The sequence below is a fragment of the Phyllobates terribilis genome, unplaced genomic scaffold (genome assembly GCF_046119375.1).
Source record: "Phyllobates terribilis strain yellow unplaced genomic scaffold, ASM4611937v1 Scaffold_10__3_contigs__length_209671492, whole genome shotgun sequence".
Taxonomy (NCBI): domain Eukaryota; kingdom Metazoa; phylum Chordata; class Amphibia; order Anura; family Dendrobatidae; genus Phyllobates; species Phyllobates terribilis.
The window spans coordinates 181,275,704-181,347,792 of NW_027362770.1; the positions used below are offsets into that span (position 1 = coordinate 181,275,704).

General features: G+C 48.2%; 3 protein-coding genes and 1 long non-coding RNA gene across 4 annotated transcripts; 2 read left to right on the forward strand and 2 right to left on the reverse strand.

Moving 5' to 3' along the window:
- The first annotated feature begins 21,697 nt into the window (after positions 1-21,697).
- LOC141164234 (uncharacterized) lies at positions 21,698-29,151 on the forward strand. The gene is made up of 4 exons (XR_012250888.1): positions 21,698-21,749; positions 22,214-22,424; positions 23,390-23,684; positions 28,818-29,151. It is a non-coding gene; the product is annotated as an uncharacterized lncRNA (long non-coding RNA).
- Positions 29,152-31,682: 2,531 nt separating this feature from the next.
- Positions 31,683-32,095, reverse strand: LOC141164235 (histone H2B 1.1-like). Its single transcript, XM_073649361.1, has one exon. It carries the CDS (start codon positions 32,061-32,063, stop codon positions 31,683-31,685), a length of 381 nt encoding a protein of 126 aa, XP_073505462.1. The 5' UTR covers positions 32,064-32,095.
- A 249-nt stretch (positions 32,096-32,344) lies between these two features.
- On the forward strand, positions 32,345-32,788 carry LOC141164236 (histone H2A.J-like). The gene has a single exon (XM_073649363.1). It carries the CDS (start codon positions 32,384-32,386, stop codon positions 32,786-32,788), a length of 405 nt encoding a protein of 134 aa, XP_073505464.1. The 5' UTR covers positions 32,345-32,383.
- Positions 32,789-44,205: 11,417 nt separating this feature from the next.
- LOC141164237 (histone H4-like) lies at positions 44,206-44,537 on the reverse strand. Its single transcript, XM_073649364.1, has one exon. The coding sequence runs from the start codon at positions 44,515-44,517 to the stop codon at positions 44,206-44,208; it is 312 nt and encodes a 103-aa protein (XP_073505465.1). The 5' UTR covers positions 44,518-44,537.
- Between the last annotated feature and the right edge of the window lie 27,552 nt (positions 44,538-72,089).

Sequence of the window (72,089 nt, forward strand, 5' to 3'; positions counted from 1 at the left end):
ATGCCCTGATGGCGGCCCTGCTGGAGGCTGGAGGGGCCCCCTCTCCCTCGGGGCCTCCGTTCAATGAACGGGCTGCACGGGCGGTAGGTTCGCCCCTGGGATGGCATATCAATGCGAGCTGTGGCAAGAAGGTTTGCGGTGTCTGACGGCGTAGTGTCCAGAGGCTGGAGGCACTACCAGGAGACAGGCCAGTACACCAGGAGACGTGGAGGGGGCCGTAGGAGGGCTACAACCCAGCAGCAGGACCGCTACCTCCGCCTTTGTGCAAGGAGGAACAGGAGGAGCACTGCCAGAGCCCTGCAAAATGACCTCCAGCAGGCCACAAATGTGCATGTGTCTGCACAAACGGTTAGAAACCGAGTCCATGAGGGTGGTATGAGGGCCCGATGACCACAGATTGGGGTTGTGCTCACAGCCCAACACCGTGCAGGACGCTTGGCATTTGCCACAGAACACCAGGATTGGCAAAGTCGCCACTGGCGCCCTGTGCTCTTCACAGATGAAAGCAGGTTCACACTGAGCACATGTGACAGACGTGACAGAGTCTGGAGACGCTGTGGAGAGTGATCTGCTGCCTGCAACATCCTTCAGCAAGACCGGTTTGGCAGTGAGTCAGTAATGGTGTGGGGTGGCATTTCTTTGGAGGGCCGCACAGCCCTTCATGTGCTCGCCAGAGGTAGCCTGATGGCCATAAGGTACCGAGATGAGATTCTCAGCCCCCTTGTAAGACCATATGCTGGTGCGGTTGGCCCTGGATTCCTCCTAATGCAGGACAATGCCAGACCTCATGTGGCTGGAGTGTGTCAGCAGTTCCTGCAAGATGAAGGCATTGAAGCTATGGACTGGCCCGCCCGTTCCCCAGACCTGAATCCGATTGAGCACATCTGGGACATCATGTCTCGCTCCATCCACCAACGTCACGTTGCACCACAGACTGTCCAGGAGTTGGCGGATGCTTTAGTCCAGGTCTGGGAGGAGATCCCACAGGAGACCATCCGCAACCTCATCAGGAGCATGCCCAGGCGTTGTAGGGAGGTCATACAGGCACGTGGAGGCCACATGCAATACTCAGCCTCATCAGGAGCATGCCCAGGCGTTGTAGGGAGGTCATACAGGCACGTGGAGGCCACACACAATACTCAGCCTCATCAGGAGCATGCCCAGGCGTTGTAGGGAGGTCATACAGGCACGTGGAGGCCACACACAATACTCAGCCTCATCAGGAGCATGCCCAGGCGTTGTAGGGAGGTCATACAGGCACGTGGAGGCCACACACAATACTGAGCCTCATTTTGACTTGTTTTAAGGACATTACATCAAAGTTGGATCAGCCTGTAATGTGTTTTTCCACTTTAGTTTTGGGGGTGACTCCAAATCCAGGCCTCCATTGGTTAATAAATGTGATTTCCATTGATGATTTTTGGGTGATTTTGTTGTCAGCACATTCAGCTTTGTACAGAACAAAGTATTCAATGAGAATATTTCATTCATTCAGATCTGGGATGTGTTATTTGAGTGTTCCCTTTATTTTTTTGAGCAGTGTATATATCCTCCATCTCCTGCAGCATACCCCCATATATAGTGCTGTATACCCTCCATGTCCTGCTATATACCCCCATATACATAGTACTGTGTACCCTGAATATATCACTGTATTGCTCCATATAGTGCTGTTTAAATCCCTATAGTGCTTTATACCCGCCATATTGTGCTTTGCTCATTTATCTTGGCAGCTGTTCCCACTTCGATAAACAAGTGATTGTCTTCTCCATTAATGCAGATGTGAGATTCAGACCTAGGAATAGATCAGTCTTTGTGAGCTCATCATCGATCAGCTGCCTCCACTGGTCTGGGGAGCGACGGGTGTGTAACATCAGAGGAATATAAGCAAGAAATAATAAAAAAAACACACTACTAATATTACCATAAGTGTCATTATATACAGGAGCTCTGTAGATAGTATACAGTGTCAGTGTACAGATAATACAAGGATCACCAGTGACATTATACACAGGAGCTCTGTATATATTGTCAGTATACAGGTAATACAGGGATCACCAGTGACATTATACACAGGAGCTCTGTATATAATGTCAGTGTAGAGGTAATACAGGGATCACCAGTGACATTATACACAGGAGCTCTATATATAGTGGTCTGGGCAAAGTGCGGCACAACCGAGACAGCCATTGCCTGCTTGTCGCACTGCACACTCCCCTGCCTGTCTGTCACCGCTATGTGCATCCTCAGGATGCAGACAGCAGTGACTGCATTGGTGGAAGATGGCGCCGCTGGCCCCTTCTTCCACCAATCACCAAGTGAGACAGCTGATGCGATGACATCATGTCATTGCGTAAGCTCAGCCGAGCAGTGCACTGCGGACCGGAGACGGGAGCAGAGAATGACACAGCAACGGGAGCGTGGTGAGTATCTGGTGTTTTTTTTCATGGCTTTGGGGGTCAGTTGCAGGACATGGGGAGGCCATGGGGGTCAGTTGCAGGCCATGGGGGGTCAGTTGCTGCACATGGGGGTCAGTTGCAGGACATGGGGAGGCCATGAGGGTCAGTTACTGTACATGGGGGTCTCCTGCTGGACATGGGGAGGTGGCCATGGGGTTCTCCTGCTGGACATGGAGAGGTGGCCATGGGGGTCTCCTGCTGGACAAGGGGAGGTGGCCATGGGGGTCTCCTGCTGGACACCTGGAGGTGGCCATGGGGGTCAGTTTCTGGACACGGGGAGGTGGCCATGGGGGGTCTCCTGCTGGACATGGGGAGATGGCCATGGGGGTCTCCTGCTGGACATGGGGAGGTGGCCATGATGGTCTCCTGCTTGACATGGGGAGATGGCTATGGGGGTCCCCTGCTGGACATGGGAAGGTGGCCATTGGGTCTCCTGCTGGACATGGGAAGGTGGCCATGGGGGGTCTCTTGCTGGACATGGGGAGGCTGTGTGGAGCCTCTTACGGTATATAGGGGGCTGTGTGTGTACTCAAACGGTATATAGGTGATGTCAGCATACTTAATTCTGCTCAATATTAAGTGATACAATTAATAAAGTAATTATAATTAATATCTTACTATTAATATTGAGCAGTTAATATCAGCCTACTGGTTCGGCCTTCCAAAACAGTCACGGTCTCTCATATGGCCTCTCTGGAAAATTAATTGCCTACCCCTGGTGTACAGGGATCACCTGTGACATTATACACAGGAGCTCTGTATATAGTGTATAATGTACAGGTAATATAGTGATCACTGGTGACATTATACACAAGAGCACTATATATACTGTACTGGGATCACAAGTGACATTATACATAGGAACTCTGCATATAGCGGCAGTTTACCGGTAATTCAAGGATCAACAGCGACATTATACACAGGAGCCCTGTATATAGTGTACAGGTAATACAGTGATCACTAGTGACATTATGCACAGGCACTCTGTAAATAGTGTACAGGTAATACAGGGATCACCATTTGCATTATACATAGACGCTCTGTATATAGTGTACAGGTAATACAGTGATCACTAGTGACATTATACACAGGATCTCTGTATATAGTGTACAGGTAATACAGGGATCACCAGAGACATTATACACAGACGCTCTGTATATAGTGTACAGGTAATACAGTGATCACTAGTGACATTATACACAGGAGCTCTGTGTACCGAGCCCCTCCTCTTTGCTTCTGCTCACTGGGCCTCATGCACCAGTAAGGACAGTAATGCGCTGATGGCAGCCCTGCACTTGAACACTGCCTCAGCGTTTCATTTTATTATATTTTTTATTGGATTAATATAGAAAAAATATCAATCACACCAGTTTTTTAAACCATTTACCAATCCCCGTAAATAATCTGATCGCTGTGTTGTGTTGTTGGTCGTTAGAATTACAGAGACACCAAATATGTCTGTTATTTGCTGATTTGTGATGTTTATTACTTTTTAATAAAGCAAATTAAAACTGACATTATTGTAATTGTTTTTCATTATGTTTCAGTAATTAACAAGATCACACCATTATGGCTTAATAATCCTAATAAATTTAAACTACCACTAACTAATGATCTGAGCACAAAGTAGGAATCCGTTTACGCATAAGGATCATATGGCAGGATCAGATAAGTTATGTTAACTTAAAGATCTAATTCCCCTTCCAACCACTAGAGGTCGCTATAGGGATTCCCAATATTATTCTACTAAGCTGCCTGCTCAGTTAGAAATGACTGCGCTGAAGTCTCAGAGAGAGAGAAGAATTTGGGAATACAAACTGATAACAACCTTTGACACATTCAAAACAGGATTAAATGTATCACATGGATTCATGAGCTTTTATACAAAACAAATGGGCATTTGGGGATATCATATATTCATGTGTTGTTATACAAATTTAAAGGACAATTGGGGATATCACATCTCCAAGAGACTCCATTTTGAGGACAATGAACTTTTGACATGTATGCGAACTCTCTTGCTTTGATTTATCGCTTTCCACAGCTCACTTAAGTATTTTCAGATCTCCACAGGTTGCTAACCATATACCAATAATACAATTTGTTCCGCCTATCTTAGAATCTTGCTTTAACTTTCCCAGCTCCTCTCCCCCTCCCTAGCCTGACTCTGCTTTACGTCACCTGTCGTATTTATGACAGCACATAGCACTGATTTTTTTTCCTTTTTTTTTTTTTTTCTTTCTTTTGCCTATGTACATATGTATGTGTTTTCAGATTTGGTGTCATTATAAGCCTGAAGAAGAGACCTGAGTTGTCTCGAAGGCTTGCTATGTTTACCATCTTTTCAGTTAGCCATTAAAAGGTATCAACCACTGAGGACTCTCAGATTCCAATATTGTTCTATCTACTGGCTAACACGGTATAAATATTCTTTACCTTATGCGCTGAAGTTATCACTGAATGAAGAACTAAATGCAAGCGGCGTCTCACGTGTTAGTGGAGCCGCTGTCCTTGTGGATAGGAGCGTGTGCAGCGGTGTATTAGCACAGCTCCTACCGTGGATAACTCTGCACACAGTCAGATATCACCAGAGGGGATTATACAGGCTGTCATTGAAGCGCAATGTTAGTATGCGGCAGACCACATGAATGTTTCACAGGAGACGCTGCACTCATTGATTTACAGTGTGCATGGCGGTATTTATTCATTGCGTCTGTCGTTATTCAGATTATACGGGTAAATACAAGTTATGTCAGTGTGTGTCTGCCAAAGGGCTGTCGAGGATGAAGTTCATTCCATATCTATATTCTTGACCTAACTCAGTTTAGGCTGGCTATCCCTAAAACCTGAGACCTGTTTTCGGCTTTATCTAAGGGCCCAGCCTCCACACTCATACGTTCCTCACACAATCGCCTCCAAGACTTCTCCCGAGTGTCCCCCATCCTCTGGAATTCTGTGCCCCCACACATCACTATCTGCCACACTTAGACCCTTCAGACGGAACTTGAAATCCCACCTCGTCAGGACGGCTACAGCCTGCAATGACCCCGCTGCCACCTCACCACCACCGGAGCTGCCGCAACCCCCTACCCGACTGTCTCCTCCTCATTATCCTGTATACTGTAACCCCCCAAGGGCAGGGTCCTCTCCTTTCTGTACCAGTCTGTCATTGTTAGTTTGTTGACCGTGTTTAATACTTGCATCCTGTATGTAACCCCTTCTCATGTACCGCACCATGAAATTACTGGTGCTGCAAGCATAAATGATAATATTACTTTTTATATTTAATACAGATTGCCTCTGCTGGTAACACCCAGTACTGCACAGTAGATGGAAGCATTTTCTTAGTTATGCCAGTAGGTGTCAGTAGCGCTCAGTGTCACAGAGAGATTAGGAGACAGAAAAGCTGAATCTGGGGAAATAGTGAGAACCAGTGGCGTACCGCCAATGGCGGCAGACCACACCACTGCTATGGGGCCCGTGGCCGGAGGGGGCGGTGAGGGCCCCAAGCAGCGTGGGAACGAGGAGGATAGGTAAGAGGTTGCGGCGGCAGAGGAGCGGGTTGCGGCAGTGCAGGAGCGGGGCACACGCTGTAGCCTCTGCTGCAGCTATCACGTGTCCCCGCTGCTAAAGGGACATGAATATTCCCTCTTCTCCACTCCCATGGGCGTGGAGAAGACGGAATATTCATTCTCTTTAGTAGCGGGCACGGAGGAGAGCTGAGCCGCATCTCCTGCTGTCAGTGCAGAGGAGTGAATGTGCCGGCAGCAGCTCACCTCTGTGTCTGAGAGCGCCCGCTGCTCAGATGCCGACATGAGCTGCTGCAGACAGGACTCAGCGCTGGAGCAGGGGTGAGGAAGGAAGGTGAGTATAAGTGTTTATTGTTTTATGTGTGCAGTGATTGGGGGGGGTGAGGAAGCCACACATACCAGGAATGGGGGATTGAGGAGGCCACACGTACCAGGAATGGGGGATTGAGGAGGCCACACGTACCAGGAATGGGGGATTGAGGAGGCCACACGTACCAGGAATGGGGGATTGAGGAGGCCACACGTACCAGGAATGGGGGATTGAGGAGGCCACACGTACCAGGAATGGGGGGATTGAGGAGGCCACACGTACCAGGAATGGGGGATTGAGGAGGCCACACGTACCAGGAATGGGGGATTGAGGAGGCCACACTTACCAGGAATGGGGGATTGAGGAGGCCACACTTACCAGGAATGGGGGATTGAGGAGGCCACACGTACCAGGAATGGGGGGATTGAGGAGGCCACACGTACCAGGAATGAGGGGATTGAGGAGGCCACACGTACCAGGAATGGGGGGATTGAGGAGGCCACACGTACCAGGAATGGGGGATTGAGGAGGCCACACTTACCAGGAATGGGGGATTGAGGAGGCCACACTTACCAGGAATGGGGGATTGTGGAGGCCACACTTACCAGGAATGGGGGATTGAGGAGGCCACACGTACCAGGAATGGGGGATTGAGGAGGCCACACGTACCAGGAATGGGGGATTGAGGAGGCCACACGTACCAGGAATGGGGGATTGAGGAGGCCACACGTACCAGGAATGGGGGATTGAGGAGGCCACACGTACCAGGAATGGGGGATTGAGGAGGCCACACTTACCAGGAATGGGGGATTGTGGAGGCCACACGTACCAGGAATGGGGGATTGTGGAGGCCACACGTACCAGGAATGGGGGATTGAGGAGGCCACACGTACCAGGAATGGGGGATTGAGGAGGCCACACGTACCAGGAATGGGGGATTGTGGAGGCCACACGTACCAGGAATGGGGGATTGTGGAGGCCACACGTACCAGGAATGGGGGATTGTGGAGGCCACACGTACAAGGATTGGGGGATTGAGGAGGCCACACGTACCAGGATTGTGGGATCGAGGAGGCAACACGTACCAGGATTGGGGGATCGAGGAGGCCACACGTACCAGGATTGGGGGATCGAGGAGGCCACACGTACCAGGATTGGGGGATCGAGGAGGCCACACGTGCCGGGGATTGGGGGATTGAGGAGGCCACACGTGCTGGGGATTGAGGAGGCCACACATGCCGGGGAGGATTGGGGGATTGAGGAGGCCACACGTGCCGGGGATTGAGGAGGCCACACATGCCGGGGATTGAGGAGGCCACACATGCCAGGGATTGGGGGACTGTGGGATTGAGGAGGCCACACATGGCAGGGATTGGGGGATTGTGGGATTGAGGAGGCCACACATGCCAGGGATTGGGGGATTGTGGGATTGAGGAGGCCACACATGCCAGGGATTGGGGGATTGTGGGATTGAGGAGGCCACACATGCCAGGGATTGGGGGATTGTGGGATTGAGGGGGCCACACATACCAGGGATTGGGGGATTGAAGAGGTTACACATACCAGGGATTGTGGGGGCCACACATACCAGGGATTGGGGGATTGAGGGGGCCACACATACGAGGATGGGGAAATTTACCAGTAGCTGCTGCATTTCCCACCATAGGCTTATACTCAAGTCAATAGGTTTTCCCATTTTTATTTTGTAAAATTAGGGGCCTCGGCTTATATTCGGGTCGGCTTATTTAATATATACTGTATTTTAAAATCAGTGAGTACGTGGTGCCCATAATACTGCAGGACTGTGGCGTGCATTATACTATATGGGGGCTGCATTTTACCCTATGAGGTGTGTAATATACTGTATGGAGGACTATGGGGAGTGCATTATATTCTATGGAGGACCATGGGAAGTTCATCATATTATATGGAGGATTATGGGGGCGCATTATACTATATGGAAGATTATTGGTGGTGCATTATACTATATGGAAGGCTATGTGGGGCCATTATAATATTTTGAGGGCTATGTTGGGGGCCATTATACTGTATGAAAGCAATTATACAGTGTGAAGGTTTGTGTGGGTCATTATACTGTTTGGAGGGCTGTGTGGGGGCCATTATACTGTTTGGAGGGCTGTGTGGGGGCCATGAGAGTGTATGGAAGGCTCTGTGGGGTTCACAGTTGGGGGATTATACTGTGTTAGGGTCACCATACTTTGCCGTGGGAGTTGAAGTGGGGTACAATAGGGTCATTATACTGTGCATGTGGAGGAATGCACCATAGGGGTATCATACTGTTTGGGGGGCACTTTTGTTGGCATCATACTTTATGGGGGCAATGAAGGAGGAATCTACGACTTCAGAAGGAGGAAAATTACTACGTAAAGGCTGGAAAGTTATGAGATCTGCTCTTCTGTGACACAGACAAATATTTATTTTTTGTAGGGGGGGGGGGGGACCAATTAGAGCTTCTGCTATGGGGCCCCATGACTTCTATGTACGCCCCTGGTGAGAACGTACAAACCCGCTCGCATATTAACCCCTTAATAACATTTGGCGTACTAATACGCGTCTGTGCCCTGGGACTTAAGAGCCAGACCCGTATTAGTACGTCATGGCGATCGCGCGCGCACACAGGCTGTGCGGGCGCGATCGCCGCCGGGTGTCAGCTGATTGTCACAGCTGACACCCGGTACTATGTGCAGGGAGCGGTCCTGCACCGCTCCCAGCACATTAACCCCCGCTATGCTGCGATCGAAGTCGATCGAAATCGATCGCGGCATTGCGGGGGCAAGGGGAGGTGATCGGCGATACTCACCTCCTCTTCCGGCTTCCAGCGCAGACTGCAGCGGCTTCCCGGGTGTTGCCATGACGACCCGATGTCGTCATGACAACATCCGGGTCACCAGAGAGCAGGAAGATTGCTTGGACATGCGCAGTGCATCTCCAAGCAATCTTAACACTGTGCACTTCTGACAGCCTGCATGGCATAGGGATGGTGCTCCATTCCTATGCCATGCAGGCGATCAGAAAAAAAAAAGTGAAAGTCCCAGAGTGGGACAAAGTAATAAGGTGTACAAACTGTCTGAAAGTGGAAAAAAAAAAAAAATGTGCAAAAATATTATAAAAAAATAAAAAAAAATAATACACCAAAAATAAAAATATAATGTACCCATCAATAAATATTATTATAAAAAAAAAACAATAAAAGTACACATATTTGGTATCGCCGCGTCCGGAACAGCTTGACCTATAAAACTGTCCCACTAGTTAACCCCATCAGTGAACACGGTAAAAAAAAAAAAAAAAAAAAAAATCCCAGCAAAAAACAATGCTTTATCACCATACCGCCAAACAAAAAGTGGAATAACACGCGATCAAAAAGACGCATATAAATAAAAATGATACCGCTGAAAACGTCATCTCGTCCCACAAAAAACAAGCCGCCATACAGCTCCATCAGCCGAAAAATAAAAAAGTTTCAGCTCTCAGAATAAAGCGATGCTAAAAAATATTTTTTTCTATAAAATAGCTTTTATTGTGTATAAGCGCCAAAACATAGAAAAATTATACAAATGTGGTACCGCTGTAAACGTACTGACCCGAAGAATAAAGATACCTCATCAATTTTACCACATGCGGAACAGAATAAAAAAAAGAAAACAATTCCTGAATTGTTGGTTTTTGTTTATTCTGCCTCCCAAAAATCGAATAGAAAGCGATCAAAAAACGTCACGTGTCTGAAAATGGCACCAATAACAACGTCAAGTCATCCCGCAAAAAACGAGCCGTCACATGACTGTCTGCCAAAATCTGGAAAAATTATAGCTCTCAAAATATGGCGATGCAAAAACTAGATTTTACAAAAAATGCGTCTTTTAGTGTGTGACAGCTGTCAGTCATAAAAACCCCATATGATTCTGGCATTGCTGTAATCACACCGACCCGAAGAATAAAGTCGTCTAATCACTTATACTGCACAAGGAAAAATAAACTCTTGGGTTAGGATTGGGCTAGGGTTAGGGCTGGGTTTGGGGCTAGGGTTGTGCTGGGGCTAGGGTTGTGCTAGGGCTAGGGTTGTGCTAGGGCTAGGGCTGGGGTTGGGATTTTTTTCAAAAGTAAGAAAAAAAGATGACGATATGGTGACTAGTGTTGAGAGCAAGTGGTCGCTACTTGAGTTTGCATCGGGTGCTCTGGTATGCATTGAGTATCGTGGGTATTTGAGTGACATGCTCGAGTCTCTGCCCCATATGCTTCGCGGCCAAAAAACTTTACGGGGATTGCCTGCCATGCATGAGCGATCCCCGCATGTTTTTTTTTGGGTGCCTAATAACCGTGAAACATGCGGAGCAGGGACTCGAGCATGTCACTCGAGCACACGCTGTACATGGTGCATACCTGAGTACCAGATGCAAACTCAAGTAGCGAGCACCTGCGCTCAAGAATAATGACAACTTATTCAATATGATGACCTAATGTAAACAAATTCTGTGCCGTACCTCTGGGTTCAAAATGTTCACTATACACCTTAATAAAATCCTTGAGGGGTATAGTTTCCAAAATGGGGACACTTGTGGGGGAGCTCCACTGTTTAGGCACATCACGGGCTCTCCAAACGCGACATGGTGTCCGCTAACAAATTGAATGGAAAATCTGCTCAAATTGTTAGCGGACGCCATGTTGCGTTTGGAGAGCCCCTGTGTGCCCAAACATTGGAGCTGCCCCACAAGTGACCCCATTTTGGAAACTAGACCCCCCAAGGCACCTATCTAGATGCATAGTAAGCACTTGGAACCCCCAGGTGCTTCACAAATTGATTCGTAAAAATGAAAAAGTGAAAAAAAAAACACTTTTTCATTTTTATGAATCAATTTGTGAAGCACCTGGGGTTCCAAGTGCTCACTATGCATCTAGAAAGGTGCCTTGGGGGGTCTAGTTTCCAAAATGGGGTCACTTGTGGGGGAGCTCCAATGTTTGGGCACACAGGGACTCTCTAAATGCAACATGGTATCCGCTAACAAATTGAATGGAAAATCGGCTCAAATTGTTAGCGGACACCACATTGCGTTTGGAGAGCCCCTCTGTGCCCAAACTTTGGAGCTCCCCCACAAGTGACCCCATTTTGGAAACTAGACCCCCCAAGGCACCTTTCTAGATGCATAGTGAGCACTTGGAACCCCCAGGTGCTTCACAAATTGATTCGTAAAAAATGAAAAAGTGAAAAAAAAAACACTTTTTCATTTTTACGAATCAATTTGTGAAGCACCTAGGGGTTCCAAGTGCTCACTATGCATCTAGATAGGTGCCTTGGGGGGTCTAGTTTCCAAAATGGGGTCACTTGTGGGGGAGCTCCAAAGTTTGGGCACACAGGGACTCTCCAAATGCAACATCATATCCGCTAACAAATTGTCGGCTCAAATTGTTAGCGGATATCATGTTGCATTTGGAGAGTCCCTGTGTGCCCAAACATTGGAGCTCCCCCACAAGTGACCCCATTTTGGAAACTAGACCCCCCAAGGCACCTTTCTAGATGCATAGTGAGCACTTGGAACCCCAGGTGCTTCACAAATTGATTCATAAAAATGAAAAAGTGTTTTTTTTTTCACTTTTTCATTATTACGAATCAATTTGTGAAGCACCTGGGGGTTCCAAGAGCTCACTATGCATCTAGAAAGGTGCCTTGGGGGGTCTAGTTTCCAAAATGGGGTAACTTGTGGGGGAGCTCCAAAGTTTGGGCACAGAGGGGCTCTCCAAACGCAATGTGGTGTCCGCTAACAATTTGAGCCGATTTTCCATTCAATTTGTTAGCGGATACCATGTTGCATTTAGAGAGTCCCTGTGTGCCCAAACATTGGAGCTCCCCCACAAGTGACCCCATTTTGGAAACTAGACCCCCCAAGGCACCTATCTAGATGCATAGTGAGCACTTGGAACCCCTAGGTGCTTCACAAATTGATTCGTAAAAATGAAAAAGTGTTTTTTTTTTCACTTTTTCATTTTTACGAATCAATTTGTGAAGCACCTGGGGGTTCCAAGTGCTCACTATGCATCTAGAAAGGTGCCTTGGGGGGTCTAGTTTCCAAAATGGGGTCACTTGTGGGGGAGGTCCAAAGTTTGGGCACACAGGGGCTCTCCAAACAGAACATGGTGTCCGCTAATTATTCAAGCAAATTTTACAATCAAAAAGTCAAATGGCGCTCCTTCCCTTCCGAGCCCTGCCGTGCGCCCAAACAGTGTTTCTTCCCCAAATATTGGGTATCTGCGTGCCCAGGGGAAATTGCACAACAAATTTTGGGGTCCATTTTTTCTTGTTACCCCTGTGAAAATAAAAAAAATTGGGTCTAAAGTAACATTTTTGTGAAAAAAGTTAAATGTTCATTTTTTTCTTCCACATTCAAAAAATTCCTGTGAAGCACCTGAAGGGTTAATAAAGTTCTTGAATGTGGTTTTGAGCACCTTGAGGGGTGCAGTTTTTAGAATGGTGTCACTTTTGGGCATTTTCTGTCATAAAGACCTCTCAAAGTGACTTCAAATGTGATGTGGTCCCTAAAAAAATGGTTTTATAAATTTTGTTGGAAAAATGAGAAATCGCTGGTCAACTTTTAACCCTTATAGCTCCCTAACAAAAAAAAAATTTTGGTTCCAAAATTGTGCTGATGTAAAGTAGACATGTGGGAAATGTTATTTATTAACTCTTTTGTGTGACATATCGCTCTGATTTCAGGGCTTAAAAATAGTGTTGAGCCACCCCCATAGTGTTCGGGTTCGGTTCGGTTCGTCGAACACCGGGATGTTCGAGGAACTGTTCGTCGAACTGTTCGTCGAACACCTTAGAACACCGTCGAACACCGTTAAAACCAATGGCAGGCAAACAAAAACACATAGAAACACATAGAAAACACCTGCAAAGGTGTCCAAAAGCTGACAAACTGCTCAGAAGACACTCTCTTTAAAAAAGCCGGCCGGCAAATTCAGCAGCGGCATACACCGGTACCCGACAATTTAGACAAGAAGGAATAGAGCATCACACATAGATTAGATAGATAGAAACATGTCAGTCACACATATAAGAAGCACAGTGACAGTGTTGGTTACTGCACTTGTCATTTAGTGTAAAGGATTTATTAAAAAAAATATTAGTGTTTTCATGCACCGTCTCTTTAAAAAAGCCGGCTGGCAATTCAGCATCTGTACCCGACAATTTAGAACAGAAAGAATAGAGCTTCACACATAGATTAGATAGATAGAAACATGTCAGTCACATATATAATAAGTACAGTGAGAGTGTTGCTTACTGTACTTGTCATTTAGTGTAAAGGATTTATTTAAAAAAATAATAGTGTTTTCATGCACTGTCTCTTTAAAAAAGCCGGCCGGCAATTCAGCATCTGTACCCGACAATTTAGAACAGAAAGATAGAGCATCACACATAGATTAGATAGATAGAAACATGTCAGTCACATATATATGAAGTACAGTGATAGTGTTGGTTACTGTACTTGTCATTTAGTATTAAAATAAAGGATTTATTATTAAAAAAATTGGCGTGGGGTTCCCCTTAATTTTAGGCTCTAGCGGAGGTTAAGCAGACGGCTGGGGCAGATGTTTGAAGCCTGGGAAGGGGGTAATACCCACGGAGCTTCCCAGGCTACTAATATCAGCCCCCAGCTGAATACATAGCCTTTACTAGCTATTAAAATGGGGGACCCCCCCAAAAAAATGACGTGGGGTCCCCCCTAATTTAATAGCTAGCAAAGGCTAGGCAGACAGCTGGGGGCTGATATTAATAGCCCAGGAAGGGAGCCATGAATATTGGCCCCCTCCCAGGCTAGAAACACCAGCCGTCAGCCGCCCCAGAAATGGCGCATTCATAGGATGCGCCAATTCTGGCACTTAGCCTCGCTCTTCCACGCTGCCCTGGTGCGGTGGCAGGGGGTAATAGGGTTGGGGTTGATGTCAGCTTATAATGCCAGCTGACATCAAGCCCAGGTTAGTAATGGAGAGGCGTCTATAAGACACCCCCATTACTAACCCCATAGTCAAAGTTAAAAAAAACACAAACACCCAGAATAAAGTCCTTTAATTGAAATAAAGACACAATCCTTTATTGTTCTAAATTAAACCATACTTACCATCACGCCCATTCCAGCTGAAGCCAACGATCTCCTGCAATAAAAGAAAAATAATAAAGCAACCTCATCCTTACCTTTCCATGGTTCCCACGACAGCTTCAGCTCTGCTACATCGAGATGACAGGCTGGACCGCAGCAGAACGCTGCCATCCAGCCTGTCATCCCGCAGACACTGAGAAGCGCAGGCTTGCTTGCGCTGCTCAGCGTCTCTCTGTGACGACATCCAGATGAGCCGAGTTCATGTCCAATGAACTCGGCTCACCTCATGCACGTCACTGACAGCGTGGGAAAATTCTCACGCTGAAGCGCTGATTGCAGGAGAATTTTCCCACGCTGTCAGTGACGTGCAGGAGGTGAGCTGAGTTCATTGGACATGAGCTCACCTCATGCACATCACTGACAGCGTGGGAGAATTCTCCTGCACTCAGCACTTCAGCGTGAGAATTTTCCCACGCTGTCAGTGACGTGCATGAGGTGAGCCGAGTTCATTGTACATGACCTCGGCTCATCTGGATGCCGTCACAGCGAGACAGTGAGGAGCGCAAGCATGCCTGCGCTTCTCAGTGTCTGCGGGATGACAGACTGGATGGCAGCGTTCTGCTGCGGTCCAGCCAGTCATCTCGATGTAGCAGAGCTGAAGCTGTCGTGGGAACCATGGAAAGGTAAGGATGAGGTTGGTTTATTATTTTTCTTTTATTGCAGGAGATCGTTGGCTTCAGCTGGAATGGGTGTGATGGTAAGTATGGTTTAATTTAGAACAATAAAGAATTGTGTCTTTATTTCAATTAAAGGACTTTATTCTGGGTGTTGTGTCTTTTTTAAATACTTTACTAGAAATTCATGGCAGTCATGTCTAATACTGGCGTGACCCCATGAATTTTGGGCTTGGGGCCAGCTGATAATACCAAGCTGGCCCTAACCCCTTTATTACCCAGTGAGCCACCGCACCAGGGCCCTGGATGAGTTGGGTACAGCGCCAGAAGATGGCGCTTCTATGAACGCGCCATTTTCCGGGGTGGCTGCGGACTGCAATTTGTAGCGGGGGGGGCCCAGAAAGCTTGGGCCTCCCTGCGCTGCAGATTCCAGCCCCCAGCTGCCTAGTTGTACCTGGCTGGACACAAATATAGTGCGAAGCCCCACTTCAATTTTTTTTAATTATTTCATGAAATTCATGAAATAATTAAGAAAAAAAGGGCTTCCCTATATTGTTGTGTCCGGCCAGGTACAAATAGGCAGCTGGTGGATGGGGGCAGCCCGTTCCTGCCTGCTGTACCTGGCTGGACACAAATATAGTGCGAAGCCCCACTTCAATTTTTTTAAATTATTTCAGGAAATTCATGAAATAATTAAAAAAAAATTGACGTGGGGCTTCGCACTATATTTGTGTCCAGCCAGGTACAGCAGGCAGGAACGGGCTGCCCCCAACCACCAGCTGCCTATTTGTACCTGGCCGGACACAACAATATAGGGAAGCCCTTTTTTTCTTAATTATTTCATGAAATAATTTAAAGAAAATTGACGTGGGGCTTCGCCCTGTTTTTGTGTCCAGCCAGGTACAACTAGGCAGCTGGGGGCTGGAATCCGCAGCGCAGGGAGGCCCAAGCTTTCTGGGCCACCCCCGCTGCAAATTGCAGTCCGCAGCCACCCCGGAAAATGGCGCGTTCATAGAAGCGCCATCTTCTGGCGCTGTACCCAACTCATCCAGGGCCCTGATGCGGTGGCTCACTGGGTAATAAAGGGGTTAGGGCCAGCTTGGCATTATCAGCTGGCCCTAAGCCCGAAATTCATGGGGTCACGCCAATATTAGACATGACCACCATGAATTTCTAGTAAAGTATTTAAAAAAAACACAACACCCAGAAAAAAGTCCTTTAATTGAAATAAACACACAATTCTTTATTGTTCTAAATTAAACCATACTTACCATCACGCCCATTCCAGCTGAAGCCAACGATCTCCTGAAATAAAAGAAAAATAATAAAGCAACATCATCCTTACATTTCCATGGTTCCCATGACAGCTTCAGCTCTGCTACATCGAGATGACAGGCTGGACCGCAGCAGAACGCTGCCATCCAGCCTGTCATCCCGCAGACACTGAGAAGCGCAGGCTTGCTTGCGCTCCACAGTGTCTCTCTGTGAGGGCATCCAGATGAGCCGAGTTAATGTCCAATGAACTCGGCTCACCTCATGCACGTCACTGACAGCGTGGGAAAATTCTCCTGCACTCAACGCTTCAGCGTGGGAGAATTCTCACGCTGAAGCGCTGAGTGCAGGAGAATTCTCCCACGCTGTCAGTGACGTGCAGGAGGTGAGCTGAGTTCATTGGACATGAGCTCACCTTATGCACGTCACTGACAGCGTGGGAAAATTCTCCTGCACTCAGCGATTCAGCGTGGGAGAATTCTCACGCTGAAGCGCTGAGTGCAGGAGAATTCTCCCACGCTGTCAGTGACGTGCAGGAGGTGAGCTGAGTTCATTGGACATGAGCTCACCTTATGCACGTCACTGACAGCGTGGGAGAATTCTCCTGCACTCACCGCTTCAGCGTGAGAATTTTCCCACGCTGTCAGTGACGTGCATGAGGTGAGCCGAGTTCATTGGACATGAACTCGGCTCATCTGGATGTCGTCACAGAGAGACGCTGAGCCACGCAAGCAAGCCTGCGCTTCTCAGTGTCTGCGGGATGAGAGGCTGGATGGCAGCGTTCTGCTGCGGTCCAGCCTGTCATCTCGATGTAGCAGAGCTGAAGCTGTCGTGGGAACCATGGAAAGGTAAGGATGATGTTGCTTTGTTATTTTTCTTTTATTGCAGGAGATCGTTGGCTTCAGCTGGAATGGGCGTGACGGTAAGTATGGTTTAATTTAGAACAATAAAGAATTGTGTCTTTATTTCAATTAAAGGACTTTATTCTGGGTGTTTGTGTTTTTTTTTTAACTTTGACTATGGGGTTAGTAATGGGGGTGTCTTATAGACGCCTCTCCATTACTAACCTGGGCTTGATGTCAGCTGGCATTATAAGCTGACATCAACCCCAACCCTATTACCCCCTGCCACCGCACCAGGGCAGCCTGGAAGAGCGAGGCTAAGTGCCAGAATTGGCGCATCCTATGAATGCGCCATTTCTGGGGCGGCTGACGGCTGGTGTTTCTAGCCTGGGAGGGGGCCAATATTCATGGCTCCCTTCCTGGGCTATTAATATCAGCCCCCAGCTGTCTGCCTAGCCTTTGCTAGCTATTAAATTAGGGGGGACCCCACGTCATTTTTTTTGGGGGGTCCCCCATTTTAATAGCTAGTAAAGGCTATGTATTCAGCTGGGGGCTGATATTAGTAGCCTGGGAAGCTCCGTGGGTATTACCCCCTTCCCAGGCTTCAAACATCTGCCCCAGCCGTCTGCTTAACCTCCGCTAGAGCCTAAAATTAAGGGGAACCCCATGCCAATTTTTTTAATAATAAATCCTTTATTTTAATACTAAATGACAAGTACAGTAACCAACACTATCACTGTACTTCATATATATGTGACTGACATGTTTCTATCTATCTAATCTATGTGTGATGCTCTATTCTTTCTGTTATAAATTGTCGGGTACAGATGCTGAATTGCCGGCCGGCTTTCTTAAAGAGACGGTGCATGAAAACACTATTTTTTTTTTAATAAATCCTTTACACTAAATGACAAGTACAGTAAGCAACACTGTCACTGTACTTCATATATATGTGACTGACATGTTTCTATCTATCTAATCTATGTGTGATTCTCTATTCTTTCTATTCTAAATTGTCGGGTACAGATGCTGAATTGCCGGCCGGCTTTTTTAAAGAGACGGTGCATGAAAACACTATTATTTTTTTTGATAAATCCTTTACGCTAAATGACAAGTACAGTAAGCAACACTGTCACTGTGCTTCGTATATATGTGGCTGACATGTTTATATCTATCTAATCTATGTGTGAAGCTCTATTCTTTCGGTTCTAAATTGTCGGGTACCGGTGTATGCCGCTGCTGAATTGCCGGCTTTTCATGTTTCACTGTTGGCACTGTTCCCATCGATTTGGGCAATCACTGTAATGCCACAACCACCATGGCTGTGGCATTACAGTGAGTGGCAGACAATCCCTGCATGATTGGTGCTCTAAATAGCACCAGACATGCAGGACACGCTTTTGGTGCACGAACAGTTATCGAACATAACCTCGAACAGCCGAATTTTTTGCAAATCGTTCTGGTTCGTCGAACAACTCGAACACCGCCCAAAACAGCTCGAATTTGAGATTGGCGAACAGTTCTAGTCGAACACCGCTCATCTCTACTTAAAAATTCAAATTTTGAAAATCGCAAAATTTTCGCCAAATTTCCGTTTTTTTCACAAATAAACGCAAGTGATATCGAAGAAATTTTTCCACAATCATGAAGTACAATATGTCACGAAAAAACAATCTCAGAATCAGGGGGATCCGTTGAAGCGTTCCAGAGTAATTACCTCATAAAGTGACAGTGGTCAGAATTGTAAAAATTGGCCCGGTCATTAACGTGCAAACCACCCGCGGGGCTTAAGGGGTTAACCCCCTCGCGACCTTGGGATTTTCCGTTTTTGCATTTTCGTTTTTTGCTCCCCTTGTTCCCAGAGCCATAGCGTTTGTATTTTTTGGTCAATATGGCCGTGCGAGGGCTTATTTTTTGCGGGACGAGCTGTACTTTTAAACGCCATTACTGGTTTTACCATATCTTGTACGGGAAAACGGGAAAAAAATCCAAGTGCGGTGAAATTGCAAAATAAATGCAATTCCACAGTTTTTTTTTTTCTTTCCACGTTCACTGGATGCTAAAACTGACCTGTCATTATTATTCTCCATGTCATTACGAGTCCGTAGACACCAAATATGTATAGGTTCTTTTTTATTTAAATGGTGAAAAAAAAATCCAAAGTTTGCTAAAAAAAAAATGGCACCATTTTCCGAGACCCGTAGCGTCTCCATTTTTCGGGATCTGGGGCCGGGTGAGGGCTTATTTTTTGCGCGCCATGCTGACGTTTTTATTAATACCATTTTGGGGTAGATACGATGTTTTGATCGTCCGTTATTGCATTTTATTGCAATTTTGCGGTGAACAAAAAAACGTAATTCTGGTGTTTGGAATTTTTTTCTCGTTACGTCGTTTACCGATCGGATTAATTCTTTTTTTATATTGATAGATCAGGCGATTCTGAGCGCGCCGATACCAAATATGTGTATGTGGGGTTTATTTTTTATTATTTTATTTTGAATGGAGCAAAAGGGGGGTGATTTAAACTTTTATATTCTTTTTACATTTTTTAAAAACATTTTTTTTTTCAACTTTTTGCATGCTTCAATAGTCTCCATAGGAGACTAGAAGCAGCAATTACCTGATCGCCTCTGCTACATAGAGGCGATGAGCAGATCACCTCTATTTAGCAGAAATGCTCCTGTGCTATGAGCGCCAACCACTAGGTGGTGCTCATAGTAATCTTTACATGACAACCACTGGAGTCTGCTGCAGACCCAGAGTTGTCATGACCACCTATCGGTGACCCGCGATCATGTGACGGGGTCACCGATGGGCGGGGCTAATGCCGCGCTTCCGGCGCAGCGATGTTAGATGCCGCTGTCAGAGATTGACAGTGGCATTTAACATTTTAACCCTAGAACGCATACCTGAGGCCTCGCAGGCCCGCCCTGTTAATTGTTTTCTATTTTCTGCAAGATTTCTTTAGTTCGAATTTTGAAACTCTAGGTATTCCTCAGGTATATAGTTGTTTGTCATTTCCAGTTGGTCATTTATTTATTATTTGCACACGGGCCTAAAAGGCCCCAGGTATGTGAAAGTGTAGATTTTTATGGTCATGCGTTCTAGGGTTAACAGCTGCGGGTGGATCGCGATTCCACCTGCGGCTGTTGCGGGCACATGTCAGCTGTAATAATCAGCTGACATGTGTCTGGTTCAGTGCAGGCTCACCGCAGGAGCCGTCACTGAATCGGGGGTGATGGCCTGGGGCGTACTAATACGCCCTGGGCCAGTAAGGGGTTAAATATATACATTTTTGTGTTTTGCATTATCTTCACCTTCAAACCAACAATGTAATGATATTTGTTCCAGATGTGACTGAGGGTTAATAATGATCTCCCGATATAAAATTCTTATTTGCTATTTGTATATAAAGTCTGTGTCACGCTGTGTTGTCCAGGCTGCTCTACACTGGCTATTCACAGGCGCGGTCCCACTACTGATCGGCACGGGAGTTTTGACCTGCTCTGTTTCCGACCTGGGCCGGTTCACCCCTCATTAGAGCAACCTGGTAGCTCTGAGCTCCCCCAGAGTCACCATATTGATGCTGAACTTAGTGCGGACACCTGATCGACATAGCACAGGGCAGCGCAGAACTCCTGGACTCAAGCGATCCACCAGCCTCAGCCTCCCAAGTAGCTGGGATTACAGGCGCGCGCCACCGCACCCGGCAATGCTGAGCGCTGCTATTAATGACTAGAGGCTGCAGGAGCGGTGACGTCACCGGGAACCACAGCGCCATCTAGTGTCTGCTGGATGAAACTGCTATACACTCAGTTATAGATGTGTCAGTGAACACCTGCAAGTATGTGTTAGAGGTGTTGGAGGCTTCTGACAAATCACAGACACAAATGTGATCAGAGCCTTATTTTTGCAGTTTGGTTCCGGTACCAGATCCATGTTCTAGGCTTGGTTATGTTACTGCTGTTTACAATTCACAGGTTACAAATCCGCAGCAAATCGGACACGTATTTACAATAGGATCTATGGATCTCTGCTACTACTGTGCCGTGCGCCCTGTATACCCCAACTGAGCGCAGGACTCCTGGGGGCACAGTCCACATCATGACGGGGAGGTTTTTCCATTTTTGTAGCTTCATTTTAATTCCCTTCTTCTAAGAGAAATTAGCATATAAAGTGGATATAAAACGTAACTTTTTTTGGTATTTGCTGATGCCATTTTTTCTGACCATTGTCAGTTTATGATCCCATACAGGGACACGGGCAATTTTCTCAGTTTTATGTGTTCTATGTATTTATTATGTGTACTGTCAATATTTTGTATTGAGGATTGCCAGTTTTTATCTTTTGATAGTAAAAGTTAAGTTTTATATCCACCTTATATGCTAATTTGTCTTGACTTGTGGATTTGGCAAGGTAGGGATTTTGTACATATCCCCTCCCTTACTTCATTCTTGCTCTATTCCTTCTTCTAGGAGCCAAAACTGTGTAATTTTCCTATCACCTTATCCGTGTGAGGACTTGTTTTTTGAGACACCAGCTGTAGTTGTAAGTGACACCATTAATTTTACCATATAATAAATGTACTGAAAAAGGGGGGGGGTGGATCCAAAGGGACGACCTACATTGTTATTTGGGTTTTATTTTTTAAGGTGTTCGCTGTGCAGTAAAGATGATCTGGCAACATAATTCTACCGTTCCACAAGACTGTGGTAGTGATTGACCGAACTTCCAAGATATTTTTACATTTTAATAATTAAGAAAATTCAGAATTTTGTGAAAATGAAAATTCATTTTGTGTCGCTACTTTCTGAGACAGATCACATTTTTATATTAATGAACCTGTGTGAGAGGTTTTTTGTGCACTGAGCTGCAGTTTTTATTGATATTTTGGTGAAATCCATGAGAAGTTATGATTGCCTTTAATTGTATTTTTTTAGGACATGAAGAAACCAAATAACAGGAATTCTGCCATTTTATTTTTTTCCTTTTCGGCTTTTTTAATATTACAGTTACAGATGTGGCGATACAAAACATATGTAGAAAACATGCTGATAGGTTCACTGTGAAGGGGAATTTCTCAGACATTTATGACATGGATATGCACGGCCAGGAGCAGACATACCGCCGGTGCAGCGGAGATGGCGTGGGACCCTTTCTGGGCTGTAATAATGAGGGCAATCTGGCCTGTTACTCGGAGCCCGAGGCTCTGGAGATGGAGAGGTAAGTGTTTATTTTTTTCCCAGTACACAGAAAGAAGACAATGTGGGGGAGAGAACACTCTGATGGATGTGGGGGAGAGCACACTCTGATGGGTGTGGGGGAGAGGACACTATAATGGATGTGGGGGAGAGGAAACTATGATGGATGTGGGGCAGAGGAAACTATGATGGATGTGGGGCAGAGGACTATGATGGATGTGGGGCAGAGGACACTATGATGGAGTGGGCAGAGGACACTATGATGGATGTGGGGTAGAGGACATTATTGTGACATGCAGAAGTAGTGCTGTTGCTTCAAAAGGATCCAACAACTATTAGAAGTAACAAGCACAGGAGACAGGAAGTGTTGTGCTCCAAATGCATCCAGCAACTAGAGGGTTACACGTTAACACAGTCACAGGAGACAGGGAGTGTTTTAGCAAAGCCCCAGGGGGATTGTTGGGAAGTTGTTTACTGTCTGGCTGAAGCCGAAGAGAAAGTGGGTGTGTGATCTGTATCTCAAGGGAACTGAATTAAAGTCAGGAGGGAAGCTAAACACAGGTTAGATAAACTCCCTGAGCTAACAGTGTGGAGTATTATTGGGCAGGAAGATAAGGACTGGAAGGAATCATGTCATAGGGATCTTCTCCCTCATCAAACCCTCCCCCCTTCATCTCCATGCAGGATAAAGAATGCTGTGTATTATTGAAGGAAAAGCCGGTGGTTGTGTATGCATAGAAGTGCGCTGCGAAAAGATCTAATCTGTGCTGAATTATGCTACTGAAGAGACTGACATTACTGTGCCTGTTTTATTAAACATTATTATTATTATTTATTTTTGTTTTATTATTGATTTTCCTTAAAAGACTTTGTAGAAAAAAATAACTGTTAAAGCCTAGTGAGAGACATCTGATTGAAGACGTGCGAAAAACTCCAGCTGAAGAGATGCTGATTGTTTTAATTGTGTTTATTGTTTATTCCTTACAGGTGTCCTACAAGAAAAAGGTTGTATGAATAGGTTGTTATTAGTGATGAGCGAGCACTAAAATGCTCGGGTACTCGTCGTTCGGGTCGAGCAAATTGGAATGCTTGAGTGCTAGGACCGAGTAACGAGACCAATGTAAGTCTATGGGAAACTAGCATTTTTCCGGCGGTCTGCAGAGGGCCTAAAAATTGCCCAAATCGATGGGAAGAGTGCTCAAATGACCTGGGATCAGCAGGGGGAAGACCCCTGGAAGCATTTCGGACACCCAGATCACTGCTGTCAACAATGTTGTCAGAGGTATTACGCCACTTTTACGGACTCACAATAAAACATATACAGCAAAAAATGGCAGAATTAAAATATAACTTTTAATGGGATAATTAAAATCTAAAATAGTATCTAGATACACACAAACAAACAAATAGGGATGTTATTCACCCAGTGGGGTGGACTAGTTCAGAAAATACAACAGGAGATATATGTTCCTTAATTTACTACAATAATGTTTACTCCTTAATAGTAGAGAGAGACTATCATATGCAAACAGTGGAAATTCATAAGTAGAAAGAAAAGGAACAATCTCACCGGTCCTGCAGCACGAATTTCTCCACAGAATAGCACAGGGTTAATCCAGCGGTCATCCACCTCTGACCCTATAATGCCCTGTTCTCATATGCTGTCCCTAGGACCCCAAAGCTCCCGCCCTGACAAGGGCAGTCCACAGCTGACCCTAAAGATCTGATCAGCCCTACATGGACCCTACAGAACTTTCCCAACGCGTTTCCTCACCATCAAGTGATTCATCAGGGGAGTAACAGAAAAATTATTATCAATGGTCTAGGGTATGGTAACCCTCCATGCAGGTATATAGAAAAGGCAGTGGCAAAATGGCCACAGGTTGATTGCCTTAAGTATGTTCAGGTACAATTAATCCAAATAATTCCCATGTGTGTACCTTGAGACACATCTGGTCTCATTGGATAACACCGTAAATAGCAGCGAACTTTAGCCAATTAAAGCTCGTATATGCAAATGCCCCCTGCAGGAGCTAAACCCACCCACACATACATGCCCCAGCGATCCACAAACGCCCCATAAAGGGCAGACAGCGATCCCCTACCCCCCAAGGCAGGATCCCCCCGAGGAGACACATCTAAGACCCCCACATAGAAAAATCCATTATAAGACCCCCTGAAAACGAGACAATCTAACACTTCCCATGCAGTATGCTCCATTCCCACGCCGTGGAACGCTGTTTGCGCTCCACGTATGTCACTTCCGGTCATGTGATCCACACCGCGGCGTCACTTCCAGTTTCTTGGAATGCAAGCCTGCGCTCCACCGCCGTCATTTCCGGTTTCGTGGAACGCAAGCCTGCACTCCACCGCCCCATAGCCATCTCACAGACCCAAAATCAGTGGTCTCAGCAAGCATAGCACAATGACCGACCACAAAGAGCATCCCCACTATGTCATAATGCCTGCACAATGCCCCTAAAGAGGGAATGTGCAAATGACAAAAAAAAAAGGGGGGGGGGGGGGAACGCCTCGTATACATAAGATCTATAAGACACACCCCCTATATATATATATATATATATATATATATATATATATATACCTCATAAGCTTAAAGCCACACAACCTCCAGTGGGAGGATAAAAATGCAAAGAGTGAGGATATGTACAGGGGTTTATAAACGATCTTGGATAGCATGAGATAAGAGGGCATAATCAGTACATTATAAACGAATAAGTGGTGAAAAGGGGGGGAGGGGAAAAGGAAGAAGGGAACGGGAGGGGGACAAAAAAGCTCAACTCACAGGGAGAATATATAAGTAGATTTTCATATAGGGATTCAGAGCCATATCCCTGTTCACTCTATCTCATACACATATGAAAGAGAAAAGGTTTATTTATACATTGATGTCCAAGCAGGTTCAAAAGAAGGTTATGTTATGTTTCTCTTATAGAAAAGGTGAGAACGATAGTTTTTCATTTAGCCCAGAGGGGGACATGGTGTCCAGAGCGAAAATCCAACGACATTCTCGTTGAGCTAAGATTTTCTTTCTGTCACCTCCCCTGATACCACATAATATTCTGCCTATTCCAATAAATTTAATTTCATCAGTATTGCACTTATGGTGTAACCTAAAGTGTTTTGGGATGGTTTTTAATACAGAGACATCCTCAGCCGTGCTCGCGGCTTTAATGTCTCTGATGTGCTCCCTCACTCGTATGTGGAACTGTCGGGACGTGAGTCCTACATAATGGAGGTTGCAAGTACAAGTGGCACGATAAATAACATAACTCGTACTACAAGAGATGTAATGAGTGATCCGATAGTCCCTACCCCCATCAGAAGATGAAAAACAGGCAGCTCTAGTGATGCTTCTGCATGCCATGCAGGATCCACATGGAAAACAGCCCCATCTCTGCACACCAGCACCGAACGGGTTCGGAGGATTTGCCACATAGTGGCTCCTTACTAAGATGTCTCTCAAATTCCGACTTTTCCTTGCGGTAAGTAATGGATGGTCAGGAAGGATTCTCCTCAAAGTAGGTTCTGTAGAGAGAATCGGCCAGTGTTTTTGTAATATTTGTCGCATTCTCGGCCATTGATTGTTGAAAGTTGAGATAAATCTCAAAGGGGGATCTTTCTTGGAGTTTTTACTTTTATTCACCAATAACAAGTCTCGAGGTGTTTTTTTGGCACAATGGTATCCCTGTTTTACAGCTCTCATACTGTATCCGCGTTCAAAGAATCGGTTTGACAGGTCCCGAGCCTGAGCCTCAAAGATCTCCTCTGAGGAGCAGATACGCTTCACTCTAAGAAATTGACCTGTTGGTACTGAACGGATTGTATGTACAGTATGTGCCGATGTTGCATGGAGGAGGGAATTTACTGATGTTTCCTTCCGGTACACATCCGTCTGGAGCGCACCATTATTTTGCACTCTTGTTTTCACATCCAAGAAGTCAATCTCTTTCCTCGAGTGTTTGTGAGTGAGTTTGATGTTTCTTTTGTTCTTATTGAGTTCACAGATGAAGTCATGAAGCCCAGGCTCCGACCCCTGCCAAATGATAAATAGATCGTCTATATATCTGTACCAGCACTGCGCATGGGAGGAGGCACCCGCGCCGTCAATGACAACCTCCCTCTCCCAATATCCCAGAAAGAGGTTGGCATACGACGGCGCACACGCCGCCCCCATCGCAGTGCCTCGTCTCTGTAAGAAGAAGCGGTCTTTGAATGTAAAAAAATTATGAGTTAAAATAAATTGTAGGAGTTCCAAAACAAGGTGCCATAGTGCAGAGTCTAGGTTACTCGTACTAAGGAAGAATTCTACTGCCTCCAATCCATCCGAATGATCAATGCTGGTGTACAGAGATTCGACATCCGCAGTAACCAGGGTCATATCTGAATCCAAGTACAGACCATCGATTTTTCTAAGGACGTCCGTAGTGTCCCTGACATAGGAGGGCAAGTTTTCGACCAAAGGATGTAAGTAGTGTTCAATAAATTTGCACACAGGGTCACAAAGCCCTCCTATGCCAGAGACAATCGGACGTCCCAGGGGTTCGAGAGCATTCTCATGTACTTTGGGTAGTAAATAGAATGTAGGGACTACCGGACACTGTACCACCAACCCATCAAATATTTTTTTGGGGATGATCCCCTGTGCAAATGCTCATTCCAGAATATCAATTAGAGTTTGAGAGAAGTCACTCAAGGGATTATGGGTAAGAGGGGTATATGCCTCACGGTCCCTCAGCTGTCTAAAGGCCTCCTTCTCGTACCTCCGAGCCGGCCAGACCACCACATTGCCCCCCTTATCTGCTGGTTTTATGACCACATCCTTCATGCCCCTCAATTCCTTGAGGGCTTTATGTTGGACCCCCGTCAAATTATCATTTCTCCTCCAATTGGGAATCCTTTTAAAATCCTCATTAACAAGTTTGTTAAATATTTCTATCTGGGGGCACAGGGAGAAGGGGGGTCGTGGTCGATCTAGGCAACACCGAGGACGGGAAGGCACCTGTAGCAGCAGGGATACTCTCTTGTGCCAACTCCTCCAATGCCGCTAATGCTTCCTCCTCTTGTAAGGTATTCAGGTCCTGTCCACTCACCGGGCGAGTATGAAGTTTTCGTAAAGTTACTTTTCTTAGAAAGAGTTGTAAGTCTTTTATTGCTAAAAAAGAATCAAAGTTGTTATCAGGGACAAAAGTAAGACCTAAGCTAAGTACTTCCCGTTGTGCATCGGTTAATACGTGTTCAGAAAGGTTGATTACCTCTAAACTATTGCTTTGTTTGGGCTTCTTTTCCTTGGAATGGGGTGGTGTTAGTTTGCGTTTATTCTGGCTTTTGCCCTTATTAGATCCTTGCCTTGCCTGACCAATCCGCTCTTTATAAGTATTGCCAAACTGACCGCTTGTAGAGGGATCCTCATCCATTGAGGATAAGGATGAGAAAGAGTGTGTCCGGGGTCTGGGGGTCGCATTGTTCGACCTCTGTTTGTTCCTCCATCTATAAACATGGTTCTCAGCGTAATCCAAGAGATCCCTTTGATATTTTTTAGACTTAGAATTCACAATCTCTTTTTCCCATATCACAAAGTCCCCCTCCTGATCTTTATTAACCTTCAACAATGCTTCAGAGTCAAGTTTTTCTGTCAAAGTCACCTGGATTGAGTTGATTTCACTTTCAATCATTTCCAGGGTGGTCATATTGGATTTGATTAATAATTCCATGTACCCCCTGGAGCAGTTAGATAGGTTTTCCCACTCCTTCTTAAACCCCTCATCTTCAATTGTAAATGAAGGAAAAACCTGCACGCGAAGGCCTCGGGGAATCAGTCCCTTAATATATCTCTCTAGGAAAGCTTTGTTCCACCATATCCATGTTTTCTTATTATAAAGTTGTTTTAACTTAGTAATCAAGTCCTCAGTCTCTCCAGTTTTTAAAACCACACATGATTCCTCACCAAATACCTCATCTAGTTTGGTAAGCCACGTTTTCTCACGTGCCTTATAGTCCATGCGTTCAGGTTGAATAGCTGTGAAAATACACAGTATAGTCAATATATGCATAATACCTACGCAACGGGTGATTAACTCACATGTTATCCCATACATGGGGAAAGAGGGGATTTTACCACATCATAATGTATATAAACCTATAAGAGAAATGGTGCACCCCAAAAATGCAACTCAGTGCTAGAGAATGAATTAAAAGATATATATATATTTTTTTTTTGTCATTGGATTTTTGCTCTGGACACCATGTCCTCCTCTGGGCTAAATGAAAAACTATCGTTCTCACCTTTTCTATAAGAGCTAATCCGTGTTTTTGTCCCTCTCTCTCCAAATGGTTTTAAATTTGTATGTTGTTCTTTTAACTGATTTTTATATACTCTTTTCACATTCCATAGTTGGATACAAGATTATCTTTGATGTCTCTATTTATATACCCTACCTATTGATGGACGTGACCCTCAACTCTATAAGCCATTATGGGATCCTGTGAGAAATGGAGCGCATATGGAGATAAACACAGTCCTAGATTTGGGAACGCAGAAGAAATATAGGATTGTCTTCCTTGGGACCACATATGCCAACGCATATTGCATTTGAGTGATGTCCCATTTAATGAGATTTACTTGTTCCCATACGGATTGTGACTGTCCCGTTTGTAGTCTCTCTATGCTCCTCTCTTGGTCCCCCGGTCCCAATACTCTCCACAACCCACTAATTGGACAATGATTTAAGATGAGAGAGTGGTGAGTTCTGCCCTTCATTTTTGCCCATAAGGAAAATGGCCACCTGGATGTGCGCACGTGCTGTGGGTCCCTGCAGCACCATCATCACCGAAGGCATCCATACGATGCGACGCGGGAAATGACATCACAGGAAACACTTTCCTGACCCGCGCCGTCATCGCGATGGCTGGAACTGACCTATGGACGCCGGGATTTCGCTCGCGTGCGCCATCACCAATGGCTGTTATGGACATTTTGATTGAGGATATAAATGGACATGAGACCTCATACATACCACACCGCCCCCCGAGGAAGCCCACCACGCGAAACGCGCGTCGGGGCGCGATCACAGCGGGATACATATGGGTAAGCCTGACTCATGTTAAGTGGCGAGCGCACATATATGTGTATACTGTTTACTAGGTTGCTATTTGAATTGTGCGCATGGCACTGGTACTGTCCTATGAGTCCATGCATGTTTGTGGCTTAAACCAGGAATACTGCCGTTTTGGCATCTATTAATACAAAGGACCCTTATGCACCCTTATATATAGAGCCCCTATGCCCCTCTGTGATCTTTCTTTCATGTATCTCTCACCTCATACCCATTGATCTTTCTTTTATATTTTTGTAGTGATTTTGGTTTTTAAATATACCTAAATAAAATATATATCTTTTAATTCTTTCTCTAGCACTGAGTTGCATTTTTGGGGTGCACCATTTCTCTTATAGGTTTATATATGTTATTCTGTATTGTGTTTTATTGTCTGTACAAGTCCCCTTTAAAATGTAAAATGCTGTGGAATATGTTGGCGCTATATAAATAAAAATTACTGTATTCATCCATGTAGTGCCATAAACCCCCATATAGTGCTGTATAAATCTATATGGTGCTTTATACCCACCATCTTGTCCTTTGTTCATTTATCTCAGCAACCGATCCTGCTGTGAAAAACAAGTGATTGGCTTCTCCATTAATAATGTGAGATTCAGACCAAGAAATAGATCAGTCTTTGAAAGTTCATTGATCAGGTTTCTCCACTGGTCTGGGGAGCAAAGGGTGTGTAACATCAGAGGAAGTGCAGATCTGAACATTGAGAAACATGAAAATGCAGCTGAGCACTGAAAGTTAACAGCCCATCCTCCCCCATTACCAGGAGAACACTGGAGGCAGAGGGCACTAGGACCCAGTGCTCAGAGAATGGGTTCATTAAGTGAGAGGTGACCAGCAGGAGTCCTTCATAACATGCCAATGTTAATCTAGGTGACACCTTTAATACTTTTAAGACGTGGAGCCCCAAACTGGATCCCATATTATAAAGGCTACCCCTCTATAAATATCTAGAGGCCACAAATACATTGGGATCAAATGATCTCTTTATACATCCTCAAATCTTATTTGCTTTTGTTGCTGCTGCCTGATATTGATTGCTCAACTTGTAACCAGAACTCCCAAGTCCTTCTTTTCTGTAGACTGGAACTTTACTCTCCTTCACAAGGTCATTAATGAAGAGATTAAAGATAATTATTCCAAACCTCTTTTTGGCCCCTACTGCTCCCAGTCCAGATCCTTGTGGTCCCCACCTAACAGATTATTAGATGAATCACCTGATGTAGAGGTAAAAGCTTTGCATCAGAAAGAATTCAGACTTTGTAAAGAGGAGCAGCAGAAAAAGGTGGTGATCCAGTGATCTGCCTTATCTGACCTCTTTATTGTGGGGTCAGGGTGTTTCAGGAGAAGGGATGAGTTCCTGAAGCACTTTTCATTTATGGTGCAGGGATTTGTGGGGACTGTAAATGATCAATAGGGTGGTCTCCAATATAGGGCTGCGAGATCTGAATATCTGGTATATATGGGGGTATACGGAGCACTATATGGGGAGTATACAGCACATGATGATTTACAGCAGTATATGGAGAATCTATAGCACTATATAAAGGGTATACAACATTATATGGATGGTATATAGCATTATAAGGGGGTATACAGCTGGATATGTAGGGTATACTTCACTATCAGAACCATTTGTGACCAACATCCTCATGATAGAAAGTGGAAAAGGGACAGTAAAAAGAGCGGGAAATTCAAAATCCCCAACAGTTCTGTGCTTCGCCCACATCTGCTCCCAGTACAGATCCGAGGTCCCCACTTCTGGCAATATCATACTTAGAAAATCTACCATTTAAAACATGTTTCCTGTCCCTTAACCAGTTCTTCACCCATCTGCATACTGGACCTAGTCCCGGCTTCTGGCTGTTGTGTGGTTCAGCGTCAGACGCCTTTGCAAAGTCCAGATATATCACATCGGACGCATGACTAACAACCATAATAGCACTTACCTTCTCAGAAGTCTAACATGTAGGTTAGGCATAACTTCTCTTTCATGGATCCATCCTGGTGGTCAACTATATTTTTTGCAATACGTTCCTGCACGGAATTTCTTGCAGAACACAGACAAGCAGCCACAGCTCTGATGTAGACGGGGTGGGTGGCTCTTAGAAGAGCCTTTGGGTTGTGGGTGTAGAGCTTGGAGCAGATCACTTGGCGCTGGTGTACTTGGTGACGGCCTTGGTGCCCTCAGACACGGCGTGCTTGGCCAGCTCTCCGGGCAGCAGCAGGCGCACAGCGGTCTGGATCTCCCGGGAGGTGATGGTGGAGCGCTTGTTGTAGTGAGCCAGGCGGGAGGCTTCCCCTGCAATGCGCTCAAAGATGTCATTGACAAAGGAGTTCATGATGCCCATGGCCTTGGAGGAGATGCCGGTGTCAGGGTGGACCTGCTTCAGCACCTTGTACACATAGATGGCATAGCTCTCCTTCCTGCTCTTCCTCCGCTTCTTGCCGTCCTTCTTCTGAGTCTTGGTCACAGCTTTCTTGGAGCCCTTCTTGGCTGCTGGTGCAGACTTGGCAGGTTCAGGCATGATGATAGCAGAATATTCTCTTCACTGGAGAGAGAATAATGATCCAGCTCCTCCCAGAGCGGCTGTATTTATAGACCGGCCATGCAAATGAGCAATGCTGTCAGATCACTGTTCTATTGGGTGAGAAAGTCATGTGACCAATATATATGCAATGATCTCCGCCCACTGCAGCTGATTGGTGTTTCCACAAATCTTGTTTGCATTGGTGACTTGAGATCCAGCCAATGGAGGGGCAGCAGCAGGTTATAAAAGGCGCAGGAGACTTCCTACTTAAGCACACAAGAGACTTCTCTTATCTGCTGATAACTGTGAGCGCAGTGATGTCTGGACGCGGCAAACAAGGAGGGAAGGTCCGTGCTAAAGCCAAGACCCGCTCATCCCGGGCAGGACTGCAGTTCCCGGTCGGTCGTGTGCACAGGCTTCTCCGCAAGGGTAACTATGCTGAGAGGGTGGGCGCCGGCGCTCCGGTCTATCTGGCTGCTGTGCTGGAGTATCTGACCGCTGAGATCCTGGAATTGGCCGGCAATGCCGCCCGGGACAACAAGAAGACCCGCATCATCCCCCGCCACCTGCAGCTGGCCGTGCGCAATGACGAGGAGCTGAACAGGCTGCTGGGTGGGGTGACCATCGCCCAGGGGGGCGTCCTGCCCAACATCCAGGCCGTGCTGCTGCCCAAGAAGACCGAGAGCAGCAAGGTGAACAGCAAGTCAGGCAAGAGCAAGTGAGCGCTGCAGCCGATCCTGTATCATCCACACAACCCAAAGGCTCTTCTAAGAGCCACCCACACCGTCACCACAAGAGCTGGCGCCGCTGATCTCAGGAATTATCTGTACGTACAGATCTATTCTATAGCAGAGATTATTTATATAGCACCGTTAATTCCATAGTGTTGTACTGTACATGAGGAGGGGTTACTTACAGAATGTAAACTAACAATGATAGACTGGAACAGAGGGAAGAGGACCCTGCCTTTGTAGGCTTATATTCTACAGGATGATGGGGAAGGAGACTGTAGGTTGGAGAGGAGGTGGGGGGATTGCAGTGGCAATCACATAGCCACAGGATGGGGACCTGGATGGGGCACATAGCCACAAGATGGGGACCTGGATGGGGCACATAGCCACAAGATGTGGACCTGTATGGGGCACATAGCCACAAGATGGGGATCTGGATGGGGCACATAGCCACAAGATGGGGATCTGGATGGGGCACATAGCCACAAGATGGAGACCTGGATGGGGCACATAGCCACAAGATGGGGACCTGGATGGGGCACATAGCCACAGGATGGGGACTTGGATGGGGAACATTACTACAAGATGTTTGCCATTATTACTATATGATGCTAATTGTAAGACAATATTACTGAATGTGGCCAATTGGGGGAAACAAAATTGTAAAAATCCAAAAAATAAAAATAAAGCATGAAAAAATATTGGGCACTAAAAATGCTGTTTTATATGTAAACTAAAGTAAACACAAAAAAGTGCACGTTTATTATCGCCACATCCATAACGACCCAAGCCATAAAAAAATAAACACGGAAAAAATGTTCAAAAGGTGTATACAAAAAAAAATGGTATCACTAAAAATGTCACATTGAACAAAGAATGCGGCCCCCCAAATTCAAATTTTTTCCATGTGCGGCCCATATACCCAGCCGAGTTTGAGACCCCTGTTTTAGATCGATGAATTGGGAGCCAATGAAGGGATTTGTAAAGGGGGGATGAGCGAGATGAACTAGTGAGGCAGCAGAGTTAAGTACGGACTAGAGAGGTGCGAGAGTGTTCGCAGGTAGGCCACAGAGGAAGATGTTGCAGTAGTCGAGGCGGGAGATGATGGGGGCATGCACAATCATTTTAGTAGATTGAGGGTTGAGGAAAGGACGGATTCTGGAAATATTTTTGAGCTGGAGGTGGTAAGTTTGTATGTGGGTTTTGAAGGACTGAGCAGAGTCAAGGGTACTCCAAGTCAGTGAATTTCCGGCACAGGGGAATATATGATGTCATTTATTGTGATAGGGTAGAGTGGATACGTGAGACGGAGGAAAGATTGAGTACAGATTTGTCCACATTGAGCTTGAAGAAGCGAGAGGAGAAAAAGGAGGATATGGCTGATACTCCGGGATTCTGGACAGCAGAGAGGTACAGGCGCATCTCGTAAAATGTGAATATCATCAAAAAGTTAATTTATTTCAGTTCTTCAATACAAAAAGTGAAACTCATATTATATAGATTTATTACAAACAGAGGGATCTATTTCAAGTAGTTATTTCTGTTAATGTTGATGATTATGGCTTACAGCCAATGAAAACAGAAAAATCATTCTCAGTAAATTAGAATGCTTGAAAAATGATTTTAAAATCCGAAATGTTGTCCTACTGAAATGTATGTTCAGTAAATGCACAATATTTGGCCGGTGCTCCTTTTGCATCAATTACTGCATCAATGCTGCAATGTGGCATGGAGGTGATCAGCCTGTGGCTGCTGAGGTGTTATGGAAGCCCAGGTTGCTTTGATAGCCGCCTTCAGCTCGTCTGCATTGTTGGGTCTGGTGTCTCTCATCTTTCTCTTGACAATACTCTATAGATTATCTATGGCGTTAAGGTCGGGCGAGTTTGCTGGCAAATCAAGCACAGTGATACTGTTTGCTTGATGATATTCTAATTTTGTGAGATGCACCTGTAGATCTGAGTTTCATCAGCATTCAGATGGTACTGAAAGCCATGGGACTTAAAGTTGTCCCAGGCCAAGGGTAAAGATGCATGAGTAAGAGAGGATATGTAGTAGGAGGCAGTGGTCAACTGTATTGAAGGCAAAGGACAGGTCAAGAAGGAGGAGTATAGAATTGTCTGTTGGCTTTGGCTGTAAATCGTTAGTAATTTTGGTCTGGACATTTTCAGTGGAATGGTGGGGACGGAAGCCAGATTGTAGGTTGTCGAATAGTGAGTTACATGAGAGATTAGAGGAGAGTTCAGCGTGAACATGCTGCTCAAGGAGATTGAAAGCGAATAGGAGCAACGATATGGGGCGACAGCCCCCCTCCGTTATAGAGTTCATCAGGAGGCTCATGGAGCAAACAGTGTCAGAGTCTTGACATCTGCGATATGCTGTGAAAAGAGAGAAGAGAGGGAAAGGATGTGAAAATAAAACTTTTATTAATTATTAAATCAAATATTAATTTCTTAATAACAATTGTACCTACATCCAGTTAAGGATGTATATTGGATCACAGTTAATGAATTAGTATGTATTATTGGTGACCATGATCCACTAAAGTCCAGATAGAAAACAGATAAAGGGGATGTAATCTATTGTAGATTCCTAACCAGTGTCCCTATTTTAATTAACGGTTGGGTTTATATATTAACTAGACGGTGGCCCGATTCTAACGCATCGGGTATTCTAGAATATGTATGCGGCAGACCGGGCGCAATCAGCAAAACGGTGTTTAAATTTGGCGGCAATATCGGTGATTGGTCACGGGTAGCGGCCGCGACCAATCAGCGAACTGTGTTAGTAAGGACCAGAGAGCTTGTTTAAATTTGGCGCCAAAATCGCTGATTGGTCGCGGGCAGCGTCCGTGACCAATCAGCACAGCAGTGTTTAAATTTGTCGGCAAGATCGCGGATTGGTCGCGGGCATCGTCCGCGACCAATCAGCACAGCAGTGTTTAAATATGTCGGTAAGATCGCTGATTGGTTGCCTGCAGTGTCCGCGACCAATCAGCACAGCAGTGTTTAAATGTGTCGGCAAGATCGCTGATTGGTCACGGCCGCTATTTAAATGTGGCGCCCAAATCGGTGATTGGTCGCGGGCAGCGGCCGCGACCAATCAGCACAGCGGTGTTTAACTTTTGAGCCAAGATCACTGATTGGTCGCGGCCGGAGAGCGCGACTAATCAGTGAATCGTATTGGTGAGGACCGGGGAGTGGAATCGTATTAGTGAGGACCGGGGAGCGCCGCTGCCTGTGCGGCTACTTCCGCTGCGAGAAGCCGGGAGATGAGCGACTGCTCGCAGCAGAAGTATCCCGACCCGCAGCGCCGCTCCCCGGTCCTCCCTTGACACACTAGCCGCATGGAGGTCAGCGGCGCCGGCGGTCGAGGTCCTTCTGCTGCTACCGGCCGGGAGATGAGCGCCTCGCGACGGTCATCTCCCGGCTGCATCTCCGTCCCGCAGATGAGCCGCTAACGGCCGCCATCTTTTTTCTGAAATCCCGCGTCGCTGATTTGCCGCTGGCGGACCAATGAGCGAGGCGGGATTTCCTGGACAGACAGACAGACGGGATAAGACGATTATATATATATAGAGTAGATGGTGGCCCGATTCAAATGCATCGGGTATTCTAGAATATGTATGCGGCCGACAGGGCGCAATCAGCAGAGCGGTATTTAAATTTGGCGCCAAAATCGCTGATTGGTCGAGGCCGGCAACCGTGACCAATCACCAAAGCGGTGTTAAAATTTGGCGCCTATATCGCAGATTGGTCACGGCCGGCGGTCGCGACTAATCAGCAGAGCGGGGTTTAAATTTGGCGCCAATAATGCTGATTGGTCGCGGGCAACGAACGCGACCAATCAGCAGAGCGGGGTTTAAATTTGGCGCCAATAATGCTGATTGGTCACTGCCGGTCGTTGCGACTAATCAGCAGAGCGGGGTTTAAATTTTGCGCCAATACTGCTGATTGGTCGCGGCTGGCGACCTCGACCAATCAGCAGAGCGTTGTTAAAATTTGGCGCCAATATTGCTGATTCGTCGCCGCCGGCGACCGCGACAAATCAGCAGAGCGGTGTTTAAATTTGACGCCAATATTGCTGATTGGTCGCGGCCACCGTCCGCAACCAATCAGCAGAGCGTTGTTAAAATTTGGCGCTAATGTTGTTGATTGGTCGTCGTGGGCGACCGCGACAAATCAGCAGAGCGGTGTTTAAATTTGGCGCCAATACTGCTGATTGGTCGCGGCGGCCGACCGCAATCAATCAGCAGAGTGTTGTTTAAATTTGGAGCCAATCTCGCTGATTGGTCGTGGCTGGCAGCCGCGCCCAATCAGCAGAGCGTTGTTTAAATTTGGCGCCAATCTCACTGATTGCTGGAAGCGACCAATCAGCACAGCAGTGTTTACAAGTGGCGTCAACATCGGTGATTGGTTGCCGGCGCTATTTAAATGTGGCGCCCAAATCGGAGATTGGTCGTGGGCAGCGTCGGCGACCAATCAGCACAGCGGGGTTTAAATGTCTCTGCAAGATCGGTGATTGGTCGCGGCCGCTATTTAAATGTGGCACACAAATCGGTGATTGGTCGTGGTCTTCGGCCGCGACCAATCACTGATCTTGCTGCAAAAGTTAAACACTGCCGTGCTGATTGGTCGCGGACGCTGCCCGCGACCAATCACCGATTTGGGCGACACATTTAAATAGCGGCCGCGAACAATCACCCATCTTGCAGACACATTTAAACACCGCTGTGCTGATTGGTCGCGGTTGCTATTTAAATGTGGCGCCCAAATCGGTTATTGGTCGCGGCCGCTATTTAAATGTGGTGCACAAATCGGTGATTGGTCGCGGTCTTCGGCCGCGACCAATCACTGATCTTGCTGCAAAAGTTAAACACTGCTGTGCTGATTGGTCGCGGTTGCTATTTAAATGTGGCGCCCAAATCAGTGATTGGTCACGGGCAGCATCCGCGACCAATTAGCACAGCGGTGTTTAAATGTGGCTCCAAGATCGGTGATTGGTCGCGGGCGATATTTAAATGTGGTGCCCAAATGGGTGTTTGGTCGCGGACAGCGCCCGCGACCAATCAGCGGTTTTGAACACAAATGTCCGGACCTTAGTAACACCATGCGGCTAGTGTCGGGAGATCAGCGGCTAGGGTGAGCGGCGCTGCGGGTCGGGATACTTCTGCTGCGAGCAGTCGCTCATGTCCCGGCTTCTCGCAGCGGAGGTAGCCGCACAGGCAGCGCCGCTCCCTGGTCCTCACCAATACGATTTGCTGATTGGTCGCGGTCTCCGCACCCGACCAATCAGTGATCTTGGTGCAAAATTTAAACACCGCTGTGCTGATTGGTCGCGGCCGCTGCCCGCGACCAATCACCGATTTGGGCGCCACATTTAAATAGCGCCCGCGACCAATCACCGATGTTGACGCCAGATTTAAACACTGCTGTGCTGATTGGTCGCGGCCAGCAAGCAGCGAGCTTGGCGCCAAATTTAAACAACGCTCTGCTGATTGGTCGCGGACTCCAGCCGCAACCAATCAGCGCTCTGCTGATTGGTCGCGGACACCAGATGCGACCAATCAGCGACATAGGCGCCAAATGTAAACAGCGCTCTGATTGGTCGCGGTTGCCAGCCTCGACCAATCCGCGAGATTGGCGTCAAATTTAAACAACGCTCTGCTGATTGGTCGCGGACTCCAGCCGCAACCAATCAGCGCTCTGCTGATTGGTCGCGGACGCCAGATGCGACCAATCAGCGACATTGGTGCCAAATGCAAACAGCGCTCTGCTGATGGTTGTTTTTAACACTATTATTTTGCAGATAACTGTATACACAATGTAAATTTCAGCTTAGACTCACAGGTTTATATAGACAGGAAACAAAGGAATTGCAAGTATTCAGGGTGGTCCTGACATGCACAATGGATATGACCTGGAGTCTTGTATTTAAGGTTGAGATGGTAGGGGTCCAAGTACTTGGGTAATTCAGGGAACAAGATGGAATATACAGAAAACAAGTTTCCCTCATGATTAGTGTTGAGCATTCCGATACTGTAATATCGGGTATCGGCCGATATTCGCGGTATCGGAATTCCGATACTTTTACAATATCAGATACCGGAATCGGAAGTTCCCATAATGCCTGCGCTCTGCAGTGTCTGTGAAGGATGACAAGCTGGATGGCAGCGCGATCCAGCCTGTCATCAGAATGCCATCCCAGCGGGGGAGAATTCTCCTGATTGTTTAAAAGCCGGCGCGCGGTAAAAAGCCGCCGGCTTTTAAACAATCACACAGCCCCATACTGCTTCCCCGCAGCCTCCCACCCCGATCCTCCGCTCCCCTCGCCACCTCCAATCCCAATCGTAAATTAGGACCGGGCGGGGAGCGCAGCACCAAGGAGCGAAGGACCCGGGCGGGGAAGCCGGCAGTGAAAAGACTTCACCGCCGGCTTTCCCGTTCTGTGCTGCGCTTTCCCGCCGGTTATTTCAAATGAACAGCTGAGGTATCAGGTGATGCCGATCAGCTGTTCATTTGAAGTAGCCGCGTTGCCCTCAGAGGGTTCATGTGAGTTCATGCTTGACTGCATTGCATGAACTCACATGAACTTTCCCACGGCCGCACAGGTCAGCCTCACCTCCCAGACCCGTCATGATTAGTGTGTGTGCGGGGTGTGTGTGCGATGTTTGTGCGGGTGTGTGCGGGGTGTGTGTGCGGGGTGTCTGTGCGATGTTTGTGCGGGTGTGCGCGGTGTCTGTGCGTGCAGGCAGACATAGGCCGATGTGACACTACTACTCCCATCGGCCTATGTCTGTCCCCCGTCCACTCCTGCCAGCAGGATCAGCTCGATGGGAGCAGTAGTTCCCATCAGCCTGATCCTGCTATTTAAATTGCCCTACTGTGTCCCCAATAAATGTTAAATACATGTAATTGGTGGCCAGTGGTTACCTAAAAGAAATTAGTTCATACATTACCTGTCCCCGCCGATCGCCACCTAAAATAAAGTAAAAAATAAAAAACTACACCTATACTCACCTAGACACCTAATTCCCCGAAGCCATCGATCTCCTGTAATAAAATATAAAATAATAAACCACAACCTTATCCTTACCCCTCCGTAGTAGTCCACGAGTGTCCCACGAAGATCTCCAGTTCAGAGCAGCCACATAGAATGTGACCGCTCTGAACCGCTGCCGCCGCTAGAATGACGGGGCCGTAAGGGTTCACCGGAGTTCAGGCAGCGCTGCTCCGGTTAGCTCCTTTACGGCCCTGCTGTATCGTGAGAAATTCCCACGGTACAGCAGTGCCGTAAAGGAGGTCTCCGGAGCTGCGCTGCCTGAATGCACTCCGGTGACCTCAGTCAGTGGCTCCCGCTGCCGGGAGCGGACGTGTTCCCGGCAGCGTGAGCTTACAGCAGCCATGACAGCTGTCACCATCTCCAGATGTGACAGCTGTGCATGGGAGATCAGCGCAGGAACGTGGACAGGTAACTATTATTTTTAGTAAACTAAGAATTAAATAAAATTGTGTGTTTTATTTCAAATAAATTATTTTTTTCTGGGTGTAGTGTGTGTTTTTTCTTTTTAACACTTTGCAGGTTAGTAATGGGGGTGTCTTATAGACGCCCATCATTACTAACCTGGGCTTCATGGCAGCTGGCGCTGACATGAACCCCATCACTATTACCCCCTGCCACCGCACCAGGGCAGCGTGGAAGAGCGAGGCTAAGTGCCAGAATTGGCGCATCCTATGGATGCGCCATTTCTGGGGCGGCTGACGGCTGGTGTTTCTAGCCTGGGAGGGGGCCATTATTCATGGCACCCTTCCTGGGCTATTAATATCAGCCCCCAGCTGTCTGCCTAGCCTTTGCTAGCTATTAAAATAGGGGGGACCCCACGTCATTTTTTTTGGGGGGGTCCCCCATTTTAATAGCTAGTAAAGGCTAGGTATTCAGCTGGGGGCTGATATTAGTAGCCTGGGAAGCTCCGTGGGTTTTACCCCCTTCCCAGGCTTCAAACATCTGCCCCAGCCGTCTACTTAACCTCCGCTAGAGACTAAAATTATGGGGGATCCCACGCCATTTTTTTTTTAAATAAATCCTTTATTTTAACACTAAATGACATTTGAGGAGTTAATAAAGATGCAGTCCCTAAATTATTATTTATTTTTTAATTAATTTTTCCCAAAACTTTTGACGTGGGCTTCGCCATATTTTTGTATGGTACAGGTACAGCATCCAGCTTCTATGAACGCGCCATTTTCCGGGGCGGCTGCAGACTGCAATTTTCAGCGGGGGGGCAGAAAGCTTGGGCCTCCCTGCGCTGCAGATTCCATCCCCCAGCTGTCTAGTTGTACCTGGCTGGACACAAAAATAGGGAGAAGCTCCACGTTTTGTTTTTTTTAATTATTTCATGAAATTCATGGAATAATTAAGAAAAAAAGGGCTTCCCTATATTGTTGTGTCCAACCAGGTACAAATAGGCAGCTGGTGGTTGGGGGCAGCCCGTTCCTGCCTGCTGTACCTGGCTGGACACAAATATAGTGCAAAGCCCCACGTCAATTTTTTTTAATTATTTCAGGAAATTCATGAAATAATTAAAAAAAAATTATATGGGGCTTCGCCCTATATTTGTGTCCAGTCAGGTACAGCAGGCAGGAACGGGCTGCCCCCAACCACCAGCTGCCTATTTGTACCTAGCCGGACACAACAATATAGGGAAGCCCTTTTTTTCTTAATTATTCCATGAATTTCATGAAATAATTTAAAAAAAAAATGCGTGGGGCTTCGCCCTATTTTTGTGCCCAGCCAGATACAACTAGGCAGCTGGGGGCTGGAATCCGCAGCGCAGGGAGACCCAAGCTTTCTGGGCCACCCCCGCTGCAAATTCTCCTGCACTCAGCACTTCAGCGTGAGAATTTTCCCACGCTGTCAGTGACGTGCATGAGGTGAGCTGAGTTCATTGGACATGAACTCGGCTCATCTGGATGACGTCACAGAGAGACACTGAGGAGCGCAAGCATGCCTGCGCTTCTCAGTGTCTGCGGGATGACAGGCTGGATGGCAGCGTTCTGCTGCGGTCCAGCCTGTCATCTCGATGTAGCAGAGCTGGAGCTGTCCTGGGAACCATTGAAAGGTAAGGATGAGGTTGCTTTATTATTTTTCTTTTATTGCAGGAGATCGTTGGCTTCAGCTGGAATGGGCGTGATGGTAAGTATGGTTTAATTTAGAACAATAAAGAATTGTGTGTTTATTTCAATTAAAGGACTTTATTCTGGGTGTTTGTGTTTTTCTTTAACTTTGACTATGGGGTTAGTAATGGGGGTGTCTTATAGACGCCTCTCCATTACTAACCTGGGCTTGATGTCATCTGGCATTATAAGCTGACATCAACCCCAGCCCTATTACCCCACTGCCACCGCTACAGGGCAGTGGGAAGAGCGAGGCTAAGTGCCAGAATTGGCGCATCCTATGGATGCGCCATTTCTGGGGCGGCTGACGGCTGGTGTTTCTAGCCTGGGAGGGGGCCAATATTCATGGCACCCTTCCTGGGCTATTAATATCAGCCCCCAGCTGTCTGCCTAGCCTGTGCTAGCTATTAAATTAGGGGGGACCCCACGTTATTTTTTTTGGGGGGTTCCCCCATTTTAATAGCTAGTAAAGGCTAGGTATTCAGCTGGGGGCTGATATTAGTAGCCTGGGAAGCTCCGTGGGTATTACCCCCTTCCCAGGCTTCAAACATTTGCCCCAGCTGTCTGCTTAACCTCCGCTAGAGCCTAAAATTAAGGGGAACCCCACGCCATTTTTTTTTTAAATAAATCCTTTATTTTAACACTAAATGACAAGTACAGTAATCAACACTATTACTGTACTTCATATATATGTGACTGACATGTTTCTATCTATCTAATCTATGTGTGAAGCTCTATTCTGTCTGTTATAAATTGTCGGGTACAGATGCTGAATTGCCGGCCGGCTTTTTTAAAGAGACGGTGCATGAAAACACTAATATTTTTTTAAATAAATCCTTTACACTAAATGACAAGTACAGTAAGCAACACTGTCACAGTACTTCATATATATGTGACTGACATGTTTCTATCTATCTAATCTATGTGTGATGCTCTATTCTGTCTGTTATAAATTGTCGGGTACCGCTGCTGAATTGCCGGCCGGCTTTTTTAAAGAGACGGTGCATGAAAACACTAATATTTTTTTAAATAAATCCTTTACACTAAATGACAAGTACAGTAAGCAACACTGTCACAGTACTTCATATATATGTGACTGACATGTTTCTATCTATCTAATCTATGTGTGATGCTCTATTCTGTCTGTTATAAATTGTCGGGTACCGCTGCTGAATTGCCGGCCGGCTTTTTTAAAGAGACGGTGCATGAAAACACTAATATTTTTTTAAATAAATCCTTTACACTAAATGACAAGTACAGTAAGCAACACTGTCACAGTACTTCATATATATGTGACTGACATGTTTCTATCTATCTAATCTATGTGTGAAGCTCTATTCTGTCTATTATAAATTGTCGGGTACAGATGCTGAATTGCCGGCCGGCTTTCTTAAAGAGACGGTGCATGAAAACACTAATATTTTTTAAAATAAATCCTTTACACTAAATGACAAGTACAGTAAGCAACACTGTCACAGTACTTCATATATATGTGACTGACATGTTTCTATCTACCTAATCTATGTGTGAAGCTCTATTCTTTCTGTTGTAAATTGTCGGGTACCGGTGAATGCCGCTGATGAATTGCCGGCTTTTCATGTCATTCTACATTATTCTTAGTTGTTTTACTTCATGTAGAATTAACCTACAAGGAAAGAAAGGGTTTATTTTCATTCCGATATTTCTGTCCCATTGACTTGCATTGGTTTCCGGTATCGGAATCGGCGATATCCGATACTTTTTGGGTATCGGCCCGATCCAATCCGATACGATATTTCCTGATATCGGAAGGTATCGCTCAACACTACTCATGATACCATTCATCTAGTGCTGTATACACTCAGTGGGCGGTAGATGCCCATACTGTACTGTACACCCTCCAAAGTGCGGAGTAACCATATGTGAGATATTCAGTCACCCGGCAACCGCCGCCATCCTGACACCACATGTTACACAGAGAACACAGAGCAGAAGAGATCAGCCTCAGTGCAGGAATCACACACTCAGTGCTCAGCCAATCAGCGCTCAGCAGGGCTATGGCTCCGCCCACAGGCAGCTCCTCAGTGTTAACCCATTAGCGCCTGCGATGCTTCCAGCCGCCCCTGGAGCAGCAGCCTGCAGTCACCCCAGCACAGGGGGTCTCCAGCCCCTCGCCCTCCCCAGCAGCAGGAGCTCCTCCTCAGTAGATGTGGGCGGCTCTGAGAAGAGCCTTTGTGTTGTTAGAGCAGAACAGAAGCATTAACCCCCGAAGCCGTAGAGAGTGCGGCCCTGGCGCTTGAGCGCGTACACCACGTCCATGGCGGTGACGGTCTTCCTCTTGGCGTGCTCGGTGTAGGTGACGGCGTCACGGATCACGTTCTCCAGGAAGACTTTCAGGACGCCGCGAGTCTCCTCATAGATGAGGTCGGAGATGCGTTTGACTCCTCCTCTGCGGGCGAGACGGCGGATGGCAGGCTTGGTGATGCCCTGGATGTTATCACGGAGAACCTTCCTGTGCCGCTTGGCACCGCCCTTCCCCAGACCTTTCCCTCCTTTGCCGCGACCAGACATCTTCCAAGCAGTCAGCAGAAAGCTATGACTGACAGCGCGCAGTCCTCCTTTATATAGAGCGTGAGGGGACCAGAAAGAGGACTGCAGAGGAGACGCGCTTCCAGGGCGGGGATGGAAAGGAATTTGCATTATCAGCTCCGCCCCTTCCTCTGATTGGCCGAGCACAGAGCTGTTAGTGATTTTGAATTTCCCGCTCATTGTCCTGGTATTTTCCTGCTTCTACTGTGATGGTGGAAATAGTCACAGCCCTGATTCCTCTCTGGTGACATCCTGCTCGGAGGAATTACACTGTGACACCTGGAAATAACTCACTGTGAGGTCTATAGAGTTATATACTCTCCTCCATCCAGCGATGTATAAGCTCCATATCCTGCTGTATACCCCTATATAGCGCTGTATAAACTCCATATACTGTTTCCCCATATAGTGCTGTATACCCTCCATATACTGCTATATATCCCCCATATCCTGCTGTATACCCCTATATACCCTCCATATAGTGCAGTGTACACTCCATACCCTGTTGTATACCCTCTATATACTCCTGTATTCCTCCATAGTGTGCTGGACATAGTGTCACTATAGTACAGTATAAATCCATATGGGGCTATATACTATGATACAATACTGTATACACTCAGTATAGCGCTGTATTCCTCCAGATGATGCTGTCTATGGCCAAGTACTGACATTACCCTCCATATACCGCTATATAACACCTCCATATAGCGCTGTATACGGCCACACGATGTTATCACCCTCCATATAGCGCTGTATACGGCCACATGATGTTATCACCCTCCATATAGCGCTGTATACGGCCACATGATGTTATTACCCTCCATATAGCGCTGTATACGGCCACATGATGTTATTACCCTCCGTATAGCGCTGTATACGGCCACATGATGTTATTACCCTCCATATAGCGCTGTATACGGCCACATGATGTTATTACCCTCTATATAGCGCTGTATACGGCCACATGATGTTATTACCCTCCATATAGCGCTGTATACGGCCACATGATGTTATTACCCTCCATATAGCGCTGTATACGGCCACATGATGTTATTACCCTCCATATAGCGCTGTATACGACCACATGATGTTATTACCCTCCATATAGCGCTGTATACGGCCACATGATGTTATTACCCTCCATATAGCGCTGTATACGGCCACATGATGTTATTACCCTCTATATAGCGCTGTATACGGCCACATGATGTTATTACCCTCCATATAGCGCTGTATACGGCCACATGATGTTATTACCCTCCATATAGCGCTGTATACGACCACATGATGTTATTACCCTCCATATAGCGCTGTATACGGCCACATGATGTTATTACCCTCCATATAGCGCTGTATACGGCCACATGATGCCATTACCCTCCATATAGCGCTCTGCACCACGTGTTACACTGAGGAGAACAAAGAGCGGGAGGAACTATCAGCCGTTGTGCGGGGATTTCATATTCAGCGCTCAGCCAATCAGCGCTCAGTAGGGCTATGGCTCCGCCCACAGGCAGCACAGGATCAGCTCCTCCCCGCAGACACTTGGTGTTAACCCTTTAGTGGCCGATGTTTCCAGTCCCCGCAGAGCAGACTGCAGCCATCCGGGCACAGGGCGGTCAGCAGCCCCTCCCCCAGCAGCAGGAGCTGCGGCTTCTCCTCAGATGTGGGCGGAGCACAGAACTGTTGGGGAGGTTGAATTTCCCGCCCTTTTTCCTGTCATTTTCCCGCTTTTATCGCGAGGATGTTACATCCGGTCACAGAGCTGACTCCTCCCCGGTGACTGCTGCTCGGGTCACTGACAGGTCTATAGTGCTGTATACCTCCATATACAGCTATATGCCGTCTATATCCTGCTGTATACCTCCATATACTGCTGTAACCCCCCATATAGTACTATATACCGTCTATTTATACTCTCCACAAAGAGCTGTGTACACTCCATATCCTGCTGTATACCCCATATAGTGCTATATACCCTCCATATCTTTCTGTATACCCTCCATATCCTGCTGTATACCTCATATAGTGCTATATACCCTCCATATCCTGCAGTATACCCCATATAGTGTTATATACCCTCCATATCATGCTGTATACTTCCATGTAGTGCTGTATACTCTCCATATCATGCTGTGTACACTCCATATCCTGCTGTATACCCCTGCTATATATCCTCCATTTCCTGCTGTATACCCCCCCATATCCCACAGTATACCCCATATAGTGTTATATACCCTCCATATACATAGTGCTGTGTACCCTCACTATATCACATTATATACAGAGCTCCTGTGTATAGTGTCAGTGTACAGATAATGCAGGGATCACTAGTGACATTATATACAGAAGCTCTGTATATAGTGTAAAGGAAATACAGTGATCACTAGTGACATTATGCACAGGAGCTCTGTGGTCCGAGCCCCTCCTCTTTGCTTCTTCTCACCGGGCCCCATACACTAGTAAGGGCAGTAACGCACTGATGGCGGCCCTTCATATGAACACGACCTCAGCGTTACAATTTATTACATTTTTTATGGGTTTAATAGAGGAAAAATATCAATCACGTTGGTTTTTTAAGCCAATTTACTGATCCCCGTACATAATCTGATCGCTGTGTTGTGTTGCTGGTCGTTAGGATTACAGAGACACCAAATATGTCTGTTATTTGCTCGTTTGTGATGTTTATTATTTTTTAACAAAGCAAATTACCATATTTTTTGGACTATAAGACGCACTTTTTTCCTCCAAAATTTTGGAGGAAAGTGGGGGATGTGTCTTATCGTCCAAAGGTACTGTTGCTGTGGATGGTGGGAGGAGTGGGGGGAGCGTCGTAGGAGCCATCTGCTGCAGCCAACACTGTTCCCCGCTATAAAAGAAAATGAATATTCACTGCTGCTGTGGCACCACAGGTCTGGTCGCCACAGTGGCAGCAATGTCATGTCTGAGAGCAGGTGGGAGGTTCCCTGGTTGGGGACAATTAGCATTCAGCACCTCCTGTCTCAGTCCAGGGAGGGGAGAAACCTGCCCTTTATAAACTGGATCTGGGGCGGGGTTAGTCAGTCCAGCCAGAGAGAATTTCCAGACAAGCCGCAGATAGGGACAGGTCAGCAGCAGGCTGAAGAGTCCCTGTAGGCAGAGGAGGAACACGAGGCCAGGAGGGGAGCTAGCAGAGCTCGTCCGGCCTAGAGACTTACAAAGCCGGACACTGGAGTCCGAGGCTGTGAGGGCTATAAGCTCAGCAGCAGAAAACCACCACGCAGGGGACTTCAAGTCCTCTGGCCCAAGGAAGCCCAGAGGCTCAGCCACACGAGAGGGACCACTACTACCCCGGAGGGGTGAGATGTACGGAAGGCCCGAGTCGCCAGTCATACGGGTGATAACAACATGGTACACTCAGAGACGTGGGCTACCACTACACTACAGCAGAATAGCCAAGAAAGAGTGAAGTCAGCACGGTAGGCCTACAAACTCCCCCTGACCAGCAGGATTTCCCAGTTGCTCTCAGACTGACCAGGCCTCCATTGTTAACCTGTATTCCGGACGGGTCCCTTAATACCACCAACAGTAAAAACCCTGAATTGCATGATAGACTCCGTGTGGTTACTGCTTCTCCCGCGCACCATCACCACCAACATCCCTATTTACTGCCTTGAGGCTATACTCCTCCCGTGGGGAGTTATACTATCTTCTGCTGCACCCACAACACCAGCCTCAGCGGTCTGCCCTGCAGCGGCGGTTCACTCTGACCACAATCCACGGGTGGCGTAATCGGACATTTAATATCACAAAACCCTATAAATAGACTGCCATTTGGGTTGACCACCCTGAGCCACGGGACCGGGTCCCCGCCACACGAGCACTAAAACACCCAGCATCCGCAACGGGTCCGGTTCCGGGTATCCCCACACTCACACAGCCCAGGGGGCGCGTCAACTTTTGGCGTAGTCGGCAGGATTTTGTGCCCGCCACCAATGGGTACTGCGTGCCTGAAGAAAGACTGTAAAGCTTATGTTGGTAGAGTTTCCCGCCATCCGCATCCGTTTCCCGCTATCCGCGGACATTTTCGCTGCGCAAGGTCCTGAAAGGAGCCGAGCGGATGCTGACGTCACCAGGACACGACGCAAGGTCCTCAACCCCGACGATCGCCTGCAGAGCCGCGGCCTACAGAAGGAAAGCAACGGAAGGTAGGCCACGGTTGACTAGGGGGGAAGAGGATGACGGAAGCAGAGGGAACTGTCACCGCCAGCACGGCTGCTGCCGCAGTAATGCCGTTCACGATGCCTTATATCCCCGGAGCGGCCTGGTTGCCCCAGTACTCAGGGGAGTCGCATACCCTGAGCGACTTTAAAGAGAGAGTATATAGCATATTCAAGGTGTACCCCCAGACGGAGGAGCAAAAAGTGACCATACTGATAGGCCAGTTAACCGGCGCGGCCCAACGAGAAGTAAAGTCCTGGTCAGTCAAGGACAAGGGGACCGTGAAGTAGATTTTGGCCCGTCTAAAGGACACTTTTGATACCCGCACCTCAGCAGAGATCAAAATGAGATTTTATGGGTGCAAGCAGCGGGCAAAAGACAGTATAAGAGACTATGCTTTGAACTTGCAAGAGGCCCTGAGAGCCATCAAGCAGGCAGACCCTGACAGTGTGAGGAATGCAGATAAACTGCTGACTGAACAATTCATTGAGGGTCTGCTGTCCAGCGCCCACCGAACTCAGTTACGCCTGATGGCCCTGCAGAACCCTGAGCTAGACTCTGCACAGTTTAAGGACAGAGCCATCCGTGTACTCCGACAACCCGCACCCGGTGGCGTTGCGGCCTCCAGGCGCCCTGCTATCACTTATCACCAGGAAGCGGCGCCCCAGTCTACAGAATCTGCAGGAGCCAACGCACAGACCATGAATAGTACCCCGTCTACAGACCTGCACCATCATGTCCAAGAACTGACTAAAAGCGTTGCCGCACTAACCAGGACTGTGCAGTCGTTGCAGGTATCCTCTCCAGGAAAGATCCTGCTGGCTACCAGTCCGCAGGACGTCCCGTGGCGCCGACAGAAGAGGATCCCACCGTCCAGAGGGAAGCCAATGAACCGCTACGACCAGGATGGACAACCCATCTGCCGCCACTGCAGCCAGCCACGACATATTGCGAGGTACTGTAATTTAAACGGGCCCAACCTGGGGCAGAGGGCCAACCCCCAGGCGTAAGATCATCAGGCCCGTCAAACTGGCGTGACAAGTATGTGGGGGGACGACCGGTCTTGCCTGTGGTACTGGATGGCATTCCCATGAGTGCACTGTTGGACACCGGGTCACAGGTAACCACCATCCCCTATATACTTTTCAAGCGGTACTGGGATGACACGGATATTACCCGCTACCCAGATAATGACTTGAGCATCATCGCCAGCAATGGTCAGCCCATGCCGCAGGTGAGGTTCAAGGAGGTGACCATCAAGATTGGTAAAGTTGAATAGCCGGCGCAGGGACTGATTATTGTGGACATTGACCGTAGTGAAAGTCACCCTAAAATAACCTTGGGTACTAACGTAAATGAAAATTATCTTTCAGAGATAATTGTTATATTACAGCAGGCCGCAATGAATGCCAGCTCCAGCCAGCAGCGTGTCTTACAAAAGGAGATCAGAGCCCCGATGAAGCGGCAACAGGTAGAACTGTCTGGTGGTGAGATTGGAAGCGTTAGAAGCCATGCCCCCAAAAAGTGAAATGATGATCTGGTGCCGGTCTGCAATCGGGTTAAGAGGTAGAGACTACCAAACTATGGTAGAACCCGTTTACTCAGACTGTAGGCCCACCATTTTGACAGCACGGGGGGTGGTTGATGTCCGCCATGGGAGGGTACCAGTCCGCATCCTAAATATTGGGGAAAGAGAAGTACACTTGCCCCGGTATGCCACTCTGGCCAAATTGTTCACCATTAACCAAAACTCTGTAAAGGCCGTGGAACCCTTGCCTCCATCTCCCCCAGAGGAAGGTAACGGCTCTAAAAGACAAATGTGTAGCGCCGGCGTCCCTGCCCTCTGCTAGGCAGGGACGCTGTTCCCCTCACCTCCCTGCTCCGTGCCCGGCGTCCTCCTCCCGCTCTGCTGGCAGCGCGCGCTCCTTCCCGGCCACTGTGCTTAGGGCGCGCGCGCGCGCTCTCCCTCCCTCTTAAAGGGGCCGCGCGCGCCGTCCTAAGGAGTCCCCGGCCAATGGCCGGAGGACTTCACCATATATAAGGCACCTCCTCCAAAATGGAGGTGCCCGAGCAATGTTGTTGCACTGTTCTACTCTGCTTCAGCCCTCAGGTCCCGTTGCCAGTTACCTGCCAGTTACCTGCCTGATTCCTGCCAGAGTCCTGCCAGTTTGCTGTCTGTTTCCTGCCAGTTATTCCTGCTACCTGCTTGCTAGCCTGAGGTCCGACGGTCTGCCTTACAACTCCTGTCAGTCTGTCTAAGGACCAGCTTGCCCGCTCACCTGGGAGCGCACATCAGCTACCTGCCTGCTTGCTAGCCTGAGGTCCGACGGTCTGCCTTTCTACTCCTGTCAGTCTGTCTATGGACCAGCTTGCCCGCTCACCTGGGAGCGCTCCTCCGCTACCTGCCTGCTTGCCTGCCCGGAGGCTCCGCCGTCACGTGCTGTGACTACCAGCTATTCCAGAGACTCTTGCCCGCTCACCTGGGAGCGCTTCTCCGTTACCTGCCTGCTTGCCTGCCCGGAGGCTCCGCCGTCACGTGCTGTGACCACCAGCTATTCCAGAGACTCTTGCCCGCTCACCTGGGAGCGCTTCTCCGCTACCTGCCTGCTTGCCTACCTGGAGGCTTCGCCGTCACGTGCTGTGACCACCTGCTATTCCAGAGACTCTCGCTTGCTCACCTGGGAGCACACATCCTCCATCTGCCTTGCTAGCCTACCTGGAGGTTCAGCCATCACAGGTCGTACCTACCCTTTACCTAGAGACTGCCCCGGTCACTTGCTGTGACCTCCAGCCCGTTCACCCAGAGACTGCCCCGGTCACTTGCCGTGACCTCCAGCCCGTTCTTCCAGAGACTGTCCCGGTCACTTGCCGTGACCTCCTGCCCGTACACCCAGAGACTGTCCTGGTCACCTGCTGTGACTGCCTGCCTGGTCGCCACCCGCTCCCTTACAAGGACCGCCCCCTTGTATAGTAGCTCAGAGGTTCCGCCTCCCAGACCCGTTACAGTTTGCTCGGGCCATGGAACCCGGTGGCACCCAAGCTCCCTCGCTCTCGGACCTCTGTCATGAACTGTCCCGTCAGAGGTCCCAACAGGAGTCCATCCTGGGTCACCTGCGGAATGTCAATTCTCGCCTGGATACTCTGACTGCTCCACCAGCAACCACCGCCAGTGCCATGACTCGCAACCCGGCAGCTCCGCTGCCCACCAATACCATGGTATCCTACCCCGGACCCCGGCTTTCTGCACCTCCTCGCTTCGGAGGCGACTCCGCCCAGGCTCGGGGCTTCATAAATCAGTGCACCCTGCACTTTGAACTATTGTCCCACCAGTTTAACTCCGACCGGGCCAAAATTGCCTTCATCATGTCCCATCTCACCGGGGAGGCCCTGGCCTGGCTAAATCCTCTATGGGAGAGAGGAGACCCCCTGGTGTCCGACTTGCCTGCCTTCCTCACGGCTTTCCGGAAAGTCTTCGACGAACCCGGACGGAAGACCTCATCCGCATCATCTCTGCTACGCCTCCGTCAGGGAAGTCTCACCGTGGGCCAATATGCCATACGGTTCCGTACCCTTGCCTCGGAGCTGGCCTGGGATAACGACGCTCTGGTATCCGTCTTCTGGGAGGGTCTGTCCGGCCGTATTAAAGATGAACTTGCCGGTCGGGACATTCCTACCACTCTCGATGACCTAATAACTCTTGCCACCCGGATTGACCTACGGTTCCAGGAGCGTGCCAAAGAGGTCACCCGTGAGAGGAGGTTTCCACGTCTAGCTCCTACCTTTCAGAAACCCGTCACTCTCTCCATCTCTCCCCAGGTACACTCTCCTGAGTCTATGCAGGTCGACCAGACCAAGATGGTCAAAACCCGTCAGGACTTACGCCGTGCCGAGGGGAGCTGCTTCTACTGTGGCAGTAAGGAGCACCGGATCCGTGCCTGCCCAGAGAGGTCGGGAAACGCCTGTGTCTAGGTTCGCTCAGAGAGGTCGACCTAGACAAGAATAAATCCTCTCCATCTCTGCTGCTGTCAGTTTCAATCGTCTGCGGGGAGAACCGTTATTTCGAACTAGCCCAACTGGACTCTGGAGCAGCCGGGAATCTTATTTCACAGTCCCTGGTAGAGAAATACCGCATCCCCACCAAACCTCTGGCTGTACCCTTGTCTGTTGCTGCCGTGGATGGGGGTCTCTTACCACGCCCCATCCAACTCATCACCGAATCCATTACTCTACAGGTGGGAATGCTGCATTCTGAGAGTATCTCCTTTCATGTTCTGCCTGGACTCTCTCACGCCCTCTTGCTAGGTCTACCTTGGCTCCAGAGACATGCACCCGTGCTTGACTGGCAGACCGGAGAAGTCCTTCGCTGGGGACAGGACTGCCATAAGACCTGTCTGGTTCCCGTCCATCCCGTCCGTCCTTCTCCTACCCCAGCTAATCTACCTGGACTTCCGATTCCTTATTGGTCTTATGCTGACGTCTTTAATAAAAAGGAAGCAGAGACACTACCCCCTCATAGACCATACGACTGCCCTATCGACCTGTTACCCGGTACTACTCCTCCCCGTGGGCGTATTTATCCATTATCCGCTGCTGAGACCCGGTCGATGTCCGAATATATTGAGGAGAATCTGGCCAGGGGATTCATCCGGAAATCTACCTCCCCGGCGGGAGCAGGCTTCTTCTTCGTAAAAAAGAAGGACGGCTCTCTCCGTCCCTGTATAGACTATAGAGGCCTTAACCAAATCACGGTGAAGAATAAGTACCCCCTTCCGCTCATTCCGGAGTTATTTGATCGTCTGAGAGGGGCTAGAATCTTCACCAAACTGGACCTCCGTGGGGCGTACAACCTGGTTCGTATCCGTCAGGGGGATGAATGGAAGACGGCATTCAACACCCGGGACGGCCACTATGAATATCTGGTAATGCCCTTTGGTCTCTGTAACGCTCCTGCCGTCTTTCAAGAGTTGGTCAATGACATCTTCCGGGACCTTCTCTACTCCTGCGTAGTGGTGTACCTGGACGACATCTTGGTCTTCTCTCCGGATCTCCAGACTCACCGGAGGGACGTTCGTCAGGTCCTGCTCAGGCTCAGGCAGAATCACCTCTTCGCTAAATACGAGAAGTGCCTCTTTGAGCAGACCTCGCTTCCGTTTTTGGGCTACATTATTTCTCAGACCGGCCTACGAATGGATCCAGAGAAACTGTCTGCCATCGAGAAATGGCCTCGACCGGAGGGGTTGAAGGCCATTCAGCGGTTCCTGGGCTTCGCCAACTACTACCGCCTCTTCATACCACACTTCTCTTCCCGGACTGCCCCAATTTCCGCGCTCACCTGTAAGGGTACTAATCCCAAAGAGTGGCCGCCCGAAGCAGAGGAGGCCTTTCTTTCCTTAAAACAGGCCTTCTCTTCCGCCCCGGTGCTGCATCGCCCGGACGGCAACAAGCAGTTCTTCCTGGAAGTTGACGCCTCCTCCTCTGGAGCCGGAGCGGTACTTACTCAAAAATCATCTTCCGGGAGGATGGTAACTTGCGGCTTCTTCTCTAAACTCTTCTCCTCCTCAGAGCGCAATTATTCCATAGGAGACCGAGAGTTATTGGCCATCAAACTGGCATTGGAGGAGTGGCGTTACCTGCTCGAGGGGGCTCTTCACCCGGTAATAATTTACACGGACCACAAGAACTTGGCTTACCTCCAGCATGCCCAGAGACTTAACCCGCGCCAAGCCCGGTGGTCCTTGTTTTTTGCTCGCTTTGATTTTGTTCTTCATTTTCGCCCGGCTGACAAAAACGTCAAGGCTGACGCCTTGTCTCGATCCTTTCTGGTGTCTGATCTCGAGGAAGATCCGAAACACATCATCGATCCCGCCAGAGTAATGCAGGTGGCTCCCGTGAGTCTAAATCGTCTCCCTCCCGGAAAGACGTTCGTATCAGTACCTGATCGGGAGAAGATCCTTCACTGGGGTCACTCGTCTAAACTGGCTGGCCATGCCGGTCAAAAAAAGACCCTCCAGCTTATTACCCGGCACTACTGGTGGCCTACCCTGCACAAGGACGTAATAGACTTTGTTTCTGCCTGTGTGTCCTGCGCCCGCAACAAGGTTCCGAGACATCTGCCAGCCGGTCGCCTCCTTCCGCTCCCAGTACCTGCTGCCCCCTGGCAGCATATAGCAATGGACTTTATAACAGACCTCCCAGTCTCTGCCGGTTGTACGGTCATTTGGGTGGTCGCTGACCGCTTCTCCAAGATGGCTCATTTCGTTCCCCTGCCAGGCCTCCCGTCTGCACCCGAGCTAGCTAAAGACTTTATTCGTCACATCTTCCGTCTTCATGGCCTGCCCCTCCACATCGTGTCGGATCGTGGGGTACAGTTCACCTCACGCTTCTGGAGAGCCACTTGTAAACTGCTAGACGTCACCCTGGACTTCTCTTCCGCTTACCACCCACAGTCCAATGGTCAAGTGGAGCGGATCAATCAGAACCTGACCAGTTACCTCCGGCACTTCGTTTATGCCCATCATTCAGACTGGGTGGATCTCCTACCATGGGCCGAGTTCTCTTATAACAATCACGAGAGCGAATCCTCCTCCAAATCCCCGTTTTTTGTAGTCTTCGGTCAGCATCCTCGGATTCCTTTTCCTGTCTCCACCTCTGTGGACAACCCGGCTGCGGAATCTCTCGTTGGCAAATTTTCCTCCATTTGGGAGAGTACCCGATCCGCACTCCTTCAGTCGTCCGAACGGATGAAAAGACACGCTGACAAAAAACGCCTGGATCCTCCACAATTTCGTCCCGGAGATAAAGTCTGGCTCTCATCTAAATATGTCCGACTCAAGATACCTTCTTACAAGTTAGGGCCTCGGTTCATCGGCCCCCTGGAGGTCATCAGTCAGATCAACCCGGTGGCCTATAAATTGAAACTCCCGGCCAACTTACGGATCCCTAACTCCTTCCATGTATCTCTCTTCAAACCTATGGTACTTAACTCTTTTTCCAAGTCTACAGGTACGCCTCCTGCTCCGGTTTCTGCTGAGGACGAGTTTGAGGTAGAGAATATTCTTGCCACCAAAAGGGTAAGAGGAAAGACCTTTTTTCTAGTAGATTGGAAGGGGTTTGGTCCTTAGGAGAGAACGTGGGAGCCCCGGGAGAACATCCATGCCCCTCTTATCCTTGCTAAATTTCTGTCTGGCCTAAAAAAGGGGGGGCCTAAAGGGGGGGTACTGTAGCGCCGGCGTCCCTGCCCTCTGCTAGGCAGGGACGCTGTTCCCCTCACCTCCCTGTTCCGTGCCCGGCGTCCTCCTCCCGCTCTGCTGGCAGCGCGCGCTCCTTCCCGGCCACTGTGCTTAGGGCGCGCGCGCTCTGCCTCCCTCTTAAAGGGGCCGCGCGCGCCGTCCTAAGGAGTCCCCGGCCAATGGCCGGAGGACTTCACCATATATAAGGCACCTCCTCCAAAATGGAGGTGCCCGAGCAATGTTGTTGCACTGTTCTACTCTGCTTCAGCCCTCAGGTCCCGTTGCCAGTTACCTGCCAGTTACCTGCCTGATTCCTGCCAGAGTCCTGCCAGTTTGCTGTCTGTTTCCTGCCAGTTATTCCTGCTACCTGCTTGCTAGCCTGAGGTCCGACGGTCTGCCTTACAACTCCTGTCAGTCTGTCTAAGGACCAGCTTGCCCGCTCACCTGGGAGCGCACATCAGCTACCTGCCTGCTTGCTAGCCTGAGGTCCGACGGTCTGCCTTTCTACTCCTGTCAATCTGTCTATGGACCAGCTTGCCCGCTCACCTGGGAGCGCTCCTCCGCTACCTGCCTGCTTGCCTGCCCGGAGGCTCCGCCGTCACGTGCTGTGACCACCAGCTATTCCAGAGACTCTTGCCCGCTCACCTGGGAGCGCTTCTCCGCTACCTGCCTGCTTGCCTGCCCGGAGGCTCCGCCGTCACGTGCTGTGACCACCAGCTATTCCAGAGACTCTTGCCCGCTCACCTGGGAGCGCTTCTCCGCTACCTGCCTGCTTGCCTACCTGGAGGCTTCGCCGTCACGTGCTGTGACCACCTGCTATTCCAGAGACTCTCGCTTGCTCACCTGGGAGCACACATCCTCCATCTGCCTTGCTAGCCTACCTGGAGGTTCAGCCATCACAGGTCGTACCTACCCTTTACCTAGAGACTGCCCCGGTCACTTGCTGTGACCTCCAGCCCGTTCACCCAGAGACTGCCCCGGTCACTTGCCGTGACCTCCAGCCCGTTCTTCCAGAGACTGTCCCGGTCACTTGCCGTGACCTCCTGCCCGTACACCCAGAGACTGTCTGCCTGGTCGCCACCCGCTCCCTTACAAGGACCGCCCCCTTGTATAGTAGCTCAGAGGTTCCGCCTCCCAGACCCGTTACAAAATGGAGGACTGGTGCCAGAAGCTGCACGTGGGCACAGACTCCACTTCCCCACACCAGAAACAGGGAGTCTACCGGGTGGTTCAGGAGTACGAAAGAGTCTTTAGCAAACACCCGCTAGACTTTGGGCAAGTAAAGGGGGTAGAACACCAAATCCCCACAGGAGACTATCCACCCATAAAAGAGAGATACCGGCCTGTACCCCCTGCACACTATCAGAATGCCAAGGGTATGTTGCGAGAGATGAAGGAGGCTGGGGTGATCAGGGATAGCTGTAGCCCCTGGGCAGCTCCTCTAGTTCTTGTAAAAAAGAAAGATGGCAAGATGAGGATGTGTGTAGATTATAGAAAGGTCAACAGAATAACACACAAAGATGCGCACCCGTTACCTAGGATAGAGTAGTTTTTGGCTGCACTAAAATCTGCTAACTTCTTCTCTACTTTGGATCTCACTAGCGGGTACTGGCAGGTTCCTGTAGCAGAGTCAGACAAGGAGAAGACCGCCTTCACCACCCCAATGGGTCTCAGTGAATTCAACTGTATGCCGTTCATACTCTGCAACGCACCAGTGACCTTCCAGAGGCTGATGGAGTGCTGTCTGGGGCACAGGAATTTAGAGACAGTCCTACTCTACCTGGACGATGTCATCGTATATTCCAAGACCTATGAGGACCATCTAAAGCACCTGGCAGAGGTGTTCGATGCCCTGGCAGGCTTCGGCCTAAAGGTGAAACCCTCCAAGTGTCATCTACTGAAGCCAAAAGTACAGTACCTGGGACACATGGTGAGTGCTGACGGAGTAGCCCCAGACCCTGACAAGATCACGGTGATTAAGGACTGGCCAAGACCCTTCAGCATAAAGGAAGTGTGGCAGTTCCTCGGGTTGGTAGGCTATTACCGAAGATTCATCTCCGGATTCACCAAAATGGCAGCCCCTATGCAGGACCTCCTGTTAGGTCAGTCAAAGACTAAAAGTCAGAATCCACCCCTTAAGTGGGACAAGCTGGAGGAGGAGTCTTTCCGCCAGCTGAAGATGGCCCTCACGGGGGATGAGATCCTGGCCTACCCTGATTACGGCCAGCCTTTTATCCTCCACACCGACGCCAGTAACGTGGGGCTAGGATCCGTACTGTCCCAGATCCAGCAGGGCAGAGAACGGGTAATTGCTTATGCTAGCAGAAAGCTGAGACCCACAGAGAGAAACCCTGAGAATTATAGCTCCTTCAAGCTAGAGTTCCTGGCAGTGGTGTGGGCAGTCACCGAACGCTTCAAGCATTACCTGGCTTCTTCTAAGTTCACTGTGTACACGGACAACAACCCGTTGACACACCTGGACACTGCAAGACTTGGTGCCCTAGAGCAGAGATGGATGGCCCGGCTGTCCAATTATTAATTTACTATCAAATACCGGACAGGGCGCGCTAATGCCAACGCAGATGCATTGTCCAGAATGCCTCACTTGCAGGACGGGGGAGAAGATCCAGAAGAACTGGAAGAAATTGAACTCCCTGAATTCCACCGTCATGGGATCGCCCAGTGTTCCCACTGCGTAAAGGAGAGGTGCTCTGCTACCACTACGTTCAATCCCTTACCCCACCACGGCTGGGCCGAGAAGCAAGATAGTGACCCCGCAGTCCGCCTGGTGAAAGAGATGCTGACCCAGGCTGATGCCCACCTTGATCCGGATGCTCCAGAAGAGGCTAAACAGCTGTGGAAGGAGAGGAGCAAGCTGTTTCTCTATGAGGGGAGGCTGTGCCGCAGGACCGTCAACTCTCGAACACATGAGCTGATCTGGTAGGTAGTGGTCCCAAGGCAGGATGCGGCTATGGTCCTAGAAGCATACCATGACGGCGCAGGGCACTTTGGATGGAAGAAGCTGGAGTTCCTGTTGCGTGAGCGGTTCTTCTGGGTAGGCATGAGAGGGGCTATAGAGAGATGGTGCAGAGACTGTGGCCCGTGCAACCTTAGGAGGAAGGACCGCGCCAGCCAGAAGACTCCCCTGCGGCCCATCATCACAAAGCAGCACCTTGAGCTGGTGGCCCTGGACCACGTAAAGCTGGCTCCAAGCAGATCGGGATACGTCTACGCCCTCACAATCGTAGATCACTACTCCCGGTTCCTAGTGGTGGTCCCTGTCAAAGACTTAACAGTTCAGACGGCCGCCAGAGCCTTTCAGCAGCATTTCTGCCGTCCACAAGGGTATCCATAGCAAGTGTTGACTGATCAAGGTCCAGCGTTCGAGGCTGAAGTCTTTCAGGAATTCTGCAACCTGTATGGCTGCAAGAAGACAAGGACAATGCCTTACCACCCCCAAACCAACGGGATGTGTGAGAAAATGAACCAGGTAGTAATAGACCTGCTCAAGACGTTGCCCCTGGAGGAACGCAGCCTGTGGCCTGAGAAACTGCCGGATCTGGTGGACTTGTATAACCATATCCCAGTGGGTTCTACCAATTCCCCCCCGGCTTACCTAATGAGGGCAAGACCTGGTAAGCTGCCAATTGACCTGGAGATGGGAGTCCTGACACCTGAGGACACCTCACCAGAAGCAGACTGGGACACAGAACGACAGCAGCAGTACCGGAAAGTACAGGAGAGCGTGGAGCGAAGTCTGTCTCAAGCAAGAGAGGAACTACAACCAGCATGCTCCTGCTGCTCCCCTGGCACCTGGAGAGCAGGTCTTGAAGAGGAAGAGACGGCTCCACAAGTTGGATGACCAGTGGGAGAAAGACCCGTACACCGTACTGCCGTCAAGCCATGAAGACCCAAAGGTGTGTGTTATCAGTAAGGATGGAGGACAGACCACAGCCACTGTCTCCAGAGACCACCTGAAAAAGTGTCCCGAGCAGCTGCAAAGCGCTGATGAAGACCAAGATAGCCCTCGACCCGCAGAGGAAAGGGAGGAAATGGTCAGTACAGTGCTCGGAGGATTTCCCCGGTCCTGGACACAAATCAACAACGCCATAGTGGTACCCTTCCTTACCTTCCTCCAACCAGCCCCTCAAGAGCCTGCAGAAGAGCAAGTGGCCCCGGAGGCAGAAAAGTACATACCAACAGCCCAGGAGAATCAACCCTCTGCTAGTAGTGAACCTGCCATGCCCGTGGTGAGCCAAAGAGTACGCAGAAAGCTGCCCAACCTACCCGTTACATCTGCAAACACCTCTAGTGCAGACATGAGCACACCCAGTACACAGGGAGTGGAAACAGGGGACCCGAGTAGAGTACCACCAGACAGTGGGTTACGTAGGTCCACCAGGAGCACTAAAGGCCAGGTACCCGCTCGCTGGAGAATCTAAATGCAACGTATATATACCTGTAAATTGCAAATGTTAAAATGTTTGTTGCTTGCATACTTATTATGTTTCTCTAGTTACCCGACAGGGTTCATGGACTAACAGGTTATGGACAATGAATAACCAGAACTGTACCTTGTACATAGTTGCACCTGATAAGGTGCCCTCTTTTGAAGACGACCACAGAACACAAAACCCGTAGAGGTGGCTGAAGACTTGGTCCAACTCCGGATCATCAAAGCCCTGTAGCCACCCCAGGGCCTACGTGGAGGGTTTGGGACGGGTCCCTCAAACTGCATCATGGGTGACAAGGACACCTGGTTACGGGAGTGCCGTGACCTAAAAAAAGACTAAACTTCTTGTAAATATGTTACTGTATTGTTATTACTTGTTGTGTTTTTGCAAAATGTTTTGTCCCAGAGTACTAAATTTCACTAGGGGAGAATATGGCACCCCAGGTCTGGTCGCCACAGTGGCAGCAATGTCATGTCTAAGAGCAGGTGGGAGGTTCCCTGGTTGGGGACAATTAGCATGCAGCACCTCCTGCCTCAGTCCAGGGAGGGGAGAAACCTGCCCTTTATAAACTGGATCTGGGGCGGGGTTAATCAGTCCAGCCAGAGAGAAGTTCCAGACAAGTCGCAGATAGGGACAGGTCAGCAGCAGGCTGAGGAGTCCCTGTAGGCAGAGGAGGAACACGAGGCCAGGAGGGGAGCTAGCAGAGCTCGTCCGGCCTAGAGACTTACAAAGCCGGACACTGGAGTCCGAGGCTGTGAGGGTTATAAGCTCAGCAGCAGAAAACCACCACGCAGGGGACTTCAAGTCCTCTGGCCCAAGGAAGCCCGGAGGCTCAGCCACACGAGAGGGACCACTACTACCCCGGAGGGGTGAGCAGTACGGAAGGCCCGAGTCGCCAGTCATACGGGTGAGAACAACACGGTACACTCAGAGACGTGGGCTACCACTACACTACAGCATGATAGCCAAGAAAGAGTGAAGTCAGCACGGTAGGCCTACAAACTCCCCCTGACCAGTAGGATTTCCCAGTTGCTCTCAGACTGACCAGGTCTCCATTGTTAACCTGTATTCCAGACGGGTCCCTTAATACCACCAGCAGTAAAGACCCTGAATTGCATGACAGACTCCATGTGGTTACTGCTACTCCCGCGCACCATCACCAACAACATCCCTATTTAATGCCTTGAGGCTATACTCCTCCCGTGGGGAGTTATACTACTATCTTCTGCTGCACCCACAACACCAGCCTCAGCGGTCTGCCCTGCAGCGGCGGTTCACACTGACCGCAATCCACGGGTGGCGTAGTCGGACATTTAATATCACAAAACCCTATAAATAGACTGCCATTTGGGTTGACCACCCTGAGCCACGGGACTGGGTCCCCGCCACACGAGGACTACAACCCCCAGCATCCGCAACGGGTCCGGTTCCGGGTATCCCCACACTCACACGGCTCAGGGGGCGCGTCACCGGCGCGAGGCGCTCATCTCCCGGCCGGTAGCAGCGGAAGGACCGCCAGGGTCGCTGACCTACATGTGGAAGGGAGGACCGGGGAGCGTCGCTGCGGGTCGGGATACTTCTGCTGCGAGCGCCCGCTCATGTCACGGGTTCTCGCTGCGGAAGTACCCGCACAGGCAGCACCGCTCCCCGGTAGTCAACAAGACGATTCGATAATTGGTCGCGGTCTTCGGACCCGACCAATCACTGATCTTACCGCAAAAGTTTAACACTACTGTGCTGATTGGTCGCGAACGCTGCCCGCGACCAATCACCGATTTGGGCGCCAAATTTAAATATCGGCCGCGACCAATCACCGATCTTGGCTCCACATTTAAACACCACTGTGCTGATTGGTCGCCGATGCTGGGCGCGACCAATCACCGATTTTGGCGCCACATTTAAATAGCATCCGCGACCAATCAGTACAGCGGTGTTTAAATGTGGAGCCAAGATCGGTGATTGGTCGCGGCCGATATTTAAATGTGGCGCCCAAATCGGTGATTGGTCGCGGGCAGTGTCCGCGACCAATCAGCACAGCAGTGTTTAAATGTGGCGCCCAAATCGGTGATTGGTCGCGGGCAGCGTCCACGACCAATCAGCACAGCGGTGTTTACATTTTACGGCAAGATCAGTGATTGGGCGCGGCTGAAGCCCGCGACCAATCACCGATTTGTGCGCCACATTTAAATAGCGGCCGCGGCCAATCAACGATCTTGCAGACACATATAAACACCGCTGTGCTGATTGGTCGCAGACGCGATTTAAATGTGGCACCCAAATCGGTGACTGGTCGCGGGCAGCGCCCGCGAACAATCAGCGATTTTGAACAAAAATGTCCGGACCTTAGTAACACCGTGCGGTTACTGTTGGGAGATCAGAGGCTAGCGTGTGAAGGGAGGACCGGGGAGCGGCGCTGCGGGTCGGGATACTTCTGCTGCGAGCGCCCGCTCATGTCCCGGGTTCTCGCAGCGGAAATAACCGCACAGGCAGCGGCGCTTTCCCGTCCTCACCAATACGATTCGATGATTGGTCGCGGTCTTCGGCTGCGACCAATCACCGATTTGGGCGGTACTTTTAAATAGCGCCCGCGACCAATCACCGATCTTCCACACACATATAAACACCGCTGTGCTGGTTGGTCGCGGACACGATTGAAATGTGGCGCCCAAATCGGTGATTGGTCGCGGGCAGCGTCCGCGACCAATCAGCACAGCAGTGTTTAAATGTGGCGCCCAAATCGGTGATTGGTTGCGGGCAGCGAACGCGACAAATCAGCACAGCGGTGTTTAAATTTTGCGGCAAGATCAGTGATTGGCCGCGGCCGAAGACCGCGACCAATCACCGATTTGTGCGCCACATTTAAATAGCGGCCGCAACCAATCACCGATCTTGCAGACACATATAAACATAGCTGTGCTGATTGGTTGCGGACGCGATTTAAATGTTGCGCCCAAATCGGTGATTGGTCGCGGGCAGCGTCCACCACCAATCAGCACAGCGATGTTTAAATTTGGCGCCAAGATCGGTGATTGGTCGCGGCCGATATTTAAATGTGGTGCCCAAACTGGTGATTGGTCGCGGGCAGCGCCCGCGAACAATCAGCGATTTTGAACAAAAATGTCCGGACCTTAGTAACACCATGCGGCTACTGTTGGGAGATCAGCGGCTAGCGTGTGAAGGGAGGACCGGGGAGCGGCGCTGCGGGTTGGGATACTTCTGCTGCGAGCAGACGCTCATGTCCCGGCTTCTCAGAGCGGAAGTATCCGCACAGGCAGCGGCGCTGACCACCAAGCGGAAGGAAGGACCGGGGAGCGGCGCTGCGAGTCGGGATGCTTCTGCTGCGAGCGACCGCTCATGTCCCGGCTTCTCGGAGCGGAAGTATCCGCACAGGCTGCGGCGCTGACCTCCATGCGGAAGGGAGGACCGGGGAGCGGCGCTGCGGCTCCGGATACTTCTGCTGCGAGCAGTCGCTCATCTCCCGGCTTCTCGCACCGGAAGTAGCCGCACAGGCAGCCGCTCCCCGGTCCTCCCCAATACGATTCGCTGATTGGTCGCGCCCTCCTGCCGCGACCAATCAGAGATTTGAACGCTAAATTCAAACACACTCCTTAGTAACATGGCGCGCGAGATTTAAAACCCGCTCCTATGATTGGTCGCGGTTGCCGCCCGCGATCAATCACAGATTTTCACACCAAATTTAATCACGCTCTCCGGCCAATTACCGCAACATTTCAAATAGCTACGCTACCTTCGGGAGATAGCAGGGCTAACTCCGCCCATGTGGTCATGTGACTCACAAGCTGCTTATAACGTACTGAGCAGGTTTTCTCAGTCACACTGTGCGAGGGACTTCAGTCAGACTGTGCGAGGGACTTCAGTCAGACTGTGCGAGGGACTTCAGTCAGACTGTGCGAGGGACTTCAGTCAGACTGTGCGAGGTACTTCTGTCACACTGTGCGAGGGACTTCTGTCACACTGTGCGAGGGACTTCTGTCACACTGTGCGATGGACTTCAGTCACACTGTGCGAGGGACTTCAGTCACACTGTGCGAGGGACTTCAGTCACACTGTGCGAGGGACTTCAGTCACACTGTGCGAGGGACTTCAGTCAGGTTTACTGAACACGTTCTGCCAGTGACAGCGCGCTGAAGAGATACTTCTTTACGCTTCCTGTTTTATAATGGGTCCTAAGGGAAAATATGCCACGGAGGAAGACAGAAAAGCAGCAGAAGCAGCAAGAAAACGACAACGTCAAGACATCACAACATACTGCCACCAGACAAGCCCAGGATGCGGAATCTCACCAAAAACGCCGTGAACAGGAGACACCCCAACACACTGCCGCCAGACAAGCCCAGGATGCGGAAGCTCAACAAAAACGCCGGGAACAGGAGACACCACAACACACTGCTGCCAGACAAGCCCAGGATGCGGAAGCTCACCAAAAACGCCAGGAACAGGAGACACCACAACACACTGCCGGCAGACAAGCCCAGGATGCGGAAGCTCACAGAAAACTTCGGAAGCAGGAGACAACACCACACACTGCCGCCAGACAAGCGCAGAATGCGGAAGCTCACAGAAAACTTCGGGACCAGGAGACACCACAACACACTGCCGGCAGACCAGCCCAGGACGCGGAATATCACAGAAAACGTCGGGAACAGTAGACTTCACAACACACTGTCGCCAGACAAGCCCAGGATGCCGAATGTCACCAAAAACGCCGGGAACAAGAGACACCACAACACACTGTCGCCAGACAAGCCCAGGATGCGTAATCTCACAGACAACATCGGAAACAGGAGACATCACAACACACTGCCGCCAGACAAGCCCAGGATGCGGAATCTCACAGACAACGTCGGGAACGGGAAACACCGCAACACACTGCGGCTAGACAGGAACATGATGCGGAATCCCATAGACAATGTCGGCTGAATGAATCTCCAGAATCCAGGACAAATCGAAAACAACACGATCGACAAATTTATCAAAAACGAATGCTCTACCAACTAAGGCAAACCCAGCAGAACATTCAACAACTTGCACGTTACGTAACAGACAATGAAACTATAATTATTCAACACTACTGTGGGGAGATGAATGTAGTTTGTTCAAAATGCGACTCTCTAAATTTCATCGAGGAAAAACCATCTAACAATCAGTTTACTCAATGCAGCCAAAAAGGAAAAGTGATGCTACCAAGATGTCACTACTCAAATCTTTGTGAGCAGTTGATGAAAGGAACGCATGAACACAGTAGAAATTTTATGGAAAATATCAGAAGTATCAACAGTTCTCATGCGTTTGCTTCATTTGGTGCCAGCATTGCACAGCCCCCTGGATTCGGACCGTATTGTTTTAAAATTCATGGCCAGATCTACCACCGCACTGGAACACTTCACCCAGAACTAGGACAACCACCAACATTTGCACAATTATACATCTTTGATCCAAATGAGGCTACAGAACAAAGGATGAACCGAAAATAAAATGAAAAGTGTAATGCAGAACTGATGAACCTAATTGCCGTACATTTACAAACAATCAGCCCATTTGCTGCCGCATATCGCATGCTAAAAGACGTTGAAGCTGAGAAGGAACAGAGAGCTATACAAAATGGAACGGAAATGCCTTCTATTATCATGGCAATTAAACAAGAACATCAACAAGATCCCCGATGTTACAACAAACCACGTGTAAGTGAGGTCGCAGTTGTTTTTCAAAACGATGATGGAGAGCCTCCTTTTCAAAGAGACATATTAGTCCATCTTAAGCCAGACAAAAACAACCCTTTCGTTCCTAAAACACAACGTATTAGCATTTTGCACAGCAACCTTGATGCTCTTCTGTATCCGCTATTCTTTCCAAGCGGTGATCAAGGGTGGCATGAAAACCTACACCAGCAAGGAACTTCAAGAAGAATTTCACAACTACAGTACTACAGTTTTCTTCTGTCTGTGGGAAATTACTTCAATCCTATTTTAAACGGTGGGTGGGAAACTGACACAATAGTACTTAGTCGACGCATACGTTAAAATTGAAGCGAATCGGCTCAATTTCATACGAATGAACCAAAAACAACTTCAAGTTGAAGACTACTGCTTTCTTCAAGAACATTTGCAAAAACAATCCATTCAAAAAGGAATTCCAATTGGAAAAACAGTAATTCTCCCGATATCCTTTGAAGGTAGCCCCCGCAACATGCAACAGCGTTATCAAGATGCAATGGCAATAGTAACAAAGTATGGAAGACCTGACATTTTTTTAACAATGACCTGTAATCCTAAATGGCCGGAAATTACCGAAAATCTACAACCCTGGCAGCAAGTTGAACACAGACCGGACTTAGTTGCACGCGTATTTCGACTAAAACTCAGCAGCCTTTTTAAAGACATGAAAAATGGGCTTTTTGGAACAGTCGTAGCAATGGTACACGTCATAGAGATTCAGAAATGAAGTCTCCCACATGCTCATATACTAATTATTTTAGACGCGGATTCCAAGTTTCGCACGGAGGACGAAATTGACAACATAGTGTGGGCTGAAATTCCTAACCAAGAAAAGTATCCTGAATTGTATAATATTGTAATCTGTAATATGGTTCATGGCCCATGCGGTGTAGCAAATCCAAAAAGTCCATGCATGGAAAACGGAAAGTGTACAAAAGGTTTTCCAAAGCAGTTGAAATAGCACACTGTTAAAGATTTGGACGGCTACCCATCCTACCAGAGACAACTGATTGATAACATTGTACACAACAAAAAGATTATAAATAACTCATGGATAGTTCCATACAACCCGTACTTATTAAAACGCTACAACTGTCACATCAACGTTGAAATCTGCTGTTCAATAAAAAGTGTTAAATATCTTTTCAAGTACATCTACAAGGGGCATGACAAAGCTAATGTCAAAATACAACAAAAAACAGTCAATCACGATGAATCATCACGGTTTGTTGACTCAAGATATGTCAGTGCTCCAGAAGCTGCTTGGAGAATATTTGCATTTCCAATGCATTCGCAGTCCCATGCCATTATACGTTTAGCTATTAATTTACCAAATCAACAGCAGCTTTATTTCTTTGAAAATGCTCAAGTCGAAGATGTCTCCAAAAATTTAAGCACAACGTCAACATTAACCCCTTAAGCCCCGCGGGTGGTTTGCACGTTAATGACCCGGCCAATTTTTACAATTCTGACCACTGTCACTTTATGAGGTAATTACTCTGGAACGCTTCAACGGATCCCCCTGATTCTGAGATTGTTTTTTCGTGACATATTGTACTTCATGATTGTGGAAAAATTTCTTCGATATCACTTGCGTTTATTTGTGAAAAAAATGGAAATTTGGCGAAAATTTTGAAAATTTGCAATTTTCAAAATTTGAATTTTTAAGCCCTGAAATCAGAGCGATATGTCACACAAAAGAGTTAATAAATAACATTTCCCACATGTCTACTTTACATCAGCACAATTTTGGAACCAAAATTTTTTTTTGTTAGGGAGCTATAAGGGTTAAAAGTTGACCAGCGATTTCTCATTTTTCCAACAAAATTTACAAAACCATTTTTTTAGGGACCACATCACATTTGAAGTCACTTGGAGAGGTCTTTATGACAGAAAATACCCAAAAGTGACACCATTCTAAAAACTGCACCCCTCAAGGTGCTCAAAACCACATTCAAGAACTTTATTAACCCTTCAGATGCTTCACAGGAATTTTTTGAATGTGGAAGAAAAAAATGAACATTTAACTTTTTTCACAAAAATGTTACTTTAGACCCAATTTTTTTTATTTTCACAGGGGTAACAAGAAAAAATGGACCCCCAAATTTGTTGTGCAATTTCCCCTGGGCACGCAGATACCCAATATTTGGGGAAAAAACACTGTTTGGGCGCACGGCAGGGCTCGGAAGGGAAGGAGCGCCATTTGACTTTTTGATTGTAAAATTTGCTTGAATAATTAGCGGACGCCATGTTGTGTTTGGAGAGCACCTGTGTGCCCAAACTTTGGAGCTCCCCCACAAGTGACCCCATTTTGGAAACTAGACCCCCAAAGGCACCTTTATAGATGCATAGTGAGCACTTGGAACCCCCAGGTGCTTCACAAATTGATTCGTAAAAATGAAAAAGTGAAAAAAAAAACACTTTTTCATTTTTACGAATCAATTTGTGAAGCACCTAGGGGTTCCAAGTGCTCACTATGCATCTAGATAGGTGCCTTGGGGGGTCTAGTTTCCAAAATGGGGTCACTTGTGGGGGAGCTCCAATGTTTGGGCACACAGGGACTCTCTAAATGCAACATGGTATCCGCTAACAAATTGAATGGATAATCGGCTCAAATTGTTAGCGGACACCACATTGCGTTTGGAGAGCCCCTCTGTGCCCAAACTTTGGAGCTCCCCCACAAGTGACCCCATTTTGGAAACTAGACCCCCCAAGGCACCTTTATAGATGCATAGTGAGCACTTGGAACCCCCAGGTGCTTCACAAATTGATTCGTAAAAATGAAAAAGTGAAAAAAAAAACACTTTTTCATTTTTACGAATCAATTTGTGAAGCACCTAGGGGTTCCAAGTGCTCACTATGCATCTAGATAGGTGCCTTGGGGGGTCTAGTTTCCAAAATGGGGTCACTTGTGGGGGAGCTCCAATGTTTGGGCACACAGGGACTCTCTAAATGCAACATGGTATCCGCTAACAAATTGAATGGAAAATCGGCTCAAATTGTTAGCGGACACCACATTGCGTTTGGAGAGCCCCTCTGTGCCCAAACTTTGGAGCTCCCCCACAAGTGACCCCATTTTGGAAACTAGACCCCCCAAGGCACCTTTATAGATGCATAGTGAGCACTTGGAACCCCCAGGTGCTTCACAAATTGATTCGTAAAAATGAAAAAGTGAAAAAAAAACACTTTTTCATTTTTACGAATCAATTTGTGAAGCACCTGGGGTTCCAAGTGCTCACTATGCATCTAGATAGGTGCCTTGGGGGGTCTAGTTTCCAAAATGGGGTCACTTGTGGGGGAGCTCCAATGTTTGGGCACACAGGGACTCTCCAAATGCAACATGATATCCGCTAACAAATTGAATGGAAAATCGGCTCAAATTGTTAGCGGACACCACGATGCGTTTGGAGAGCCTCTCTGTGCCCAAACTTTGGAGCTCCCCCACAAGTGACCCCATTTTGGAAACTAGACCCCCCAAGGCACCTTTCTAGATGCATAGTGAGCACTTGGAACCCCCAGGTGCTTCACAAATTGATTCGTAAAAATGAAAAAGTGAAAAAAAAAACACTTTTTCATTTTTATGAATCAATTTGTGAAGCACCTGGGGGTTCCAAGTGCTCACTATGCATCTAGAAAGGTGCCTTGGGAGGTCTAGTTTCCAAAATGGGGTCACTTGTGGGGGAGCTCCAAAGTTTGGGCACAGAGGTGCTCTCCAAACGCAACGTGGTGTCCGCTAACAATTTGAGCCGATTTTCCATTCAATTTGTTAGCGGATATCATGTTGCATTTGGAGAGTCCCTGTGTGCCCAAACATTGGAGCTCCCCCACAAGTGACCCCATTTTGGAAACTAGACCCCCCAAGGCACCTATCTAGATGCATAGTGAGCACTTGGAACCCCAAGTGCTTCACAAATTGATTCATGAAAATTAAAAAATGTTTTTTTTTTCACTTTTTCATTTTTATGAATCAATTTGTGAAGCACCTGGGGGTTCCAAGTGCTCACTATGCATCTAGATAGGTGCCTTGGGGGGTGTAGTTTCCAAAATGGGGTCAATTGTGGGGGAGCTCCAAAGTTTGGGCACACAGGGGCTTTCCAAACGCAACATGGTGTCCGCTAACAATTTGAGCCGACAATTTGTTAGCGGATATCATGTTGCATTTGGAGAGTCCCTGTGTGCCCAAACATTGGAGCTCCCCCACAAGTGACCCCATTTTGGAAACTAGACCCCCGAAGGCACCTATCTAGATTTATAGTGAGCACTTGGAACCCCAGGTGCTTTACAAATTGATTCATAAAAATGAAAAAGTGTTTTTTTTTTTCACTTTTTCATTTTTACGAATCAATTTGTGAAGTACCTGGGGGTTCCAAGTGCTCACTATGCATCTAGATAGGTGCCTTGGGGGGTCTAGTTTCCAAAATGGGGTCACTTGTGGGGGAGCTCCAATGTTTGGGCACACAGGGGCTCTCCAAACGCAACATGGCGTCCGCTAACAATTTGAGCCGATTTTCCATTCAATTTGTTAGCGGACACCATGTCGCGTTTGGAGAGCCCGTGATGTGCCTAAACAGTGGAGCTCCCCCACAAGTGTCCCCATTTTGGAAACTATACCCCTCGAGGATTTTATTAAGGTGTATAGTGAACATTTTGAACCCAGAGGTACGGCACAGAATTTGTTTACATTAGGTCATCATATTGAATAAGTTGTCATTATTCTTGAGCGCAAGTGCTCGCTACTTGAGTTTGCATCGGGTACTCAGGTATGCACCATGTACAGCGTGTGCTCGAGTGACATGCTCGAGTCCCTGCTCCGCATGTTTCACGGTTATTAGACACCCAAAAAAAAACATGCGGGGATCGCTCGTGCATGGCAGGCAATCCCCGTAAAGTTTTTTGGCCGCGAAGCATATGGGGCAGAGACTCGAGCATGTCACTCAAATACCCACGATACTCAATGCATACCAGAGCACCCGATGCAAACTCAAGTAGCGAGCACTTGCTCTCAACACTAGTCGCCATATCGTCATCTTTTTTTCTTACTTTTGAAAAAAATCCCAACCCCAGCCCTAACCCTAGCACAACCCTAGCCCTAGCACAACCCTAGCCCTAGCACAACCCTAGCCCCAGCACAACCCTAGCCCCAGCACAACCCTAGCCCCAGCACAGCCCTAGCCCCAAACCCAGCCCTAACCCTAGCCCAATCCTAACCCAAGAGTTTATTTTTGACGCTGTTCCTTGTGCGGTATAAGTGATTAGACGACTTTATTCTTCGGGTCGGTGTGATTACAGCAATGCCAGAATCATATGGGGTTTTTATGACTGACAGCTGTCACACACTAAAAGACGCATTTTTTGTAAAATCTAGTTTTTGAATCGCCATATTTTGAGAGCTATAATTTTTCCAGATTTTGGCAGACAGTCATGTGACGGCTCGTTTTTTGCGGGATGACTTGACGTTGTTATTGGTGCCATTTTCAGGCACGTGACATTTTTTGATCGCTTTCTATTCCGATTTTTGGGAGGCAGAATAAACAAAAACCAACAATTCAGGAATTGTTTTTTTTTTTTTTTTTTTAATTCTGTTCCGCGTGTGGTAAAATTGATGAGGTATCTTTATTCTTCGGGTCAGTACGTTTACAGCGGTACCACATTTGTATCATTTTTCTATGTTTTGGCGCTTATACACAATAAAAGCTATTTTATAGAAAAAAATATTTTTTAGCATCGCTTTATTCTGAGATCTATAACTTTTTTATTTTTCGGCTGATGGAGCTGTGTGGCAGCTTGTTTTTTGCGGGACGAGATGACGTTTTCAGCGGTATCATTTTTATTTATATGCGTCCTTTTGTTCGCGTGTTATTCCACTTTTTGTTTGGCGGTATGGTGATAAAGCATTGTTTTTTGTTTCTTTTTTTTTTTACCGTGTTCACTGA

Coding starts and splice junctions, on each gene's coding strand:
- LOC141164235 (XM_073649361.1), bottom strand. CDS start 32,063: ATGCCTGAACCTGCCAAGTCTGCACCAGCAGCCAAGAAGGGCTCCAAG.
- LOC141164236 (XM_073649363.1), top strand. CDS start 32,384: ATGTCTGGACGCGGCAAACAAGGAGGGAAGGTCCGTGCTAAAGCCAAG.
- LOC141164237 (XM_073649364.1), bottom strand. CDS start 44,517: ATGTCTGGTCGCGGCAAAGGAGGGAAAGGTCTGGGGAAGGGCGGTGCC.